General features: G+C 38.2%; 1 protein-coding gene, 1 long non-coding RNA gene and 2 pseudogenes across 3 annotated transcripts; 2 read left to right on the top strand and 2 right to left on the bottom strand.

Moving 5' to 3' along the window:
- Positions 1 to 5,174: 5,174 nt before the first annotated feature.
- LOC131255034 (DNA-directed RNA polymerase V subunit 1-like) lies at positions 5,175 to 6,962 on the top strand (annotated as a pseudogene).
- Positions 6,963 to 8,611: 1,649 nt separating this feature from the next.
- Positions 8,612 to 9,807, bottom strand: LOC131256372 (uncharacterized). The gene is made up of 4 exons (XR_009176778.1): positions 9,734 to 9,807; positions 9,549 to 9,620; positions 9,395 to 9,466; positions 8,612 to 8,689 (listed from the first exon to the last, which is right to left on the bottom strand). It is a non-coding gene; the product is annotated as an uncharacterized LOC131256372 (long non-coding RNA).
- Positions 9,808 to 28,948: 19,141 nt separating this feature from the next.
- LOC131256371 (uncharacterized protein ycf45-like) lies at positions 28,949 to 31,826 on the bottom strand. 2 transcript variants are annotated; one of them, XM_058257304.1, is made up of 4 exons: positions 30,926 to 31,498; positions 30,113 to 30,195; positions 29,803 to 29,946; positions 28,949 to 29,407 (listed from the first exon to the last, which is right to left on the bottom strand). In XM_058257304.1, the coding sequence occupies exons 2-4, from the start codon at positions 30,182 to 30,184 to the stop codon at positions 29,318 to 29,320; spliced, it is 306 nt and encodes a 101-aa protein (XP_058113287.1). In that variant the 5' UTR covers positions 30,185 to 30,195; positions 30,926 to 31,498; the 3' UTR covers positions 28,949 to 29,317. The 2 variants fall into 2 exon arrangements, 1 of the variants encoding a protein (XP_058113287.1); XR_009176777.1 differs by lacking the exon at positions 28,949 to 29,407 and adding an exon at positions 31,749 to 31,826 and having other exon boundaries at positions 29,425 to 29,946; positions 30,926 to 31,309.
- A 14,072-nt stretch (positions 31,827 to 45,898) lies between these two features.
- LOC131256370 (C2 and GRAM domain-containing protein At1g03370-like) lies at positions 45,899 to 49,068 on the top strand (annotated as a pseudogene).
- Positions 49,069 to 58,008: the final 8,940 nt, after the last annotated feature.

Genomic DNA, 58,008 nt, shown 5'->3' with positions numbered 1-58,008 from the left:
TCTCAAATCCCTAAACTTAAACCTAAACTTATAACCCAAACCTATTCTCAAATCCCTAAACCTAAACCTAAACCTAAACCTTAAAAGCTTCTCAAATGCCTAAACCTAAACCTATAACCTAAACCTATTCTCAAGTCCCTATCCCTAAACCTAAACCTATAACTTAAACCTATTATCAAATACCAAAACCTAAACCTTTTCCTTTAATGTATTCTCAAATGCCTAAACCTAAACCTACACCTAATCCTAATCTCAACTCCCTAGCCTAAACCTAAACCTAAACTTGAAAACCCAAACCTAAACCCGGTTCCGAACCCGAACCCAATTTCCTAAACCTAAACCTTGACCATTCCTCATTTCCCTAAAGCTGTAACCTATAACTTAACCTAAACCCATAACTATAACCCAAACCTATTCTCAAATCCCTAAACCTAAACCTAAACTTACACCTAATCCTAATATCAAGTCCCTAGCCTAAACTTAAACCTAAACTTGAAAACCCAAACCTAAACCCGAGATTCCGAACCCGAACCCGATTTCCTAAATCTAAACCTTGACCTATTCTCAATTCCCTAAAGCTATAACCTATAACCTAACCTAAACCTATCCTCAAATCCCAAAACATATAACTATAGCCTAAACCTTAACCAAAAACCTATAACCTAACCTAACCTAAACCTATAACCTTCACCTAAACATAAACCTATAAGCTTAACCTAAACCTAAACCTATAACCTAAACCTATTCTCAAGTCCCTATCCCTAAACCTAAACTTATAACCTAAACCTATTATCAAATACCAAAACCTAAACCTTTTCCTTTAATGTATTCTCAAATGCCTAAACCTAAACCTACACGTAATCCTAATCACAACTCCCTATTCTAAACCTAAACCTAAACTTGAAAACCCAAACCTAAACCCGGTCCCGAACCGGAACCTGATTTCCTAAACCTAAACCTTGACCTATTCTCAATTCCTTAAAGCTATAACCTATAACCTAACCTAAACCTATACTTATAACCTAAACCTATCCTCAAATCCCAAAACCTATACCTATAACCTAAACCTTAACCAAAACCTATAACCTAACCTAACCTAAACCTATAAACTTCACCTAAACCTAAACCTATAACCTTAACCTAAACCTAAACCTAAACCTATAACCTAAACCTATACCCAAATCCCTATCCCTAAACCTAAACCTATAACCTAAACCTATTCTCAAATCCCAAAACCTAAACCTAAACCTTAATGTATTCTCAAATACCTAAACCTAAACCTACACCTAATCCTAATCTCAACTCCCTAACCTAAACTTAAACCTAAACTTGAAAACCCAAACCTAAACCCGGTCCCGAACCCGAACCCAATTTCCTAAACCTAAACCTTGACATATTCTCAATTCCCTGAAGCTATAACCTATAACCTAACCTATTCCCAAATCCCACAACCTATAACTATAACCTAAACCTTAACCAAAAACCTATAACCTAACCTAACCTAAACCTATAAACTTCACCTAAACCTATACCTATAACCTTAACCTAAACCTAAACCCATTCTCAAGTCCCTATCCCTAAACCTAAACCTAAACCTATTCTCAAATCCGAAAACCTAAACCTAAACATTAATGTATTCTCAAATGCCTAAACCTAAACCTACACCTAATCCTAATCTCAACTCCCTAGCCTAAACCCGAACCCGAACCCGATTTTCTAAACCTAAACCTTGACCTATTCTCAATTCCCCAAAGCTATAACCTATAAGCTAACCTAAACCTATCCTCAAATCCTAAAACCTATAACTATAACCTAAACCTTAACCAAAAATCTATAACCTAACCTAACCTAAACCTATAACCTTCACCTAAACATAAACGTATAAGCTTAACCTAAACCTAAACCTATAACCTAAACCTATTCTCAAGTCCCTATCCCTAAACCTAAACCTATAACCTGAACCTATTATCAAATACCAAAACCTAAACCTTTTCCTTTAATGTATTCTCAAATGTCTAAACCTAAACCTACACCTAATCCTAATCACAACTCCCTATCCTAAACCTAAACCTAAACTTGAAAACCCAAACCTAAACCCGATCCCGAACCCGAAACCGATTTCCTAAACCTAAACCTTGACCTATTCTCAATTCCTTAAAGCTATAACCTATAACCTAACCTAAACCTAGACTTATAACCTAAACCTATCCTCAAATCCCAAAACCTATACCTATAACCTAACCTAACCTAAACCTATAACCTAACCTAGCCTAAACCAATAACCTTCACCTAAACCTAAACCTATAACCTAAAACTATTCTCAAATCCCTAAACTTAAACCTAAACTTATAACCCAAACCTATTCTCAAATCCCAAAACCTAAACCTGAACCTTAAAAGCTTCTCAAATGCCTAAACCTAAACCTACACCTAATCATAATCTCAACTCCCTAGCATAAACCTAAACCTAAACTTGAAAACCCAAACCTAAACCCGGTCCCGAACCCGAACCCAATAAGGCGGCTAATTAGCCTGGTTATTCTAGAGGACAGGACCCACCTGTCTTAAAGTCGTTGCCGTGTGACATAAGGTAATCGGCCAATGTAGCTTATAGCATTACTCTTTGTTGACCATGATTCATGGACATGGTTAAAAACGGGGAAATGAGAGTCGATAGCTGAAATAAAAAAGTGCATGGGACCTTTTTAAATTGGGAAAAATTGTCCATACTAGCTTTGATGTATAGTCAAATTCCCTAAAGAAATACTACCTTCCAAATGTTACAAGGGTGGCCTTCTGACAACTTTTATAAAATGTTTCAGATGAAAATGCCCTTGTCTTTGGATCAGTAGTTGTACGGTTTTAGAGTGTGGAAGAAGTTATGTGTTATTTCAATCTCGAGAATGTGACATGGACGGGAACCTTTTTTAGCGTGGGCAAGGCCACTACAAGAAATTTCACTTTTAGCGACGAAAATTTTCGTTGCTATAAGTCAAATTTTCGTAGCTAAAACGTTTTAGCGACGAAAGATTTCGTCGCTAAATTCGTCGCTATAAGACCGATGTCGAAGCGTTTTCTCAGCGAAAATTTTGAATCGTCGCTAAATGCAAGCTTTTTAGCGACGAAACTTTTCGTCGCTAAAAAAACTGTACAAGACTTTTAGCAACGAAAATTTTCGTTGCCAAAAATAAATTACAAAACTTTTAGCTACAAAAATTTTCGCTGCCAAAAAAAATTACAAAACTTTTAGCGACGAAAATTGTAGTCGCTAAAAATAAATTAGAAAACTTTTAGCGACGAAAAGTTTCGTCGCTAAAAAAACTGTACAAGACTTTTAGCAGCGAAACTTTTCGCTACTAAAAAAATCGTTCTATTTTTAGCGACGAAAATTTTCGTCGCGAAAAAACTGTGCAAGACTCCTAAAAAATCGTTCCACTTTTATCAACGACAATTTTCGTCGCTAAAAAAACTGTACAAGACTTTTAGCAGCGAAAATTTTCGGTACTAAAAAATTATTCTACTTTTAGCGACGAAAATTTTCGTCGCTAAAAAATTGTACAAGACTTTTAGCAGCGAAAATTTTCGCAGCTAAAAGTAAATTACAAAACTTTTAGCTACAAAAATTTTCGTTGCTAAAAGTCTCTTTTTAAAAAATTATTCTAGCTCAAAATTCCGCACAAAATTCCTGATATACACCTGTTAACAATATATTTCATCATATTCATCCTGATATACACCTGTTATATAATATATTTCATCATATTCACATTCACATCCATCTAAACCCAAACAAGAAAATCCATCCAAACATAAAAGTACATTCATCCAAACACAAACAATCTTATCCGCATCACACTTATTCACGCATAAATACATATAAGTTTAACATAATAAACAAATATACAAAAAATCGTCGTCTTCTTCCTATTTCGACAACTTCCTTACCACCTACTTTCTAGTCAAGTTCCATAGCCATGCACACTTGTTTCCTTGTCCTTGCATCTTAACATTATCGCCATCTTTCTCTTTTATCTACACCACCCAACATTTGGAAGGATCATACATGTATTCACTAAAGAAGATATGCTCAAAGATTGCAGGGTCATCCAGAGATGGAAGATCATGCTTCTTTCTAGCTTCACACTTCCCTACACTGTAATACACCTGCCAATTGAACTGAAAATCATGTGACATCATTTCTACTAGTCACTGAAAACAGGCATATGATTTGTGACTCCATAACATGTATGTGGGTTCTCTATGAACTCTAATCACAGAGTGATACCCAAAAACTGACACACTTGGTGGTCAAACTACAACTCAATGCCAACATGGACTGGCACATCAGCCACTTTTGTTGTAACAGAATTGTTTGATAACCATGATGAAGAAGAATACTTTCCAACAAAGAGCTACCAGTTAACAGCCAAGAAACTCACCTCCATCGTGACATGGCAAGCCAAAAGTTGATAAGGCATGTACTTATAGCCACTGCAAAAAGAAAAAATGAAAAACTGAGTTGTGGCTTTTGGGTTTTCTCAATGACATCATATCTTTTATTCAAGTCACAATACAGAATAAAATTTAAATCTTTCAAGGCCTGATTGAGTTTCATCGACTTAATGCAAAGATAATCTACAAGCTCAAAACAGAGCTAATCACAGGTTCACCAGGCTAGAAATAATCCATTGATCTAAATGCATCTTTTACGCTGCATTTTGAAACACACCTGAGTTGGATTGCAATTGCTCAGTTCAATTAGGTGGCAACGATTGAACTGTATTGACGGTTAGTGTTATTCATAATGGAGTACAAATTGCAATTACATTCCTTTCTAGTTGAACTTGGAGTAATGATCACACAATACAAATACTATGATAGTTTCAAATTGGTCATTTCAGCTTCACTGAAATGATTATTGCATTTCTAGATGATAGCTTCACTGAAAAATGGTCTTTGTGAAAGCTCAGGAGCATTGGACTATTAGATCTCCTTCAGCTTTCTTTGTCCAATGCACCTCACAACTTTCTAAAGACTCATTATGGTGTAGAGAACACACAAAATAGTCACTTAAATACATCCAGACAAATCACGGTAGCACTTCTCCAACATTCAAATTTTTCAAAACCAAATTGGAAAAAAAGAGAATCAAAGTAAACTAAATCAGATTTGAAAGTTGGTCAAATCATAAATAGGCGGATTATGGACGGAGACATTGTTTTCATTAATAGGCCACCTAGTACTCATAAACATTCATTACAAGCATTTTCTGTCTATGTGCATGACGACCATACTGTTAAGATCAATCCCCTTATTTGTGCTCCCCCTAGGTGCAGATTTTGATGGGGATTGTGTTCATATATTTTATCTAGTCTCTAGCAGCAAAGGTAGAAGTTTTGGAGCTGTTTAGTGTTGAAAAGCAAATCTGTAGTTCTCATAGTGGTAGTCTGAATTTACAACTGGTGCATGATTCTTTATTGTCACTTAAACTCATGTTTAGGACTTTTTTCTTGAACAAAGCGACTGCGCAACAGTTGGCTGTGTGTTTCACCAGTTTACTGGAACCTGCTTTGCTTAAGGCTCACCATACAGGTCCTCTGTGGACTGTTTTGCAAATGGTACAGAGTGCTTTACCTGCATTTTTTTACTACTTTGGGGAGAGGCATTTGATCAGTAAAAGTGAAATGGTGAGGATTGATTTCAATAGAGATTTACCGCAGTCATCATTCACAGAGATTGTTACTTCTGTTCTTGACAAGAAGGGAATAGAAGAGGTTGTTAAGTTCTTTAATATGTTGCAGCCATTGCTGAAGGAGATTCTCTTTTAGAAGGATATAATGTTGGCCTGAATGATTTTGACATTCCCAAGACTGTTACTGAAGATATAAAGAAGAAAATTCAGGACATATCACCTTTGCTGCTTCACTTGAGATCAAATTACAATGAACTTGTAGAGTTGTTAGTGGAAAGCTACCTGAAAACTATAAAACTGCCAATCGTGACTCGTATTCTAAAGTTATCTGCTTTGGGTAATTTGATAGATTCTAAAAATGATTCAGCTATCAGTAAGGTTGTTTAACAACTTGGCTTTTTGGGGCTTCAACTTTATGACCAAGGGAAGTTTTATTCAAGGCGTTTGGTTGAGGATATGAGTTTCCACTTCCAAAATAAGTATTCTGTTAATGGTGATATGAGTTTCCACTTCCAAAATAAGTATTCTATTAATGGTGTTGACTATCCTTCTAAGGCATTTGGGTTAGTTAAGAGCTCCTTTTTTCAAGGTCTAACCCCCTATGAAGAGTTGGTCCATTCCATATCATCCAGGGAAGTGTTGATCCGTTCTTCCAGAACTTTGTTTAAAAATCTAATGGCCACACTTAGAGATGTCGTTATCTGTTATGATGGGACAGTGAGAAACCTCTGCAACAATTCTATAATTCAATTTGAGTATGGACAGTGGACAAAAATAGTCCTGGCAGGTCTCTTGCTGGTGAACCAGTTGGTGTATTAGCTGCTACTGCAGTATCAAATCCTGCATATAAAGCAGTTCTTGATTCTTCTCAGAGCAACAACTCTTCATGGGAGTCGATGAAGGAAATACTTTTGTGCAAAGTTAACTTCAAGAATGATATTATAGATCGGAGAGTTATTCTATATTTGAATGAGTGCTTCTATGGGAAAATGCATTGCAAGGAGAATGCAGCATATTTAGTTCAGAATCGTTTGAAAAAAGTCGCTTTAAAGGCATCGACAAATACCTGAAAGTTCAGAAGCGGATACAGGCCTTGTTGGCCACATTCACCTTGATAAGATGCGCTTGAAGTACTCGAGCGGAGCATGGATGAGATCATGCACTCTTGTCAAGAGGTTATAAATTGCTTTGGGAGAAAGAAGCACGCTCTTTCACCTTTTTTTAAGAAGATTTATTTGTCTTCCTGCGAATGTTGCACACTTCAGCAATAATGTGATGAGAAGTGGTCTCACTGCCATGCTTGCACTTCTTCTACAAACAGCAGGAACATTCATATCAAACAGCACTGAGTAGATTGTCTCTTTCAGTTGTCTTCTAAATGCCTTAGCAGATTCAGTATCTGAAGAAAATGAAAAATAATAATAATAAAAAGGTATCAGTTTAACTGAAAATGCACCCAAATAAATTGAACGTACCCTATATGGTTGACTTCATTTCTCCTTTCAATCATCTATCCATTACTATTGCCCTTATCAAGGAGAGATGATACCATTACCAGTTAAACTTCTGATTCCCACTAGGACACTATGCTAACTACACTTTGGGCATAACTTCCTCAATTGGGTCGGGACCACATTCTCTTTTCTTTTTTTTTCTTTTTTTTTGCACATAAATAACTAACTTTGCATATGCATTCCATGTTAGCACTAATGCCATTAAGATAATTATCAATCAAATGCAGATTTGAGAACTTGATTATGCTCTCGTATCAATAGAAGACTTTATTTATGTCGGATCTCTCCAAATTAGTAGCACTCCACGCTTGCTTTGAAACAACATTTATAATTATAGAGACGATATCCTGTCAGCTGAACGAAGTAAATGGAGCACAACAACAGTAGCAAAAAAACAAAAAAACAAAAGTCCATGTACCCTGAGAGTATCCAATTCAGGCCCTCCTAAGGCATCATAGTAGTGATCTATTGGTAAAACATCAATTTCAACAGTCTGTGTACTGTTAACCTCTGGTTCTCATTTTTTGGAATTGTATAATCATAAAGCAATGGAAATAATGTGAAATTAGATGATATTTTTTTGGAATTGTACCTTCTGATCACGCATAGGCTGCAGATGAAACACATTCCAGAACTTCTTACCTGCATCAGTTCAAACAACTTAGAAGCACTTTACAGAAGAAATGGTAAAGAAAAAAAATCAAAGAAGACCAATGATTTCAATGTCCATCTTATGCATTTGAACCAAAATCCCATTCTTTCAAGCATAGAGAGGAAGAGAAGAAATCTAAAATTGACATCTTATTATATTAGAGCAAACACAAAACGTAAGTTCATAATATAATGGATATAGACTAGAAACAAAAGAAGTAACGAACAATGATATATTTATGCCATCAGGGGTATATCCATTCAACTCACAATTTCTGCATTTTGGTCATATCCCCCAATGCAGGGAAAGGCATGCTCGATCCATTCAAATCAGATATCCTCCTGAAAATCAAAATATATTGGATTCAATAAAGTAATTCATTTCATACCACTTCCAAGGCTGGGTATGAATCCAAGAAAATTCTAAGTAATAAAGCAGCAAGAAAAGAACATGGAATGTGCCCTCACAGTTCAGTTAGATTCACCAAGAAAGAGATGTTGGAAGGAATAGGTCCCGTCATAGATGTGCCTTGCATATGCCTGCAGTGGTTTAGAATCATGGTTCATATAGATGTTCTCATATAGAAGCAAGAAGCAATTTACATTGAAAACATATCAAATAAAGTTCTTACGGCCTCTTGAGTCGTGTCCAGTTCCCGATGAAATCAGGGATCTTACAGAAATAATATGAATGGAGTTTAATAAGTTATAATTTCTAAATGGAAAAGACAACCCCAGTGACTAGTGAAGAATTGATATACAAGTCCGTCAAGTTTCTCAAGTTGCCGAAGGTAATAGGTATTTCTCCTGTCAAGTTATTCGAACAAGCAAGGCTGCACCAGTAATATATTGGATTATGTTAGGAAAAAAGTTTTTTTTTTTTTTTAAAAAAAACACCTATTGTTTATTATCACCATAGGCTGTATGCCAATCACTACCAACTGATCATTATCAGATGGTGGTGATAAGTGAGGCCCACACCTGCTACGCGGTGTGGACCCAGCAGGGCATTCCACTCCTTAAAATCGTCGTGGAGTCCTCTCAACACCACATATTGACCGGCAACTGATAGTGTTGAATAGCATAAACACTTCGCAATTGGTTGACCCTCAGCCATTCTGTTCACCAATGTAACCTAACAATGGCCAGCGTATATTTACACATTAATCACATTTTCTGTTTAATTAGGACATAGGAGGCAACCAGAACTAATAAATAAATAAATAACATTTAAATTTTAGAGATTCTCAATTCAGGTCACAAATCTTAGCAGCTGCTCAAATGTAATAAAGATAAGGGTGACACTATTTGCACCTGCCCTGATTGATAATGGCAACCTTCTTTCAACATTGGTGATACAACAGTACAAATTTGTACTCCTGAATTACCAAAAGTAGAAAGAAAAGATGCTAATGGAAAATATCAATCAAGATGAGTAAAGATATGAATTCCCTGAAAGATAACTATGAAATGAGAATTAGGTCACTATTTGAAAAATAAAAAAATAAAAATTGCAGTGGCAAAACAGAGAATCTTACAATCTCTCCAAGCTGCGCAAATTACCAAGCTCTGGAGGAAGAGGTCCTTCGACCTCGTTAACTTCAATGACTCTGCAAACTCACGAATTGCATGAATAATAGTAGCTAAACGCAATTCATCTGCCTAATCAAATGAAAGTTGTGAATCACATACAGTGACTTGAGTGTCATGATGTTTCCTAGCTCCTTTGGAATTGTTCTAGAAATGTGATTTCCCAAAAGCGACCTACAATGTTCAAACAATTTTTCGGGTATGTCCCTCAGAGAGTGAGAGAGGAAGAGAGGGTTTTGTAGATTAGTTATAGAAGATTCCAGATGCAATTATGGAAGAGGACTTACAAATCGGTGAGAGGAAGGGAAGCCCATGCTGCAGGGATCGATCCATTGAGATAGTTGCGAGAAAGATCGCTATTGGACAAGAGCAGAAATTACGATCTAAGACCCCGATATTTGCTACGAGGCAAAATAAAAGCGAGAGAGAGAGAGAGAGAGAGAGTGAAATACCTCTCTTTGGGCGCGGCTCTGTTTTGAGCGCGCGCCCAAATTTGGGAGACGGATTGGCTACTGGTGGAGGGTGCTCTGTGGGCCCCACCATGATGTATGTGTGTCATCCATTCTGTTCATCTATTTTTAGAGATCATTTTAGGGCTTCATAGAAAAATTGATAGGTATATAAGTCACAGGTGGACCACACCACAGGAAATCAATAATGATTGGATATCCACTATTAAAATCCTCCTAAGGCCCACTGTATTGTTTATTTGAAATCTAATATGTTGATTAGGTCATAAAGACCCGGATGAAGGGAAACTATAAATATCAGCTTGATCTAAAACTTTTACGGCCCCCATAACGTTTTTAATGGTCAACGTTCATCCAACACTTTTTCTTGTAATGTGGTCCACTTGAGATTTAGATATACCTCATTTTTTCTCTTATATCATAAAATGATCTATAAAAATAGATGGACGGCATGGATTAAATACATACATCATGGTGTGGCCCACAGAGTACTAACCACAAGCCAGTGGATGGTGTCAGGGGGAGTGGCCAATTTGTTCTCTTTTATGTGGTGTTGTTCATTTAATTAATATTTGGATATGAATCATTTTTTAAATAGTTCTCTAAAACGATCTTAAAAAATGGAGGAACAGTGTGGGTTAACTCCAAATTTTCGATAAATATAAAACTCAAGTGGACCATGCGACACAAAATAGTGTGGAATAATGATTTCCACCGTTGATACCTTCCTTGGGCGCATAATAATGTTTATTTGACATCCCTCATGTTTATAATATCAAAAAGATATGAATGAAGAGAAAACACAATATGATATGAATTGTTGTGCGCTAACTACGATAACAGTGTAAAATCTACTTCGTCCATCATTTTCTCCGAACTATGATAGAATGAGATTTAAAAAATGAGATAGATCCATTGTCTAAGTGGGCCATACTATGGGGAAACAGTGAGAACAAATACATTAACCATTGCAATCTTCCCGGGGATCACCATGATGTTTTATTATAAAATATTTTAAAATTTTTTTATATATAGATGAGCATGTTAAGAGATAAAAAGCTTTTCACCAATAGATTTTATGCCAAATCTCTACTATGCAAAACCAGAGAGAAGACCTGATCTTGTCAGGTCCAAGTCCTTTTAGGTCCGGATCTTATTTTTGAAGACCTGGACCTAAATCCAATTGGCTTTGTGCACTTATCGAATCATTGGATCTAAGCTTTTAAGTCGGGTTTGAGATAGATAAGATTATTTACATGGTCGAGCTCACCCCAATTAGTTGGGATATGGCTTAAATGATGATTTGTATTTCATTTGTATCGACGAGTTTGTGCAATAGATGTTTGTAGGAGCATAAGAGAGCATGATAAAGTTGTGTTTGTGTTTCTATAAGGTTACACTAATCCTTGTTTAAATCATAAGGAAATTTTCTTGACAAATGTATTTGGACATTTCTTATTTTTTAGTAGTATTTTATATGGTTTCAAATAAGGTCGGGATCACTGCATACATATATATATATATATATATATATATATATATATATATATATTATTTGAAAAGGTTCCATACGGTCAAGCTGTGTGGGCCCCACCGTGATGGGTGTCGAACATGTACCCCATCAGTCAGATGCACCATTCCATGGTGGGCCTGCGGCTTAAAAATCAAGTCAATCCATGGCATGGGGCCCAAAACAGTTGCAAGGTTAGTTACGGTGGTACCAGCGCCATGGGTGCGCGCCTCATATACACGCACATGGCTTGAGAGTCACATTTATATAAATATCCTGCAGACTACTGGATTATTTCCGTCGCCAAAACGCCCTAATCCCTCCAAAATGCCCAAAATGCCCAAACGCGAGCTCCATCTCCCTCTCTTTCGATCTCCCTCTCCCGATCTCCCTCTCCCTCTCTCAATCTCCCTCTCCTTCAATCTCAACCCTCTCCCTCGATCTCCCTCTCCCGATCTCAACCCTCTCTCTCGATCTCCCTCTCACTCTCCCTCCCTCTCTCGATCTCCCTCTCTTTCGATCTCCCTCTCCCGATCTCCCTCTCCCTCTCTCAATCTCCCTCTCCTTCAATCTCAACCCTCTCCCTCGATCTCCCTCTCCCGATCTCAACCCTCTCTCTCGATCTCCCTCTCACTCTCCCTCCCTCTCTCGATCTCCCTCTCCCTGCAACATCAACCATCCCATGACAGTCCCCACACATGGGGTTTCTAATATTGTAGAAGCAACAACAGCAGCTCCATATGGGGTATGTGATTTGTCGTCCACGGTTGAATAGGGAAGACTGAAGGGAGGGAGTGAGTGCAGTAGCAGCAGTAGAAGCATGCAGACAAGTACATCAACGTTTTCACCATTATTTGCATCTGCTTTGTATAACAAGATAGGCTTTTGTAACTTACCCTGCTCGGACTTGGGTTGAGCTTTGTGTATATGTCCTGGGCTGTACTCGGTCTAGAATATTTTGGCTTATCACGAGCATGGCTTAGGTTCAAAATTACAGGCCGGGCTTAAGCTTGGACAGAGCTCGACCCAGCCCTAACTCGGCCCATTGACAGCCCTAAACCTGCCTCCTCCGGTAGAGGATCAAATGTTTTACGTGATAGTATTGTCCTCGGCCCGAGGATTAGGTTTATCGCCCTCCATCCAATAAGAAGCGGGTTGCGTACTGAGTAACTCAGTACGTCAAGCTTACTGAGTAAACTCTGTGCGCCCCACTGTCATTTATGCATTGTATCCACTCCATCCATCTATTTTAACACATTATTTTAGGGCTTTCTACCAAAAATAGAGTATATAAAAATCTCAATTGGATCACACCATCGAAAACAGTGTGAATTGAACATCTACAGTTGAAAATTCTTGGGGGCAACCGAAGTTTTAGATTAAGCTAATGTTTGTTTTTTCCCTTCATCCATGTCTGTCTGATATCATGAATAGGTTGGATGTCAAATAAACATCACTGGGGGCCTTAGAAAGTTTTCAATGGTGGAAATCAATACTTTCACTTTTTCCTGTGGTATGATCCACTTGAGCTTTGTATATGTATCAATTTTGGGTTGAACCCCTAAAATGATCTGAAAAAACGAATAGACGGCATGGATAAACCACATGCATTCTCGGTGAGCCCAACCGAGTTTACTCTGTACGATAAGAGCGTACTGAGTAACTTAGTACGCAATCCAATTTCCATCCAATATTAGCGCTGCCTGAGTCAATGCGACTCCTGGCCTTCTTCCAAACCAAACCCTAGGCTATACGGTCTCTCTCTCTCTCTCTTTCACAGAGATTTCCAGATGGTGGAAGCTGTGAAAATGCCGCAGCCACTACCAGCTCCGCAGCCGCTTCCGGCTCCTTCAAAACCTCGTAAGCTTCTCTTCGAAAATCTCTATCTCTCTCTCTCTCTCTCTCTCTCTCTCTCTCTCTCTCCCCTTGATTTCTTGAATTTTAATCCATGTAGTTCGTTTTTCTCTTGCGGTAGTTGAATCATGTCAAAATATAGAAATTTCATTTCGTAAATGCCGATGCGATCTTGTCACGTGTGCCATCTTGGCACACTTGTTGCCTGATATGGGCCACTCATCTAGTGGGGTTGGGGTGCCACCGGGGGGTTTGCGGCTCCGTGACCACAAAATCGAGATTTCCACTCATTTGGCGGGTCGTTGTCATTTTTCTCATACGTATGTGGCCCACCTGATCTTTTGGGCAAGGGTATGTTTACAGTTGACTCCACCTGATGAATTGATGGGGTCTTTGAGACGTGTTCTATGGTGGCATGTGTGGTGGAATGGCTTGCATTTCTCCATGCATTTTGTGCTCAATGTGTTAATTTTCATTGAGGCAGCTTGTTTTATTTGATTTCAAGACCTGAATTCCTGATCAAGCTCATTTTCAAATCTCTACGCTTTTTCTTGGTGGATTACATAGTCATTTTGGGCAGGACTGCAACTGGTACATCAGTGTGACTTGAACCCTGGTCTTTGCCAGTCTGGGGTGTTCACTGCCGGCTCAATCAACATGTTAGGATCTACTCTTTAAGTGTTGTAGGGTGTGGATTTTCACTAATTGTATGATCCCTGTACAAGGATATGCACAATATGGGTTTTTGGTTTGTAATGGTGAACCCATTACCACAGTTTAGCCATCTAGGCTGTTGGGTTGTTGCGCATGCTCGTGTATGGACTATACCCCAAAATTTGCCTTGATGGAGCAATCCTACCCTTTGAATATGTTGACTAAGAATTAATTGTCAGTAAATGAAATACGTCAATGGTTTGCGTTCAACTAAAAAAAGGGATCAAGCTTGGCGACCTAGATATTCCAATTGATGCTTGCACAATTACCCATAGGCAAGATTGCGTGAGTAGCTTAGTAGATTGAAAGAAGCTGCACCAACCCAACAAGCTTCTTCTCTAATGACACCGCCAACTACCAAGCCACCAAGATTCCCCCTTGAACTTCCATATTCAATTTTCACAAGCCTAGGCACCAAAAGGTCAATCTTCTCCCAATGCTTGACATAATTAAAAACTGACCAAGTTCCAACCACCACCCCATATTGAGGCATTGGTGCCTTAAAAGCTTCAGTACCAGTCTTAACTTATGATGAAGTGTTCAATTCTTTCCTTCACTACAAATATCAATGACAAGATATTACAAGAAAGCTCACCTACTTTCTTCTTTCCATATTCCCCACATACAAGCTAAAGGGAGCAACCTCCATACAACTCACCGACTCAATTGGAAGGACCCTACAATCCACCATTTAAAAGATCCACAATCTACTTTGTAATGACCATGAACGTTGAGTAACTTAAAGAAGAAACCCCCAGACTTTCCTCACCATTTATAAGTCAAAGGCTTAAGAGAGGTCAACTTTCTATAGTCAGAAGAAAGGTCTACTTACTTTTCTATAACCAGAAAAAAAGGTCTGGTTATAGAAAAGTAAAAATATCAATGCAAGAAGTTTTTAATGGTGAGATTTCAATCAACACTGTGTGACCAACTTGAGAATTTGATCTACCTCAGTTTTGGGTTCATAGTATAAAATTATCTGAAAAAATGTATGGAAAGCATGGATGGGACATATACTTCATGTTGGGGTCCACAGAGCACCAACCTCTAGCCATTCCTTAAAATAGAGGTTTTATATGAACCTTTAGCAGATGGTTAGTTGTCATGCAACCTATTCATAAGATCATACGGGCATGGGCAAAGGGGAAACATTAAAATAAGCTTGATCCAAAACTTCTATGGCCCTTAAGAAATTCTATATAGTAGATGTTCATGGGTGACATTGGTTCCATTTCTTTATAGGCCTGAGCATTTTATGAAGAAGTCAACATCTTTTAATATTCATATATTTCTTTTGTTAATGATTTAAATAATCCCTTCCCTTCTCTAATACAATATATATATATATATATATATATATATATATATATATATATATATATATATATATGGACACACACACCTGCACATGCACACAGACATATATGTTGAGGTGCATATGAAATAGACACACACAACATCCATGTTGTAATTACAATTATCTATAATGGCATTTATATTTCTAAGGTCGATTATAATCTTTATATGCCATTCTACCCATTCATAAGTGACTCCAACATCCATGTTGTAATTACAGATATCTATAATAATAATAATAATTTGTTCATTATAGTGCATAGACAATAGTTATCATTGTGGTTACAGTGATTCATTATGTGACAGGTTTTTAGGTGAGATGAACGAGTTTCAAAACAAAACCAGTCTGCGGTTTTGAGAAGCAATTCCCAAGATGTATGTGTGTTTCAATGGCCATCTGCACCTTGAAAGCATCCAATGGAAGGTAAAGAAAGCCTAAACTATTGGAGTGGCCTGGCCATTTGGACAGGCCGTGTTTATGTATTTGCTCAAAATTAATGGAGCAGACCCGGATGTGCGTCGGAGCTATCCGGAAGAGCGGGTGACCATGGAAGGTGGGAATCGCTGTTATGACCATGATGGTTGTCCATTTCCTATGGACAACATTGGAGGGGCCTGGCCATTTGGACAGACCGTGTTTATATATTTGATCGAAATTAATGGAGTAGACCCGGATGTGCGTCGGAGCTATTCGGAAGAGCGGGTTCCCTGGAAAGAGGGAACCGCTATTATGATCATGATGAAGCTGTCCATTTTTTATGGACAGCATTGGAAGGGGCCTGGCATTTATGTCGGATGGCCTTGTTTATATCTATATTTGCTTTGCAGGGACCATACCCTTAACCTAAACCAAAACCTATGACCTAAAACCTTAACCTATAACCTAAACCTCAATCTTAACCTAAACCTAAACCTTAACTTAAAACCTAAAACCTAAACCTAAATCCAAAACCTAAATCTAAACCTTAACTTATTCTCAATTCCCTAAACCTATATCTTATAACTTAAACCTAAACCTTAACCTATACCTATAACCTTAACCTAAACCAAAACCTATGACCCAAAACCTTAACCTATAACCTATAACCCAAACCTATTCTCAAATCCGATTTCCTAAACCTAAACCTTGACCTATTCTCAATTCCCTAAAGCTATAACCTATAACCTAACCTAAACCTATCCTCAAATCCCAAAACCTATAACTATAACCTAAACCTTAACCAAAAACCTATAACTTAACCTAGCCTAAACCAATAACCTTCACCTAAACCTAAACCTAAACATATAACCTAAAACTATTCTCAAATCCCTAAACTTAAACCTAAACTTATAACCCAAACCTATTCTCAAATCCCTAAACCTAAACCTAAACCTAAACCTTAAAAGCTTCTCAAATGCCTAAACCTAAACCTATAACCTAAACCTATTCTCAAGTCCCTATCCCTAAACCTAAACCTATAACTTAAACCTATTATCAAATACCAAAACCTAAACCTTTTCCTTTAATGTATTCTCAAATGCCTAAACCTAAACCTACACCTAATCCTAATCTCAACTCCCTAGCCTAAACCTAAACCTAAACTTGAAAACCCAAACCTAAACCCGGTTCCGAACCCGAACCCAATTTCCTAAACCTAAACCTTGACCATTCCTCATTTCCCTAAAGCTGTAACCTATAACTTAACCTAAACCCATAACTATAACCCAAACCTATTCTCAAATCCCTAAACCTAAACCTAAACTTACACCTAATCCTAATATCAAGTCCCTAGCCTAAACTTAAACCTAAACTTGAAAACCCAAACCTAAACCCGTTCCCGAACCCAAGTGCCGAAAGAGAAATACATATGTAAAAAATCAAAGCTCCATAAGTCCGTTGCACGCTCTAAGCTCAATGCTGTTGCAACCTGACGCCACCTGCACGCATCTATCGTACATAAGCTTATATAAAGCTTAGTGAGTGGTGAAAGTGTAATGAAAGTGTAACGACCTTGGAATTTCTGTGCTAATCTTTCCTTAAGTAGTTGTTTTGGGGTAATTAGCGCTTTACTCGATTGCTTGTGAAATCCGCATCAATCACTTTAAATTGTATCTGCATGGCTCTAAACGTGTAGATTAGTGAGCGCTACGTTACTCTGAAATCTGGGATTCATCGCTAAATCCAGTTGTTCTGGAGAATTTTTGGAAGATCTGGATCGGACCTGGACAGCGCGTCGAAAGTCCGATGGCGATGATCTTAGGCTGTTGTGGTCACCGAGTTGGGCTTGATATTCACCTCGAAAATCAAGTCGATCTGATGTTCTAGGTCGATTTGCTTGAGTTCGGAGTGAAGAGTGTGAGAACGGTTGGAATTTATTAAGCTTTTATTGCAATCTGAGTCGTGTCGCTTGTGCGACGATTTTAAGCATTCTGACCGTTGGATTCTGACCCAATTTCACCCTCTGATCAGGATGGTTGGCCCAGGCATATCCTAGTGCTTGTGGACCTGATCGAGTTTCCGTGACCGTTGAATTGAGTGTGGTCCGCCACGGCTGATCTGAAGAGCCGGTCGGTATGAAATCTCTGCTTGACCTAGATCCATGGTCAAGGAGCTTAAGTCCGACCTTTCGTGGTTATAGGCCCACCAGAAGTGCTTCGTTGGATCGAGAAAGGCTTACTTTGGTTATAACCTAAGTATACCTTGACCCTGGAGTTATTTCCATCATTTTAAGGCCTATATATAGTCCTTAAACCCTAGCTCTCATTTCCATACGAATTTTCTCTAACCCTAGCTTGGAAAGAGAGTGGAAGAGAGAGAGAAAGTGAGAGAGATAAGTTGGTGAATCATCTTGATTCTTCCTTGTTCTTCTTCATCTTCGAACCTTCACTTTGAATCGTTCTTCTGACGATTCTGAGTTCCTTTGGGGTAAGTTAAGCTAACCCTAACCTGTGTTAGAGCTTAGATTAGTTTTGGTGTTGTTGTATCTCATTTCTATCCTTATTTTAGGGTATTCTAGCGCCGTTGACGAAGACAACTCGTCTAAATCAGTTCGGCGGTTCTTTCTTCGCTTAAGGTGCGGACTTTAAGTGTATAGGTTATGGTTTTCAAGGCTTTCAATCCCAGTTAGTGATTTATTCTTGCTATGGATGAGATTTCACATGTCATATGTTGTGTTTACATTGCTTTCCTGATATGCATGTGCTATATTGAGATTTGTGTATTCTAAGTGTATTTATAAAGTACCGTATACGTATAAAATACGCACTTGTGTTTGCCATGATTATTTGTCATGTATGTATGCTAGATGCATGTATGACGACTCCTTGGTAAAAGGAATTGTCTAAGTGCATGTATTTCAACATGCGTCATGTATGTTGTTCCATGTATGCTAAGTGTTTGTAGAAATGCATGAATGATCTAAGTGTAACTTATTACACTTGTTGCGGGCGTTGAGAAGTGATTCTCAATACTCCTATGGATGCGCATGTTTTCCTTTATGCAGTTACATTCCAAGTTATTTAAATTCAAGCATCTCCTATGCTTACATTTATGTTAAGTTGATATTCTTCAGATGTGTATGTACCATGAGTTGAGTTGTTGATCCATTACTGCTTTACATTCCATATGAATATCTGTAGTTGTGTAAGGTGTTTGGGACTATGCCTTAGTCCAGGAAATCGGTAATTGACCCTATATACGTGGTTGAGATTGCTTTCGCCACGTAAGACGTATTAGACGAACCCGAGTCGTATTAGAGTTGTCGGCAGTGGTTTGGCCACGCGGAGTGTTTGCGCACTCTATGTCGCTCAATTCAACGTGCGCTCGTGCTAGTCGAGTTCGTCAAGTAACCCGATTGTCCGATGTATGTTAACCTTGTATGGACGCTATTGCTTGAATCTAGGGTACCGAACTTACTAGTGAAATCCTATTAACTATGGTACTTGATCCGCTAAGACTCATGAGCTGGACATGGTGGTATGGGACACCGTGGTCGAGCTGTCGGCCTACGCTGGGGTGACGAGCCTCCCCGTAGTGACCAGTGAGCAACTAAACTCGTGAGCCGATTATGGTGGTATGGGACACTATATTCGTTTTTGTCGGCCTACATTGATTGGTGACGAGCCCTTTGTAGTGACCTCGAGCATACCTGGATACCGCAAGGAGGTGACGAGCCGATCTGTGGTAGTAAGGGCATGAAAGGTGTGCATTGATTGGTGACGAGCCCTTTGCTACGACCTCAACTATATGATCGTATGAGATATCTAGGATTGACGACCCTAGTATGGATCACTGTTTGGACGGTGATATGAGGAAGGTATCTTAGCTTCCCAATCCTGTTGTGTGAAATGGACTAATAACAACTTGGTAATCATATCCATGCACCGCATTTGCATGTGCTTTGTAGATGTGGCGCACTTTGAGGCGATGTCATACGTAACGTAAGATGAAGACGCTGAGGGTGTACGCGTGAGGGCACGCATCATATTGCATTCATACTTGTATTAACAAGAGTACTTAGGATTTAATTACTTATCCTGCTTTATCATTACTGTTTGATTGAACTGATAACATGTTAACCAGTGCCTTATTGTTCCACTGAGTTGATCACTCACTCCCACGTTTCTGGGGCAGTGTTACACACCCACCAGACTCTGTCTTAGGCCCTGATGTTGCAGATGTGGATGCGACGTCTGAGGCAGAGCGGGAGCTGGATGACGACGAGGCTGCCTTCTCCTATATGCAGTTTTCAGACGGGTTCTAGCGAGCCTCGGTCTGTTGCGCGGGATCTCTGGGATTATTTTTGGGGACTGAAATGATGTAACTTGATACTTAAATTTTGATAAATAACACTTTCACATGATCTGGATTGTATATGTAATTCAGGGATTTACACTTGTACATATTTTACTATAAGTCTTCCGCTTGCTTTATTCACTTATCCCTGAATCATATCTGTGTTTTGGCTTAATCTATTCTATGTTTTATGCACTAATATAGTCAACATACATTCATCATTAATTATGTTGCATAAGTGATGTTGTGAAACTCGAGAGCTGAGTTATGCTCGACCCCCGAATTTCAGGGCGTTACAGAAAGTGTGTGCACAAGGTAAGTGCCAAGAAAGCAATATCAGAGTAAGCAGAAGTACTGACAAGTCCATAAGTCATACAATATCAGGGTACACAACGCAAATCAATTATGCAAATGATGAGTTAAAGCGAGCCAAATATTAGATGCCGAGGATACAATGTCATAAATCATACAATATTGAAATAAGCGAAAATATACTGATAAGCCTACGAGTGTCATCAGTCGTACCAGGGCTATGCGATGCAAGGCATGAGTACTAATGGCCATATCAATGCAGAAACATGGCAACCCAAAATGCTAAGTATTGTACATGCAATGTAATATGCGGTGCGAATGAAATGACCAAGCTGGAGTGAAGTCGGGATGATAGTACGTAGTATCGCAGGCTATGGGTCCATCACAAGGGACTTCTATCCAAACCAGTCCCATACCTAAATTTGGATTGTTAGACTTAATGTGGTGAACTCCTGATCTCAGGTTAGTCGTGCCCCCAACCGAAATCCTGGCCATGCGAAGGTACACAACAATTAGTTGCACACCACCAGCTCGAGTGAATAGTGAATGAAAAGAATGCATAAGTATGCATCTCCTACTCAATAAGTCCATATATCAGTACAGTTCCTTTTTGGGATCATCGCCAGGGTCTAGTACACCTCATTGCACCTACCGCCCCATCAAGCGCACAACTGGGTAAGTCAAAGAGACCTCACTATCCATCTGGCCAGTAGTCTGCCAATACCTACCCGGCTCGTTGATAGTAGACCCATTCCTCCAGCTGGTCAAACTCAGCCTAGCTATACCTACTCCCTAGGGCGGGTAAGGCTACACCCCCTCCCAACCGACCACGACACAATGGGAGACGCGGCCTCCTTGTATTCGACACTCGGGCGCTTATGTACATCCACTCGGTCTCGACGTAGGGGCATCCTCTAGTACTAAGAGGGTTTTAAGGATTTTCACCCAAGGCCATCTATGGCAGCCCGATGCCTGAACCAAACATTTTCGGTGTTCCATCTGGCCATTCACGATATGCCTATGGAGGCAACGGCCCTGATGTCGCTAGGGCGTACAGTAATCACAATACACAATATAAGATGCATGAGTCATACAATCCAGTCATGCACCAATCCTGCGTATATCGTGCGCTCATGTGAGATAACCTTCTCCTATCAGAGAGTCTCATAACAACCTACCCAATGACATATGTAATGGTCAACCACATCTCATAACAAACATGCAAATGATGCGTATGGGCATGTATCATGATGCTATGCGGTCACATACTCATAATTGGTATCAATAACCAGTATCGACAATCAACCTCGATAATGTGGACATTTAACCAACATTGCCCCAAGGCATGGCCCATATAAAGCCTAACATACAGTGGACTTGGCCTCACACCAGGGCCAAATATACAACACCATGGGCCTCACTCAAGAGCTTAATACACATCACGATGGGCCTCACTCATGGGCCACATATACATTAAGTGGGTTGCATCTCACATGTCTAATATACATTGTAATGGGCCGCTCCCACGGGCCTAATATACATTAAGTTAGGCCTCACCATATGGGGCCACATCCCATGGGCCTCGAATACATCACAATGGGCCTCGACAATCGGAATCAGCCTCAACAATTGGAATTGATACTCGAAATTGGCCTCAATACTCAACCTCAACAATCAAAATCGGCAAATTAGTCAAGACAATCGAAATCAATCGATAATCAGAATTGGAAAATCGGTCACGTCAACAAAAAATCAGCAATCAACCTCAATTGCTAATCGGCAATCGGCCACGACATTAGAATCGGTCAATAATCGGAATCGGTAAATCGGTCACGTCAATCGGCACCGATAATCAGCATCGATAATATGCACCGGTAATCAGGGTCGATAATCGGCACCGATAATCAAGGTCGATAATCAGTATCGGCCTCGATAATCGGCACCGATAATCAGCAGATAAACAAAGCGGGGTCCATAGATTATATCAAATCCGATAGCATAGAGTCATCCGTCTACAGTGAATGGGGCCCACTTATTTCGGTTAACCCACAAAGAGAATGGGCCTAACAAGGCCTAAGGGAAGGTCACAATGAGGACGTCTAACCATCATTGCCCCTCAATGTGGACATCTAACCAACATTGCTCCCAAGGAGTGGCCTACATAGGGAATTCATACATAATGTAACAGCCACACATACATCACATTAGGCCTCGCTCATGGGCCTCACATACATCGCATCGAGTCGATTGAGTGGGCCGATTCAAATGGGCCGATTCGAATGGGCTGATTCGAATGGGCCAAATTAAATGAGCCGATTTAAGTGAGCTGATTAAATGGGCTAAATTAAATGGGTCGATTCGAATGGCCCGATTCAAATGGGCTGATTCAAGTGGGCCGATCAAATGGGCCAAATTAAATGGGTCGAATCAATGGGCCGAATGTATATCAAATTTGGCTCACCCTTATGTATTTGAGATCCAACATATTCATAAGTTATCAAGGAGATAGATGAAATGAAAATAATTACCAACTTAATTGGAAACTACCATGGCCCTTAAGAGTTTGAACGGTGGATGTCACTGTCCACTATTTAAATGGTGGGGTCCACTTGGACTTTAGATCTAACCCACTCTTTTGTTCATGCCATAAAATGATATCTCCAATGATTGGACAGTTTGTATACAACACATGCATCATGATGGGTCCCACAGACAGACGGCATTGATAGAATAGGTGGGTCCCACGGAACTTGCTGCTGTGTACAGCAGCTGGGCCCGTAGACCGGCTGACGTCTAAAAGGGCAGCCATATAGCTGTCGTACATGCAGCTTCGCTGCCTTTAAGAAAAGATGCCTTTGAGAAAAGTAGAGGTGGGTCCCCCGTAGGGCCCACCCTCATGGATGTATATATCTATCGCATATATATATAAATATTATATTTTATTAAAATATATAACATATCATATTATAATATATAACATATCATATTATATATTAAAATGATATAATATAATATATTAACATTATATTAATAACTTGCAACGTCCAGGCCCTAGACGGCCTAGACATACACATACATCAAGGTAGCTCACATGTGGGGTGCGTCCCACCGACCAGGAATGGTGGATGATTTGGATAACACGTACATAGTGGGGTGGCCCACCTAAATGGATGGACAACGTGGGTGGGTCCCATGGACCCCACCGTCAGTCCACACCTCTATGTTAGCCACCGTACAAGGCAATCAATGCCAGGACCTCAGCGTTGAAACGAGGTACCTTTCACTCAGCCTGCCATTTGAGCTTTGGATCTAGGTGTGGATACATGCATCAAGGAGGGCCCCATAGGTGGGGTGGATCCCACCATCTAGGGATGGTGGAGACCAACACGCATCACGATATGGCCTATCTAATGGATGGACAGCGTGGATGGGTCCCATGGACCCCATCGTCAGCACCCACTCCACGGTTAGCACACCCACTGTCAGTACACCTCCACCATCAGTTAACACTTCACTGTTAGCACACCCAATGTCACTCCACACTTCACTGTTACTACACCCCCACGTCAGTTAACGCTTCACTGTTATCCATACCCCACTAACGGACGGTGTGGGCATACGCCTCATCAAGGTGGGTCCCACATTGCCCACATGTTTAGATCAGCCTGATATTTGTGTTTTACCCATGTCTAGCAGCAACTGCTACTGGACAGTGCATGTTCCACTTACGTAAACACTGGGGTCCACATCAATGGGCGGCGTGGATAAGGTCATGCATCAAAGTGGGCCATAAGCCATCATACACAAAAAAAGGGAGAGAGAGAGAGAGAGAAGTGTAGGAGAGGGACCCCGCCATTATTGGGCCCTCCCTTAATCAATACATCCATCAAGTGGGTCCCACAACAAGTGGGCCCTTAAATCTCAAAAAGGAAAATACAAAAAGAGAAGAATGTGGGTCTTAGATCACCCACCATCTTCTTCTTCTTACTCCTTAGGCTTCCTTTGGTCCTTAGCTTCGATCCTAACGGAAGAGATGAAGTTTGGATGGTTGAGATGGGAGATGAGGGAGTTAGGAAGTGGGCCACACATAAAGCTCTCTTGGAGGTTTGGGAGAGCTTGGGACGTGTGGTATTTTGGTTGCTTGGGAAAGTGGTTTGAGAATGAGAGAGAGAGGGGGTTGTAAAGAGAGAGAGAGAGAGAGAGAGAGAGAGAGAGAGAGAGATGGGTGATGGATGTGGTGAGTGATCGGTGTAAGAGCTTTTTGACTTTTGGGGTTTTTAGTGTAAGAAAGGTATGGGTTTGTTAGAAACTTTTGACTTTAGGGGTTGCTTGGGGAAGGGTGAGAGGTGATGTGTACTTGACATGTACTTGACCCTTGATGGGATTGATTGATGGATTGAGGTGACATAATTTAGAGATTCTCTTGGGTTTTATAACGCGCGACGTTTTCCTCGAACCGAACGCAGGCCCACATCTCCTGGCCTGGGTATCGGATCGGTATGTAAGACGAGGCGTTGGAACCACTATGATGGTGCAGTCGCAATGGTATAAGTCTCGGATTAAGCCGATTCAAATCTACGGGATACGACTTAGGGTCATACGTAAACGTTGATTATAGGTCGTAGGTTGCCGGAATTCGACAGGAAGGATCGCGAGAATTGACTGAACAGTACGGACTAGGATACGGGCCTTACACATCATATAATCAATCATCAAAGAGATGGGAATAGCACTGTTGAATCTCGTCCTCACGCTCCGAAGATGCCTCATCAACAGCATGGTGACCCCACTGAACTTTCACCAAGGGAATGACCTTGGTTCGAAGGACCTGCTCCTTCCGATCAAGGATATGAACTGGCTGCTTAATGTAAGAAGAGTCTCATCGAACCTCCAACGGCTACCAATCAATAACAGGAACTATGTCTGACACACACTTCCTCAGCATAGAGACGTGAAAAATGTTGTGGACGCCAGATAACTGAGATGGTAAGGCAAGCAGATAGGCCACAACGCTAATGCGCTTAGTGATCTCGAAAGGTCCTATGAATCTCGCGGCAAGCTTGCCCTTCACTCTAAATCGATCTACGCCCTTCATGGGTGAGACCTTGAGATACACATGGTCCCCTGCATCAAACTCTAAGGGATGGCGCCGGCGATCAGCAAAACTCTTCTGTCAGCTCTGAGCTGTACGCATCCTCTACCTGATGATATCGATAACCTTTGACATCTACTGCACAAGCTAGGGACCTAGGAGACGCCACTCTCCAACCTTGGTCCAACAACTCAGAGATATGCATGATTTGCCATATAATGCCTCAAAAAGAGCCATGCCAATGGTCGCCTGATAGTTGTTGTTGTATGCAAACTCAGCTAATCGTAGATGCTCATCCCAACTACTCCTAAAGTCAATCACGCAGGCCCGAAGCATGTCCTTAAGGATCTGATTGACCCTCTTTGTCTGGCCATCGGTCTGCGGGTGATACGTCGTGCTGAGCTGCAAATCAGTGCCCATCACTCTCTGAAAGCTCCTCTAAAACTGAGACGTGAACCTCAGGTCTAGGTCAGAAATGATCGAGGCTGGAACGCCGTGCAGTCTCACAATCTCCTCAATGAATAACCTCGTAAGCCGCTCCAAAGGCCAAGTCGCACGAATCGCAAGGAAATGTGCCGACTTCATCAGACGATCCATGATAACCTAGATGGTGTCATAACCGCGCTGAGTCCTCGGCAAACCCATGATAAAATCGGTAGATACGTACTCCCACTTCCACGTCGGGACACTCAATGGCTGCAATAGATCAGGGGGTCTCTAATGATCGGCCTTGACATGCTGGCACGTGTCACACTCGGCCTCAAAATTGGCAATCTGGTGCTTCATCCCCGCCTAAAAATATTGTCTCCTCATATCATGATACATCTTCGTCAAGCTAGGGTGGATAGAAAATAACGATCGACGTACCTCGGTCATAAGGTCTCTGCGCAACTCAGGAATATCTGGGACACATAATCGGCCTCTAAAGCGAAGTCCACCATCAGCACCAATCTGCCAATCTGTCTAACTCTCAGATACTGCCTCTGCTCGATAATCCTGTAATGACTCATCTGTCTGTCTAGCCTCGATCACCCTTGCGATAAGAGAGGGTTGAATCGACAAGCTTGATAGCTGAACGATAGAAGACTGCAGACCAAAATCAAATTCATACTCTGTTATATCCTCGAGCATCCTCCACTCCTGAATCATCATGTGTGCCACCAGGCCTCGTGGCTGACGGCTGAGGGCATCTGTCATCACATTTACCTTACCTGGGTGGTACTGGAGGTCAAAATCATAGTCCTTTAGAAGCTCCATCCAGCGTCTCTGTCTCATGTTCAGCTCGGACTAAGAGAATAGATACTTCAAACTCTTGTGGTCAGAGAAGAGCTCAAACCTGACCCCATAGAGATAGTGTCTCCACACCTTCAGTGCGAAGACGACTATTGCTAGCTCCAAATCGTGCGTAGGGTAGTTCAGCTCATGGACCTTGAGCTGACGAGACGCGAAGGCTACAAGCCTGCCATGCTGCATCAGGATAGCACCTAAACCAATACGTGAGGCATCGGTAAATACAATAAATCCATTACTCCCAGAGGGAAGAGTGAGGACAGGAGCGAACGTCAGACGGTCTTTCAGCTCCATGAATGCCTACTCACAGCGTCAGTCCAAACAAAATCTGTGCCCTTCTGAGTCAACCTGGTCAATGGGGCTGCAATACGAGAGAAGCCTTTAATGAAATGTCGATAGTATCCCACTAAACCAAGGAAACTACGTGTCTTGGACGCAGTCGTGGGCTGGTCCCACTGACGCACTGCCTCGATCTTCGAGGGGTCTACTACAACACCCTCCCTCGTCACCACGTGACCGAGGAATCTCACCTCTTCCTGCTAGAGCTCGCACTTCTCCAGCTTCACATACAGCTGGTGGGCATGGAGGGTCTGCAAAGTGATCTCCAGATATTGCATATGGTCCTCACGGGTCCTCGAATATATCAGAATGTCATCGATCAAGACCACAACAAATTGATCGAGATATGGACAAAAGACCTTGTTCATCAACTGCATGAAGACCACGGGTGCATTGGTCAGTCTGAAGGACATGACCTAAAACTCAAAATGACCATAACGTGTCCTGAAAGCCATCTTCAGGATGTCCTCTTCTCGGACATGAATCTGATGATAACTAAAACGCAGTTCAATCTTCGAAAAGAACTGCGCACCCTGCAGCTGATCAAACAAATCATCTATCCTCGGGAGTGGGTACTTGTTCTTAATCGTGACCCAGTTGAGCTCGCGGTAGTCCACGCAGAGCCTCAACGAGCCATCCTTCTTCCTGATGAAAAGTACCAGTGCTCCTCAAGGTGAAGTGTTCGGACGAATAAATCCTAACTCATGTAACTCGTCCAACTGTCGCTGCAGCTCACGCAACTCTATCGATGCCATACGGTACGGGGCCTTCGAGATAAGCGCGGTAACAAGCACAAGATCAATCTGGAACTCAATATAACGGCGCGACGGCAATCCTAGAATCTCCTGAAACACATCGGGAAAATCACAGACCACTGGCAACTGATCGCTACACAAGGCAACGGGCTCCTCGACTGCACAGGACATCAAACAAGATAACGGCTCTCCTCTAGTCTCGGCGACAAACTGAAACTGCGGCAAGCCTGGTATCACTATAAGAAAAGCCACTTTTATCGACAAAAATTTTCATCGCTAAAAGCCTTTTTTTCGTAGGCAAAAAGTTTTACCGACGAAAATTTTTGTCGGTAAATTCGTCGCTAAAAGACCGAGGGGAAAAACTTTTACTAACGAAAAAACCTACAAATTTTTCATAGGCAAAAATTATTACAAAACTTTTACCTACGAATATTTCCGTAGCTAAAAATATTTACAAAACTTTTCCCTACTAAGATTTTCGTAGCTAAAAAGTATTACAAGACTTTTACCCACGAATATATTAAAATATTTACAAGACTTGTACCTACGAATATTTTCGTAGCTAAAAATATTTACAACACTTTTACCTACAAATTTTTTGTAGGGAAAATTTATTACAAAACTTTTACCTACGAATATTTTCGTAGCTAAAAATATTTACAAAACTTTTCCCTACCAAGATTTTCGTAGCTAAAAAGTATTACAACACTTTTACCCCCGAATATATTCGTAGTTAAAAATACTTAGAAAACTTTTACCTACGAACATTTTCATAGCTAAAAATTTTACAAAACTTTTACGTACGAATATTTCCGTGGATAAAAATATTTACAAAACATATACCTACGAATTGTTTTGTAGCAAAAAATATTTATAGAACTTTTAACTATGAATAAAATTAGAGGTAAAAATACTTACAAAACTTATACCTACGAATAGTTTCGTAGATGAAAATACTTACAGAACTTTTACCTACGACAATTTTCGTAGGTAAAAGTCTCTTTTTTTTTTCTTTTTTTTTATTCCAGCACAAAATTCTTGATATAGACCTGATATACACCTGTTACAATATATTTGATCATATCCTTCCTAATATACACCTGTTATGTAATATATTTCATCATATTCCGACTTACGCATCAATTTGATGAAGGCCATAGAAAATAAGGCAAAAATGTGATGTTGGCCTGAGAAATTTGTTCAGGGACAACCTTACGTGTTTAAGGCATGTTTATGATTTATCAATCTCCTTATTAATGGGAACCAATATAACAATTAGTAATTGTACCTTCACTTATACCCATGATCAAGTTTTGACTCATCCGTCAACCAAGGTGAATCTACATTCCTAGTTTTCAAACAATTTGTCAAAAGCCTATTCTAGCCATATGTTTAAAGTAAATGCTTAAAGTAGTGCTGGGTACAAAGGTTTTGATATCATTACCTCAACCAAGTGCTTTTTACCATGGAGCAACATATCAACACTCCTTTCAGTCTGCATAGAATAAAAGAATAATATAAGATGCATAGATTAAAAGAATCATATAAGATGCAAGGATTATCACCCATGATCATGTCTTGAAATATTTTGAACAAATGTGTGCAATGAGCCAATGACAAACATATAACATGAGTTCTTTTACTTTTAGATAGGAAAAGACCTATATCTGGAGCTAATATTTCATAAATAGAGTGCAAATGAATGAAATGTAAATAGAGTACATAGATGCTGAGAATATCAAAGTTTGAAGGCATGTTTTCTTTATGGTCTACACAACTGTATTTTCCACCATTTGCTTCAAATGGTGGAGAAGACTGATCTAGCCTACATGCGGCATGAATGGATGTCACTCCAGGCCATCCAAATTGTGGTCCCAATTGTTGGCGTACCCGATGCATGACCCAATATTTCCTTTCCCTCATTTCAATCAGAAAATGGAAGGTTAGAAGAGCTTTTCTCTCAAGAATGCTTTTCTGACAACCTCTAGCATGGGCTTCATCATCTCCAAGAGTAACAGTCTCAACTCCCCCAACCTGGATATAAATTAACTCAAGTCAAACCGAATAAATTGTAGAAATCGTTGTCTCAAGCTTGCAGCCCAAAAGCTATATTCATTGAACAAATCCAACATCCAACTTAATACAAGTGTGTGCATAATCAGAATGGCTCATCAGTCGATCCCCAAACGAGGTTTCTCACCTGTCGGATGTTCAAATTCCATTGCTGACTCAGGTCTAGTCCCAGATTTGCTCTTTGTTTTTGTGCCGCCATAGACAAAACTCCTAACTATTAAATGTACAAGACCAATAACCATCTGGTTTTGTTAAAAAATATAAGCACTTTTCTAATCAATGTTAAAGATCCACATTTTTCAGTAACAAAGTTACTATTCATATAAAAAATGCTCCAGATAACCATACAGCATCAAAATGTGATTAACCATTGCCTTGATAACCAAGTTGCATTAAAATGTGATGTGTCGATTTGTGCATGTGTTATATAACTACAGCATGTGTTTTTCCTAACTTCATTGTGTTCGACACTCATGATCCTTGTTAGCATCACCCACTTGTAATCAAAAATAAAAACTCGCATTGCTTTGTTTTCTCTGCTTCTCTTTCTTTCAAGCTCTCTAAAAATCCCAAAAACCATTTTTTTTATTAGACTTTTGCAAACAGTATTTTTCTTAAAAAGTATATATATATATATATATATATATATATATATATATATATATATATATATATATATAAAATAAAAAATAGATTTTTGTCTCTTATTCCTCTTTTCTTCTAAAAGAAAACTCCAAAACGTTATAAGAACCAGAAACCAACATTCCAATAACGGCTGGAAAAACTTAGCAAAGAAATCCAAAAAAAAAAAAATCCCAAACAAATGGAAAATACAAATTAAACAACTTTTTTCTGAAAAGAAACAGAGATCCCACATGAGAAAAAAGAAAAAGAAAGCAAATCCAACCCCAAAAAGAATTAAAGAAAAAGAAAAAGCAACCTGCACATATATGGTGTTTGGATGAGCAGTAGTTTTAAGAATCAGTACCCCAACGAATAGCTTCCTACAACGAATATCATCATACAGAAAAGTTATGCAGCAAAATTAAAGAACAAAAATATAGAAAAAGATAAGGATGAGATGTCATAAAAGAGAGAGAGAGAGAGAGAGAGAGAGAGAGAGAGAGAGAGAGAGAGAGAGAATACTTCAAGAGCACATGATTATCTTCTCAATTATAAACTCTGAAAAACTAAACAAAATCTGCATTATCTAAAAACCAAATAAACATCCAAAAATTCATGGGCTGAAGTGAATGCTTCCCCATACTTTTGTTCAAATATTAATCTTTCCCGCTCGTTCTTTAGATCCATAGGTGCCTCAAACCTGTTGGACAGTCATGGCCTGAACAAAATCAGCAATACATAGCCTCCAAAACAGATAGTATTCAATTATCAACTTTCTTTCAGAAAGTTTTAAATCTCAAGTTTGTAACACTAGAGTAAAATGCGAAATATGGCATGGACATTTCAAACGTGAGAATTATCTTCAAATTACCCCACATTATGATCCCAACCATTGAATAGTGGGCCTTTCTAAAACTTGTTGTCCAACTATTTTTGAGCACTCAAAAACATCCAACCAGTAAGATATTACAATGTGTGACCCATAGATTGGTAGATTTGGAAAAGCTAAACAAATGCACCAAATGGACAGAAAAGATAGCTTGTGTTCAATGTCTTGTGCATCTATTTTTATTTCATGTTGGGAAAACACTACTTTTGCAATTGGTGCAACATTTGAATGGAAAGTTCTGTTCTCGCACCTTATGTTATATTGGTACATGTGGCTGTATGGTATTGCAGAAGGCTCTACCCATGTGTGGGCTTAGCAAACTTCACCTAGAAAATATGCCCAGGTCCAAGAATCAGGTTGGTGTCAAACTAGGTGAGCTAAATGTATGCTAAAGAAATGGATAGTCAACATTTAATGTATATATATATATGGCTTATCAAATGATAAGAGTTAGACTGAATTGATTTTTGGGTAGGGAAGGCAGGATTGTGACCTACACCTGCACCTGTTGGGCAGCTTTGATCATGGACCTATGTAAACTCCTCGGTGAAGCATTGTGGACCTCCTCTTGAGCCTACACTCTAAATAACTGTTTCACTTTGAATGAGCATATTGCATTCAAACATAGATAAAGTATTAATACATATCAAGCATTACAGAAACAACTTATCGTATTGAAGTACTGAACATTAGTAGCCAAACCAAACCACAAAAACACACACACACACACACACACACACATACACACACACACACAAATGCCTATCCTTAAAGCATTATTCCACTTTTCAGGGTAAAAATTCAAATAAGGGTGCCTAAATGCCCATCCTTGTAGTGTTTTGCCTACTTTTCAAGATAAAAATCATGGTAAAGCCACAGGCTATTCTTGAGGCATTTTGCTCTCTATTCAAGTTAAAAATTCTGGCAAGGGCATGTAAATGCCTATCCTTGATGCATTTAACCCACTGTTCAGGATAAAAAATTTATGTAAGGGAACCTAAGTGCCCATCCTTGATGAAAATGTGACATCTTTTCAAGATAAAAATCATGTAAGTGAAGCTAAATGCATTTCCTTGATGCATTTTCGTCACTTTTCAAGCTAAAAATCAATATGCCGGCATGTAAATTTGTATCCTTGTGGCATATTCCCACTTGTCGAGGTAAAAATTGGAGTAAACGCACCTAAATGCCTATCCAAGAGGCATTTTCTTGCTCTTAAAGCTAAAAATAAATGTCATGGCACCTAAATGCCCATCCTTGAGGCATTTTGCCCTCAGTTTCAAATTTAAAAAATCCATGTAAGGTCAACCAAAATACTGCGCAATATCGCCAGGCACATGGATCTTAAAAATTACAGACTCAGCCACTGAAATTGAGCTAGAGTTAAGAGAGGGGGAATATTACCTTGGAAGCAACAACAATAAAATAGGTCATGAAGATCGTCAGCATTATGCATTTGGCCAATGCGGATGGACACAAATCAAGTCACAGAATGAGATATGGCTTTAAAAATGACACACATAATCGCATGGATGAATTGGAATATACCCGGGGGGGACCATACTTGTAAATTCGCCATGGGCGCCAATTCACAGCCCAGAGTATGGAAACAGATAGACAACTCAGAACGGAGAAAAGCGTCGCCGAAACAACACAAGCTATCAGAACATGATGCTCGTCTCCTTCCATTGCTCTTCTTCCCCTTCTCTTTCAACTCACACCATGCATGAGAAGAAGAAGAAGAAGAAATCCAGAAAACCAAAGCGCCCTTTCTGCAAAGATCAAAACCCTAACCACTAGAAAAGCACATTTCAAACCCTGAAATAGTGTTGATTTGAGCTGGAAAAAAGAGCATCTGAAAAGAATAGACATTATATAATTCTATGTAAGAGAATTAATTGTTAATCTTCAAGTAGTTAGTCTTCGAGAATAGACATTATATAATTCTATGTAAGAGATGATGAGTCCACAATCATTTCGACTGAGGCAGCTACAGTTGCTAGGTTTCGCTGCTAGAAAATTTCTGAAAAAACCAATTCTAGAACTCATTGGGACTTTTAGGGCCCTTTTGGTTACCATTTTGTCTATATGAACCTAGTAATAAAATCCCATCTAAAAAAAAAAAAAAAAAAACTTATATAGTACTAATCTAGATCTAGCAAGCTAAGTGTAGGGGAGCTTTTCATCTTGAAGTGGCTTGGTCAATTAAATTTGGGCAGGAGGGCAATGTTTGGAAATCTTTCATGACGGCTAAGTATCACCACGACTTGTCCCCAGGTGCTTTAGCTCGATCAAGGCGGTTATCGTCTCCCCTGTGGAAGAGAATCAGGGAACTCATTCCTATGGTGGAATCCCGAGTTCAATGGAAAATAGGTGCCGACAACTGCAATTTTTGGAAGACGAATTGGACTGGTCTGGGCCCTCTGTAGCGCAGCTGGCTAAAGCAGAGGTGCCAGTTGGCTTGCTGGATGCACAGGTGCGTCAGGTGCTCAGTCCCTGTGGTCCTCACCGCCCGCCCCCCCCCTTCAGCTGCTTTCCTTTGCCTCCCTCCGAAAGTTATAGATCACGTGTTTCAGGCAGGGTATTGCATCTCAGAGGGTGCTAACATGCCAATTTGGCCATTCACAACTTTAGGGGATTTCTCAGTTAAATCAGTGTGGTCATTAAGCAGGGTTCCAAGTCCGGGTCGGAGCTGGTCAAAATGGGTTTGGCATGCTAAACTGCCACCCAAAATCTGGCTTCTCCTCTGGAAGGTGCTTCATAACGTGGTCCCGGTGGATAGTGTAGTTCAATCCCAGGGTGTCCATATTGCATCTAGATGTGTATGTTGTGCCTTTCATGGATCCCAGCCCCATGTCATTGAGACTCTACTTCATCTGTTCATCAACAGCAGCGTAGCTCAGATAGTATGGCGAGTTGTTGGCAGATGGTTTGGAATCAGTGTAATGACAGCTATATCAGTTGAAGCACAACTTTTTCACTGGTGGGCGGCTATCTCTTCTAAGCAGGACAAATCGATGAACCAAATGCTTATTCCGTGCATTGTAATATGGGAGATATGGAAAGCTCACAATGCTACAGTTTTTGACTGTGTGCCGGTATCTTGTGATCGAGTTCTTACCAAAATCAGGTGGTGGGACGCACTTCTTAACAGTTCTAGCAACCAGGGATGTGCGCTTGGGTCAAGGTGGAAGGATTCTAAAAGGGAAGGTGTTGTCTCGCCAATTGACACTAGAACTCGTGGTCGAACAGTTCTGATTAGATGGGAGAGGCCATCGTCTGGATGGGTCAAAATTAATGTTGATGGGTCGGCCAGAGGTAATCCAAGCAAATCGGTAGGGGGTGGAATATGCAGAGGGGAGATGGGCAATTTTCATTTTACATTTTCAGTAGGTTATGGGGTTGGTTCTAATACCATTGCAGAATTGCGTACAGTGCATGATGGCCTTGCACTTAGAATTCGAAGGGGTTACAGTTAAATCATTTTAGAATTGGATTTCAGACTAGTTGTTGATTTGCTCAATGAAGTGGCTAAGCCAGGTTGGAAATGGAAGATGTGGTTATATAGGATTCATCAGTTGCAGCGTAGTTGTCAAATCAAATTTGTGCATGTTCTAAGGGAAGGGAACTCGCCGGTGGATTTAATGGCCTGGTTAGGGAGCGCTTCTCAATCTTGTGCTTGGTTCGATCGTCTCTCAGAGCTTCCTCATCAGGTTCAAGGATCTTTCTTGATAAGGTTGGTTTGGGATCAATTCAGATGAGGTAACCCCCTCATTCTGTAATCTTTTTGTAATTATTTGATGCGTGTCATGGTGGACCCCTATTTTATGTAAAGGGGTGCCCAACTATAAAGGTGGGAATTTTTTTGAAATGAACAAAGACATATTCCTTTTTTCTTTTTTAAAAGGCTAAGTGTAGGGGAACCTTTCCATCTGTGTAGTTGGATTTCAGCTCATTGAAATCCACATCAAAGATTTGGACCATCCATCGATTTGTTAGGCTTTGTACTCTATTCTTACCATGCTTTGAAAAGAAAAAATCATACTAATCAGATAATCCAAACAAGCCTATTAGTGACATGAAAAAATAGGTGGACATGATCATTCATAGATGATTTAAGTTTAGATGTTTATGACCATTCAACTGCTATGATTTTTCCGTTGGAATCGAAGACAAGTAATATAGACTAAATGATCACTTTAGATGCAGCTATGTGCATGGGAAGGTTCCCTTGCACATAGGCCACTAAGATCATTTCTCTAACTCATAAAAGCAAAGTTTGTAAGTTTTAGGAAATTATAAACTTTTTATGACTAATAATCATTTTAAGAATATTAATACAGCAAACCATACCCAAAATCTCCTAGAAGACTGAAAACAAATTCATTACCTTATTTTCATGTTGTTTAAACCCTAAAATAATTAAAAATAATAAAATCCATAACTTCCAAAAACTATTAAATGCTTACTTAAATCCAACTTTGACCCGTAAAATGATTGAATTTTATGAAGTTGTTTGAGAGTCAATTGCCTTTGGGCATTGGCTAGGATTTAAAGCTGACTGAAAGCTTTCCAACAAAATATTATATAAATAAAACGGATAACTGGTTACAAAATTATAGTCATTGGAATCTATATTGCACGTTAGACTCTAAATTAAACTTTCTCGCCAATTCTTTTAATCCTAGCCATCCAAAAAATTGTCTTTGAGTTCGTTTGTCATGCCCCAAAATTCGAGTACTTGGATAGGATTATCCAAGACTTGAATCCCAAGCTCATGAGATGTAAATAATCAAATTAAATTGCAATTCATATAATTCATCCATTTCAAAAGACGTTCAAAGCCAACTAAGGGAAAAACTACTGAAGTTTTTGCTCATTGATATAACACCCACTATAAGTCCTTGGTTCTTTGGAAATTATCTATTACATTAATATTCAAATTCGAGCTAAACTTAGTTAACAATATAACATGTAAATCCTAACTAAACCTAATTAAAAATAAAAATAAAAATAGAAAGTAGTAGTAATATATAGCTTGCACGAAATACTTCAACTCTGCACTTACAAAGCTGTCTAACTAGGAGTGAGCATAACAACTCATGGTATCATATTGACCCAACATCTAAAGAACAATGAATTTATACAATTAATAAAATAAAGTTGAAATAAAATAAAAGACTATCTTAAATTACAGTACAAGATATGCAATACATGTAATGGTTTCTATGAATCAACTTTAACTAATCATCCCTTTGAATATTCACTTATCAATCACATGTTCACACATACTATTAAGGAAACATCTAAGGTAGTGCACTGACTAAGACAGGTATAGGATAATCTTAGGGCATCCAAGGTAGTACACTGACCAATTCAGCTATAGAAACCTCACTGCACCAGAACAATGAAAGAATGACATAGAAATGCTTGCTTTTATGATAGAACTTTTCCGTCACTAAAAAAATAAAAATAAAATATGTTTAACAATGGATCCTATCCGTTGCAAAATTTTACGACAAACAGTCCTTCATAAAAGTGAGAAAAAGTCTGTTGCTAATTCATGGAGTCCTGCCCTCAAGAATCTGGGCGGGATTTTTACAACGGATAGAATCTATCACAGATTAATTTTTTTCGACATACCATATCCACAAAACATTCCACCAACTTTTCGTATTTCAACATTTAATGACAGACTTTTCATCATTGCGCGATGGATCATGGTCTATCACAATCTTGCCAAATTTATACCCTTTGCCTAAACCTCATTATTATTATTGTTGTTGTTGTAGAATTAGATGGAAATTTGAACTTTATTTTAGTTAAAGAAGTTATTTTTAATAGAATTAGTAACTTTTGCCCTAAACTTCAATATGATTTTTTTTTTTTTTTAATGAATGGATTAAATCCATCAAAAAAAATTTTTCTTTTTCTTTTTGTATCAATTGAGGGGATTTTTTGTTTATTTTTGCATGAAAAACGATTTTTAAATGCTTGGCAATATCACATGGAAAATCCCTTACGTGGTAAATTTTTATTTTTTATTTTTAAATAGAGATTTTAAAAAAGGAAGTAAATTATAAAAAACATAAGATTAAAAATAAATCTAAATTTTGATGAAAAATTATCTTGAAAAAGAAAATTCAGAAGTTTTAAAAAATTATGATTTTGACACGAAATGTTGAGAAGTTTAGGAAAAGATGATAATGTTTGAGAAAAATTGAGATTTTGAAAAGAATTTTGATTAAATAAAAATCAGGATTTTGAAAAAACAAAAAGACATTAAAAAAAATAAAAAATCGAGAAGTTTGAATAAAGTTGATAGTTTTGAAATAAATTAAATTTTGGTAAAAGTTGATATTTTTAGAAGAAGTTTAAAAACTATAATTTTAAAAAACAAAGTTCAAAAGTTTAAAAAAAATTAACAATGTCTGAGAAAAAATAAAAATTTGAAAATAATTGATATTTAAAAATAACTGAAATGTTATAAAATTTTGACATTTGGAAAAACAATTTTTGCACTTTGAAAAAACCTTTGTAAGTTGAAAATATTGGCATTTAAAAAAAATGAGAAGTTTGAATAGATTGGATGGAAAATAATCATCATGGTGGGCCCTAGGATGGTTTCAACGGTGGACCTCATTGTCCCCACAACTTCCTATGGTGTGGTCCAATTGAGTTGTACAGGAGGGCCCACCTAAAGATAGAAAATGTCTAATTTTCAAGTGACAACACATAAACAGGCGCCCATCTTATAAACAGCTCATATGCGGCTGAAATCTTACAGCTCATTTATTTTGTTTTTAATATTTCGTTCATTGTCTTTTGTTTTGTTTTTGATTTTTTTTTTTAACAAATTTTTTTTCTTTTTTTTTGGATTGTAAAATAGGTACTCATGCTGTACATTCTGGATTTTGTAGGACAGGCCTAGTTGATGGATTTGCTAACATATGAGAAGGTGAAAGCACCTATAAAGGAAAAAGTCGAAATGAAGGCGAAGACCTATGGTCAGAAGACTGATTCCAATATGTGGAGAAAAGTTCAGGTACTTCTGTATACAAAATTAAGCTAAGCTTACTTGTTGATCTCTATGGAGAATATGTATCATGTCATTGATAAGTTCAGATCGAATGCTTTATAAAAGAAAAGACTCACTTAAATGTGCCTAGTCCTTATCACATAAGGTAGTGTGACAAATAATAATATTAATTTTCACTAGAAACATAAGGATTTTAAGTTTCATATGTGATATAATGATGATTTGTGATTTGTGATTTGGTTATATATGGCATTGAAAGATATGGGATCAATGAAGTTGTTGAGGGTTGGGAGTTCTTTTATTTATTTATTGAATTTAGATGAGATGACTATGAGGTGCAACTCCTTGCCCTCCAAAACAGGCTAGAAAAGGTAAAGCTCTTAAATAAAGGGACCATCATTAACTTTTGTCATTTCCTAAATATTCATAATTGAATTTATTTGTGCACCCAAACCCAACCTAATGGGTTTGTTGCTTAAAACATTCTTTTGTTACAGATATATCCGATAAACATAAAGGGAATCGCGAGAAGCATTGAGACTATGGTCTGCTAGTGGTTGGTTTTATATACTTTTAGCTTTTTCACATGTTAGAGCTCATCAGGTGAGAGATGTCACAAGTTAGTTGTCTGTTATTAGATGATTTCATATACTTTCAACTCTCGTACAAGATTTTGTTAGTATCTGCTGTTGGTTGTTTACTATATATATATATATATATATATATATATATATATATATATATATGGCATGGATAGTTTAGATTGTTCCGACGGGTTGCCCAAGTGAACAACACATGATTCATATATGCTTTATTGCTTTTATAATATGATTTCGATGTATATAGATATTATGAGGTTTTACGATATATGCATTTGAATGGTCATATATGCCTTCATATTATGATTTTGATGTGCATAGATATGCTATTAGGTGCAAAAATTTCAAAAAAAGAACAAATGTAAACAATTTTTTATTTTATTTTATTTTATTATTATTATTTTTTAAACAGAAATTTTACCAATGGACTGCCAAGTGAACATATACACATGATTCAGATAAGCTTTCTTGCCTATATATTATGACTTTGAAGTGTATAGATATTCTATGAGTTTTTACAATCCAAGCATTTGAAAGGTCATATATACCTTCATATAACGATTTTGATGTGTATAAATATGTTATTAGGTGTAACAAATTTTAAAAAATAACAAATGTAAAAGCTAGTTTTTTAATTTTTGCAGAAATTTTAATGACGAACCAAATTTGTCATTACTTTCAGAAGTTTAAAAGCAATTGATTTTTTTGATGGGTGTACTTTTAAGTTTTGCGGCGAATATGATCTGTCATTATTTTCGACGGACCATATCAGTCCTTTAGGATTTACGACATGGAAAAATTCAATAGATCATGTGACAAACGAAGTCCTTCATTAACAAAGACTAATGACATTTTTGTTCGTGTTTTGGCACATTCATATTCAAGAGATAACAAGGTAAAGCACCAACCAAAATAGTTATAGTGACTTTACACAACATATATATACATCAATGGAAATGTAACATCCCGAATTTTCACAGCCAGAGTTCGTACTCGTGCCCAAGGAAACTGAGTGTTAATGATGTATAAATTAGATGCTTTGGGAAAATCATACTTTTTTTTTTCATTTGGATCACATCCAGATACATTCATGAAGGTAATATTCACAATAATAAAATCAACTGTACTAATTATTTCACCAGAGTAAAAAAAATAAAATCAAATGCCCTCATGATGGGAGGTTTATTACAACATCAGAGTTCACAGCGCAAGTATAAAACTAATTCATAAAATTATCTTTGAATTCTTTCAGTATACTCTTTTATAGGGAGAGTGTTCTCTAGGTCTTCAATCTGTACGTCACCTGCATAATCTATACGGTTGGGAGAGGGTCAATGCCCTACTCATAGTGAAGGTTTTCCTTTAAGATTAACAATAATTCAAGGGATTTATAAAAGTAACATAAGGGTACTGATATGTCACATCCTTCACTAATACATGAGATATCAATATGAGAAAACAACCTACATGAGATGCATGTGGCATAGTATGTGTGGCTCATCATACGTAGTGATCGTCATAATGTGGAATATAATTCATAGAAAATCCGACTCAACCTACACCCCATAATTACGGATATTCGCCGGTATGGCCAATGCTAATGTGGATTTATGCAAACATCTCAAGGCAATACAACACGCAGTTGGGAATTTACGTAACACGATATATTCATGGAGCGATTATTTACGACATCCAATCTCGAAAAGTTAATGTAACATATATGCCGATTTACATACATCGATTGTGCACCACACCAATCAACCCACGGAATTACGTGCTGACCAAGAGGGCCTTTACCCGTAATGCATTACATCCATGATAAGATAATCAATTCACTAGTTGTGATACCTCTTAACATATCACTTGCACTTATAGAGAATATAAACTGAATTGTTGAATATAATTGAATCATGAAGAATATAATCTGAATCATGAAGAATATAAACTGAATCATGGAGGTTCTGGAATAACAAGACACATGCCCATGCCTTTAAAGATAGACAGCACGAGGCCAACATAATAAGAAAAAGAGTGACAATGTCAACTCAATAAAGAAGAGTAGCTATGGCTAAGTAAGGGCCAACGTAAATATAGAGACGAGTGGCAAGCGCTAACTCAATTATTGATAAGGCAGGGCAAGGCTTGTATCTATGGCCTCATATAACTTCAGAGAAATCACCGGTACTTGACATCATGTCAAAAACCCAAAGCCTATAGTTGTAAGGATATTAACCACATCAATTGATAGGATAATCCTCAGAAAACATGTAATCATAAAAGACAGTATAATCCATAACATCAAAAGCATGAAAAAGGCCAGATAAATAATAAGAATTCAGGTAGAAGGCATGATAAATCTTAAAGCATTAATTTAAAGTAAAATAGAGAGAAAGCCCCTTAAAAATAAATAAATTTCATCAACTCAAATCATTGTAAGCTTAAAGGATAAAACCCTCACCTCTGGTGTTGTTCGATCTTCCTATTAGTGACGTTGTTGATCTAGAAGTCTTCTTAGTCCAAATCTTTTTCCTTTCTTTTATTTCCTTTCCCTTTCTTTTCTTTTCTTTTCGATTCTCTTCTTTCTTTCTTTCTTTCTTTCTTTCTCTTTGTTGCTAGACGGCTGTCCAGGATCACTCCAACCGAACAGATCTAGATGCTACCCTCGTGCTAGATCCTCTCTCTCTCTCTCTCTCTATCTCTCCCCCATTTTTCCCTCTTTCTTCCTCTCCCTCTCATGTTTTTTTCTTGGGGTATGTTATTCTCAACCAGAAGTTTTATATGCCTCTTAGGAAGTTCTAGAAACTCCCTGTGCAAACCTGCATAACTCTGTTTGCGTAAATAAATTGGAACCGGATGACTTGGAGCGTGTTATACTCTTGGTTCGGTTTTATTGATTTCCATCTGTAACGCCTCGTCTAAAAAGTAACAGTGTCATGAGGCGCTCACGTGCGAACCAACGTAAAATTGAATAATTCGACCACATGTGTGGGTCTATTACTGATAAATTAATCCAAATTTAGCCATTGATGCAATTAAATCAAATCGTGGCTGCGTCGAGCACAGGCCGTGTATTGCCCAAGGAAGGACTAGAAATTTCGACACTCTGGTAGGCCAAGGGCCTCATTGGGCTTGTGATCTCACGCGGACGTCAGGCACAGATAATGCCCAGAAATGGGTGAACTATGTCGTACAACCAACACTTGAAACTCGCGAGTCACTAGGCCTAAAGAAGAAAATTCTAAAATTTAAATCAATTGGCCTTATTTCTTGAGTCAGCAAATCCGGGCATTTCAGCCGTCAATTTTTTTCTAAATTCACACTAAAGGTTAGAAATAATTCTCTGCCCTTGCCCACAAAATCTAACCATTGATCGTGGAATGGTGACCATTGATCGCGTATCGGACTGCTACGGCAAAACTCTGCATCCGTTTATGATTAAACTTTGCCCAACCCTTCATCGGGCTATGGGGCATGTGTTCCATGAATCAGATGGGCCAGGGGGCCATCGGGACAACCCCAATGATAAAAAATTGGACCACAATGCCATTAGAGGAAATTACCAAACAGCATGGTCGACCGATATAATTCTGGATATATAAAAGTCCAGCCCTCTCCCTCATTTGCTGAAATTTCAGCTACAGAAATTCAAAGAGAGAGAGAGAGAGAGAGAGTGAGTGAGTGAGAGTGAGGAGATTGGGTGGTGATTTTGGTTTGTGGTGCTTGGGATTTGGGAATCTTCGCACCTATACCTTCCAATTGCCAGAAAGCGCCGACCCAATTGCCGTTGGAACGAAACCCCTTTCAATCCAAGGTAAGATTGAGCTCCAGACCATTTCTCCCTAAATTCTGGCTACACGCATGTAACTTACCACCACTCCGTACAATGCAGGGCCCCGACGTGTCGAGCTTGCGGACCCAGTGCTATTAGGATGATCTTAGCAACTGCCAATCAACAATAGGTGCGGACCATTACCATTAGGCAGCCGATTATCGTGCCTAGCATAGGTTTAGTGAATGTGTGTGGTGCATTGTTAGTGCATGTTGCTGAATTTTCAGTTGGGCTACATAATTAGGATAATGGACTAGAAATTGTTGAAATTATGGAAGGGGACTAGACCCCAATACTCCAAATCTGTGACTTGTGCATTTACATGCTCATGTAGGGTGCAAATATCTAACTTTCCCCAAATTTATGCTAGTTGATTGTTGATTTCCTGATTTGGTGCTAACTATGCTTAAACAATGACATGAATTACTATAAATTGTTGATTATTGGTTGAATTGTTGCTACATGTCAATTATGCTAGGAGTAAAGGCGTGGAATGTTGTCACATTACTGATTTGTTGAACTACTTGCTTGAATTCCTTGATTTATATCTGAATTATGTAATTTATGTTAACTCATGGAAGACTAGTTGTTGTATATTGGTGTATGGCTACCCTAATGGCTGTATATGTTGGAACATGATACACATGACCCGTATGGGTTAGCGAAACTTGATTTATTGTTGTCCATGTATTTAAATTGTTAATTTATGCCTCTCTAGCTGAACTATCTCTGAATTTGACAATACATGTTGTGTATTATTGCATAAACCCTTATGGATTGGATGGGTCGATTACCTGGAATTACTTGGGTGACCCCTTTCATTGGACCTGCCCGCGAGTAATCTGGCTTGAATAGTTGAACTAAAAGTTGTTGGCCGTAGTTGGACTACACGAGACAGTGTTCTCAGGTTGATTAACTACAGTTTAGCCCGTCAGGGCATATTGACTCTTAAGTCGACCATCCTTGTATGTTAACCATGTCTGATCATGCCTGTATGAACCTGAAATACCCTAAGACCATTATGCCCACTATTAGCTATAATTTACAGCCCACAAAGACTCGTGAGCTGGGAACGGTGGTATGAGACACTGTGCCCATGCTGTCGGCTTGTGCTGGGGTGACGACCTCCCCATAGTGACTGTGAGTAGGACATTTAAGTCCTAATTGTGTTTCATCTGAGATGGTTTTTGGGATTGATGACCCCATATAGGGCTAAGGATCGCGAGAGTCATATGAACACAACCCTTAACACGCACGATCGGGTTAGGGCAACAACTTCACTAAGGGTATTCTGATTTCCCCAATTTACTGGATGAATAAATATAATTAATCAATTGGGCTAACATATTTCATGACATTTGCATTATTATTGTGGCGATTAGGTAGTCAAGGTCACAATTTGAGGGATTGTTGGTCATTGTGAACGTCAAATGTTGTCGTTTGAGGGAGAGTTGGTAGTCAAGGGCATACATCATATCATTGAGCCATGCATTTGCATTGACAACAATATTTAGGATTCTATGCTGTTTATTTTTCATTAAATATATTTTTTGTATGATATTTTGTGTGGCCTATTGCTTGGTACCACTGAGTTAGCTACTCACTCCCACTCTGGGACGGTGTTCTAAAACACCAACCATAATCCGATATAGATGCAAGTACCCTGGAGCAGGACGCACTGGACGATGTCGGTGCCAACAATGACAAGGAACAAACATATTTCTAAGCATTTAGTGGACCTTATTAGTATGATGGATGGCTGCGGGATTGGGCTAGAGCCTAGATCATTTTGGGGATTGACACGTAGAAGGGACAGGGTCCCTAGGCGATGACATTCTAGATTATCGGATTTATTTGTCTATGGATAGTTATGAATTTATGTTGAGATATTTATTTAACTTAGTGGCACTTGAATCCTTTCTGAATGATCTAATATTAATTATGCTTAGTTTAGTTCTTCATTGTTTCTAATACCTGATAATTGTATGCATTTGTGACTCATTTATGCACACACTACCAAAAAATCGAGCAAAGGCCACGAACTTTGAAAGCCTTTAGCTGCGGATCTAATCCGTAGTAATTTTGCTACGGATTTAGTCCGCAGTTGAAACCTAATTGATCCGTACCTAAAGCTTACCTCTCATCATAGCCGTATTAGATATTGATGATGCTTAAGGGGCTCCATGGGACCCATTGAAATATATATGTTTGATCTAATCCATCCATAAATTCTAATATATAATTTTAGTGGATTAGGCCAAACGTCATGTAGATTAAAGGTCTAAGTGGACCACACAATAAGAAATCATAAAATTAAATATCTATTGTTAGTATGTTGTGTGGTCTTATTACTGCTTCAATCTGACTCATTTTTGCATCAACCCTTAAAATAATATTTTAAATTTAATGGACGGATTGGATAAATAACATACATCGTGGTGGGCCCCACAGTCCTAAAGCCCACGGTCCTCATGAGCCGTCCGTCATGTGCCCCTCCCCAAATTTCATTCCGCCATTTTCTCCCACCCACGTACCTCTCAAAATGAGTGCTTTTGCGTCTGCCCGTTTCTCCCTCTCTCCATCTCCCAGCTCCCTCACCCTCTCAGCCTCTCTCGCACTCAGCCTCTCCCTCGCCATCTCTCGATCTCTCACTATCCCTCACCCTCTCCCCGTCTCTCGGCCACATTCCCTGCTCTCTGTTTCCCAACCTCTCTCTCTCTCTCGCTAGCGTTTTCAAAATGCCCTTTCGCCGTAAGAAGGCAAATAACGGTTAGTCTCTCTCTCTCTCTCTCTCTCTCTCTCTCTCTCTCTCTCTCTCTATTTTTGAAATCAATTGCGGTTGGATGCGCCATTGAAATCTCTGTTTCTATATCCTGTAATATCACTTGCCCAACATATATATCTTGCATGATAAATCTGTATCTTGTAATTTTCTATAGAGCACCATAATGAAAGGCATGATCGAAAGTGGGGCCTGACAGGATCTCAATGATAGCTCCGAGCAGTTTGCAAAATTGTTAGCTCAGAATGTAAAACTCGTTGATTCGAAAGACCTTGGGACTGATAAGGAGCAGATATTGGCTTCTCTGCAGACAGTGCGGCAGTCCGATTGGAAGCTAGCTATTAGGTATTTCGGGAATTTTACTGTAGTCTCAGCTGTTTTTATGGGATAGTATGTTTTCACACATATCATGCTAGCTATGCCCAGCACTATCCAAGGGCTCGAGTTCAGGGATTAGACTTGCCAAACTCAATTGGGGAAGTGGTTGTGTGTGGGGTTTTGGTTCTTCAAGGTGATCGTGTCCTAGAGAATATATCTCGCTTTATGCAGGCTAGAATGCAAAGAGGTAAACTCCTTTACTTATAGATCAGCTTGATTTCACTTAGTTAAAAGGGAGTATTGTGTAGCAGGAGGAATTGTAGGGCCATGATGCGTCAGGATATATACACGTTCCTGTTCCTTATCCATACACGTGCAGCCCATGGTCGTCACCGTGGCAATTTATCTGATGGGCCCTATCATGGATGGGTGATACCCCAATAACTCTTCGAGATTAGAGAAGATCCTTATCTTTAAGAGTTGAAAAAAAATTAATTTGGTGGAATTTCCAAGCTTTGGAAGGCTGAGATCTTACAATCTGGGGGATTTTAGGCTGTCCTTTGTCTATGCTGGAGCCAGTCAGATGAACCTGCTGGGATCCAGATCTCCACACTATGGGTCTGACTTCTATGAACTGAGCACACGAGAATGGTAAGCATGACCTGATGCATTATGGAGCTATAATTCCTCTTACCATGAGCGTTCTTGACTCTAATATCAGTGCATGATAGTATTAATTGTGAGCGTTTATGTAAAGTAAGATTGGGAATGAATTCATTTTTCTTAACCATACCAACCACAATATTAATACTCACACATGAAGGCATATATTCTGATACCTGACTTCCTAAATATATATTTCCCTGGCTGAAATGCCAGCTCTAAGAGTTTATTTTGAGGGGAATTGTTACAAATGGACAAGTTTCAGATATGTTAATCCTGCATTTTTCTTTAAAAATTGGATGAGTTTCAGAATACACACACACACACACACACACACACACAAAAACTTAAGCATGCTTTTGCTTTTAATAATTGTACCCACTTTCTTTGTCTTTTTCAGGGCCATCAAGATTTTGGTTTTCTTAGCCGCAGCAGCATCTCTAATTGACAAAAATATACATGTTTTTCTCTTACAAATTTTAAGTTTACGTGGTTGCATACTTTCTGGTAAATAACTTGAATCATTGCCATCTTGAATTTTAGGCAGCGATCATGGAGTCAAAGCACAGATGGATGGGTGGTTGCTAACTGTTGCCTTGATTGAAGGAACCAACGTAGCAGCTGTGGATTCAACTGGATTTTTAGACCCATATGTGATATTGACCTGCAATGGTAAAACAAGAACCAGCTCAATCAAGTTCCAAATGCTAGATCCTCAATGGAATGGTAAGCTATTGTAATTTCTCTATTTTGTATTTGTACTGTTAATGTATTGAGCATATTTGTGATGCCACTTAGGATATGGCAAGGGGACAATTGAATGTGTGGTTCAGCCCGAGGTCAGGAAAGACTGTTATCAAAACTTGAAATTCAGGTTCAGGCTTACTGTTTTATCACCAATCACATCCAGACCTGGAATAGGCTTCAATTGAAAAAGTTGTTAAACATTGTCATGGGCATGGTTGTTTATTCCTTGGGCCCAAGTATCATGCCTTGGTCCAATTTGCAGTTATAAAGTTCTGCCAGGAATCCTAAAGAGCCAGGCTAGCTCATTGCAGTCCTAGCTACTAGAAGATAGTAGCAGCAGCACTTTTGCTGGAAAGTTCCTAGTAGAACAGACAACCAACTCATGATCCCAATTTCTCATGTATGGATTTTTATTATCGAATTTTGTTGTGCTTGCAGAAATATTTGAATTTGATGCAATGGATGAGCCTCCGTCTATGATGGATGTGGAAGTGTTTGATTTTGATGGCCCTTCGATGAAGCAACATCCCTCGAACACACTGAAATCAATTTCGTAAAATCTAATTTGCCTGAACTGGCAGATATATGGATTCCTCTTCAGGGAAAGTTAGCTTAGGCATGCTAGTCTAAGTTACACTTACGAACCTTTTTGAACAATACAAGAGGAACTGATATTGTTAAAGAGTACATAACAAAGATGGAGGAGGTCCGGAAGAAGGTGAATGACTGTTCTTGCTTTTGGATTCTTATTACCCATGCTACATATTCATTTTTCTACTCTTGTTTTTCTCATTTATTTTATCAACATTTGAAAATATTTGCAGATAATTTTGCGGTCACCGCAGACAAACTCAGCATTCCAGAAGCTATTTGGGCTTCCACCAGAGGAATTCCTCATCAATGACTTGTCACTTGAAGTGAAAAATTCCTATACAGGTGCTATTATCTTTTTGTGTTATGGATCATGTTACTGATTAAACTCTGCCTGGTAACAATCTCACTAACAGACCCCAGCCCCGGTAAAGGAGGGTTGATGAATGTGGGCAACTATGGTAAAGGACGGATGATAATGATGACGATAACAATGAAAACAATCCAAGGTTATGCCTAATACCCATGGGTCTTCAGCTTGTAGAAGTGAGGCCCATGTTTCAGTGATTAAAACCATTGATCCAATGGACTTGTCCTTCAATGGGCCATGTCCCAAAATCTCTTTCAATTGGATATGGACTATGTCCATATTTTTCTTCTTAGCAGTCTATTTACAAGTCAGCAATAGACGGGCTAGGATTGTTCCATCTGGGGATTTTTAGCAATAGTCCATCTACTCTGGCAGCCCATGAGAGCAATGGTTTGGATCACGAAATATTAGGTGCGGCTTGCACAAACTACCAACCGTATGATACCATACATGCGTAATGTTGAGGATCATATATCTCTAGGATCTTTTTAATGACTCATACATACATTCTTCCTATTGATACCATGTATGCTTAATCATGCTCATCTGGTTCCTTCTCTGCAGGGCTGTCTCTTTCTATCAGCAAGAATAATTGGGTTTCATGCAAACTTGTTTGGACATAAAACCAAATTCTTTTTCTTTAGGAAGACATAGAAGATATCCAAGTGGTCCCTCCACCTCTAGCATCTGTTGGCAGTCCATCTCTTATCATTATTCTTCGCTGAGGCAGGGGTTTGGATTCCAAGCATGGTGCCAAGGCATGGGATGAAGAAGGCAGGTTGAAGTTCCATTTCCAGTCATTTGTATCATTCCATATAGCTAACAGGTACTAGTTTCACATCCTTTCTACTTTTAATAGAAGTTGTTTATGTGCTTCTGTGAACAAGGAAATTATCAAGTTTTGATCTTGATGCATCAATGCATGTGGTATATATATCAGTTAGGAACAATGGATCCTATGCTTGGAGATTTGCCAATCAGTTAGGAACAATGAAGAAGGTAGCTTTCAGTGTTGTTCCTATCCCACTTGCTATGTGGAGTAGAAAAATTGGGAAATAGGATCCTGCCTGATGCAGTTCTTGCTTCTCACTCTCACCCCAATTGCAAGGTGGATTGGTTCTTCATTCTGAGTATCTTGGACTCAGGGAACCAAATTGCAATATATTACTTTCAAGTTGGACTTGTGTGAAACTTAACTGCAACTTGATGGATACTCATGCATCATGAGTCATGACTATTAGGAAACATCTTAAAACCTTTTATATTCTCTTGATTAAACTGAACTTGTCAATATACTCTTTTGTAATGATCTCCTATTAACCAGTCTGTAAATAACTTCTGTGAGAACTCATCCCGTGTATTGTGTGCATGACATCTAGCCCATTCATCAGATGTGTTACCTCATGAAACCTCTAGGCCCAAAAATCAGCCTGATTCAAAATTTAGGTGAGCCACAGCAAAGGGAACCAAAGCGAGATGGCACCCTGCCTTTGATTTTCACTGGGGCCCAAATAAGTTGCAAAACAGCCTGATTTTTTACATGACCCTTCATCCAAGCCAGATGAAAGGTACACATGGGATTAGTTCTTGAAGGGTTCTCACATGTTCTCATGAAAACTGGTTTGTAGGAGAAAATTTTCCTCCAAACATAGTGTAAAATATGAACTATCATCTTTCTACATCTTCCCCCACCCTAACTTCTACTGTAGAACTAAGTGCTATTTGTTGATGGAAATTTGATTTTCATACTTGGAATCATGAAACTTAGAATACTTTAAACTAATTCAGGTCTCTTCCTTACACCTGCATGGCCACATTCTTCTGGGTTCCTATAGGTAGCAGCCAATCATGGTTTACTTCCAATCCTGAACAGATTCTATCATGAGTATTTTTAGCATTTTCATTTTCTAATTTTCCTATGGTTGAATAATGCAACTAAGCAATTTCTACGTTATAGAAGCTGAAGTTTTGATCAAGTTGTCAAACTTGCTAGAATACTTGGTTTCTCAGAGGAATGCCAAGAAGATAGGAAGATGTATTCATTTTAGAAGATTGTAATGTGTTTCATTGAGATGCTTGAAACACATTGTAAAAACCCATTTTATGGAATAGTGAAAAGGAAAAAAGAAAATTGGCTAGTAATTATGACTGATTTGCTTAATGCAATTAGCTGGCTTAACAATGGATCCTATGCTTGGAGATTAGCCAATCTGTTTGACGAGAGGTTTGATATTCGTGCTAAAGTTTGGGTTAGAATGTTGTCAGATATACAATTAAAGGCTATCATTGAGTTAGAATGTTGTATATTTGAACGTATTTATAGTCTTAGGCTCCATTTAGTCATCACATTAGTATTTATGAAATTTTTTTTTTTTGAAAACCAAATGAAGCCTAAGCCCTTTTTTAACTCCGCCAATGCAACTCCTTGCATTGCCGGTCCCAAGCCCGGGTAAAGGAGGAGGGAGAAGGGCTTTAGAATGAATCGTCAACTATGGAGGAGATCCTAAAAATGCAGTGAGTATCTCTGATTTTATGGTTTTACTTGTACATTCCTGTATTGATTACTCAAGCATGACGGTTATGCACATTCTTTCAGGTGGATGTTGCATGTGGGAGGGTTGGAGCTGCATATTTTAGATTCAAGCATCTGGTACGTCTCTTGTCAAGAATGCACATGTGTAGTTCATCAAACAATACATTATATGATATTGTGTGCATGATATTTATGTTGTAATTTTCCTCATATATTTTGCTTAAAATCCATGTTTATGCATGATTCTCATGCATTGACATGGATTTGGGCCAAAAAAGATCGAAATGGAAAATTTGAGAAAACAGGGGAGATTTTCTTTTATAAAGTAAGTATTTAAGACCAAGTGGTTATGTATTTGCTTCATTAAATTTGATCGAAATTAATGGAGCAGATCCGGATGTGCGTCGGAGCTATCCGGATGAGAGGGGGTCCTTGGAAGGTAGGAACTGCTGTTATGACCATGATGAAGCTATCAATTTCCTATGGACAGCATTAGAGGGGCCTGACCATTTGGACAGGCCGTGTTTATGTATTTAATCGAAATTAATGGAGTAAACCCGGATGTGCGTCAGAGCTATTCGGAAGAGCGGGGTTCCCTGGAAAGAGGGAACCGCTATTATGACCATGATGAAGTTGTCCATTTTTAATGGATAGCATTGGAAGGGCCTGGCCATTTGCGCCGGATGGCCGTGTTTATATCTGTATTTGCAGGGACTATACCCTTAACCTAAGTCAAAACCTATGACTTAAAACCTTAACCTATAACCTAAACCTCAACCTTAACCTAAACCTAAACCTTAACCTAAAACCTAAAACCTAAACCTAAACCTAAAACCTAAATGTATTCTTAAATCTCTAAACCTAAACCTACACCTAATCCTAATCTTAACTCTCTAACTTAAACCTATACCTAAACTTGAAAACCCAAACATAAACCCGATCCCGAATCCGAACCCGATTTCCTAAACCTAAACCATAACCCATTCTCAAATCCAAAAACCTATAACCTAAACCAAAACAAAAACCAAAACTTATAACCTAAACCCGAACCCATTCTCAAATTCCAAAACCTATAACCTAAACCTAAACTAAAACCTATAACCTAAACCCGAACCCATTCTCAAATCCCAAAACCTATAACCTAAACCCGAACCCATTCTCAAATCCAAAAACCTATAACCTAAACCTAAACCTTAACATAAACCTATAACCTATAACCAAAACCTATAACCTAAACCTGAACTCATTCCCAAATCCCAAAACCTATAACCTAAACCTAAACCTAAACCTAAACCTAAACCTCAACCTAAACCTATAACCTATAACATAAATCAAAACCTAAACCCAAACTTAAAACCTAAACCTACAACCTATTACCTTTCCCTAAACCTTAACCTAGACCTATAACCTATAACCTAAAGCATAACCAAAACCAAAACCTAAAACCTAAACCTGAAACCTATAACCTAAATCAAAACATATAATCAAAACCAAAACCAAAACCTATATCCTAAACTCGAACACATTCTCAAATCTTATAACCTATAACCTAAACCTATAACCTATAACCTAAACCAAAACTAAAACCTATAGCCTAAACCCGAACCCATTCTCAAATCCAAAAAACCTATAACCTAAACCTAAACCTTAACCTAAACCGTTAACCTATAAACTAAATCAAAACCTATAACCTAAACCAAAATCAAAACCTATAACTTATAACCTAAACCCGAACCCATTATCAAATCCCAAAACCTATAACCTAAACTGAAACAAAACCTATAACCTAAACATGAACCCATTTTCAAATCCCAAAACCTATAACCTAAACCGAAACCAAAACCTATAACCTAAACCCGAACCCATTCTCAAATCCCAAAACCCTAACCTAAACCTAAACCTAAACTTAAAACCTAAACCTAAACCTATAACCTAAACTCAAATCCCTAAACCTAAACCTAATCCTAATCCTATAACCTAAACTCAAATCCCTAAACCGTAACTTATAACCTAACCTAAACCTATACTTATAACCTAAAACTATCCTCAAATCCCAAAGCCTATAACCTAAACCTAACCTTTCCCTAAACCTATAACCTAAACTCAATTCCCTAAACCTAAACCTAGACCTAAACCTAAACCTATAGCCTAAACTCAAATCCCTAAACCTTAACCTATAACCTAACCTAAACCTATACATATAACATAAAACTATTCCCCAATCCCAAAACCTATTACCTAAACCTAACTTTTCCCTAAACCTATAACCTAAACTCAATTCCCTAAAGCTAAACCTACACCTAATCCTAATCTCAACTACCTAACCTAAACCTAAACCTAAACTTGAAAACCCAAACTTAAACCCAATCCCGAACCTGAACCCAATTTCCTAAAACGAAACCATAACCCATTCTCAAATCCAAAAATGTATAACCTAAACCAAAACCAAAAGCAAAACCTATAACCTAAACCCGAACCCATTCTCAAATCCCAAAACCTATAACCTAAACCTAAACCTTAACCTAAACCTATAACCTATAACCAAAACCTATAACCTAAACCCGAACCCATTCTTAAATTCCAAAACCTATAACCTAAACCTAAACCTAAAACAAAACCTTAACCTAAACCTAAAACCTATAACATAAATCAAAACCTAAACCCAAACCTAAAACCTAAACCTATAACCTAAAACATAAATCAAAACCTATTACCTTTCCCTAAACCATAAACTAAACCTATAACCTATAACCTAAATCAAAACCAAAACCAAAACCTAAAACCTAAACCTATAACCTATAACCAAAATCAAAACATATAATTAAAACCAAAACCAAAACCTATATCCCAAACCCGAACACATTCTCAAATCCTATAACCTATAACCTAAACCTAAAACCTATAACCTAAGCCAAAACCAAAACTTATAGCCGAAACCCAAACCCATTCTCAAATTCAGAAAACCTATAATCTAAACCTAAACCTTAACCTAAACCATTAACCTATAACCTAAATCAAAACCTATAACCCAAACCAAAACCAAAACCTATAACCTTAACCTAAACCCGAACCCATTATCAAATCCCAAAACCTATAACCTAAACCGTAACCAAAACCTATAACCTAAACCCGAACCCATTATCAAATCCCAAAACCTATAACCTAAACCGAAACCAAAACCTATAACCTAAACTTGAACCCATTCTCAAATCGCAAAACCCAAACGTAAACCTAAACCTAAACTTAAAACCTAAACCTAAACCTATAACCTAAACTCAAATCCCTAAACCTAAACCTAAACCTAATCCTATAACCTAAACTCAAATCCATAAACCTTAACTTATAACCTAACCTAAACCTATACTTATAACCTAAAACTATTCTCAAATCCCAAAACCTATAACCTAAACCTAACCTTTCCCTAAACCTACAACTTAAACTCAATTCCCAATACCTAAGCCTAGACCTAAACCTAAACCAATATCCTAAACTCAAATCCCTAAACCTTAACCTATAACCTAACCTAAACCTATACTTATAACCTAAAACTATTCCTAAATCCCAAAACCTATTACCTAATCCTAACCTTTCCCTAAACCTATAACCTAAACTCAATTCTCTAAAGCTAAACCTACACCTAATCCTAATCTCAACTCCCTAACCTAAACCTAAACCTAAACTTGAAAACCCAAACTTAAACCCAATCCCGAACCTGAACCCGATTTCCTAAACCTAAACCATAACCCATTCTTAAATCCAAAAACCTATAACCAAAACCAAAACCTATAACCTAAACCCGAACCCATTCTCAAATCCCAAAACCTAGAACCTAAACCTAAACCTAAACCTAAACCTTAACCTAAACCTATAACCTATAACATAAATCAAAACCTAAACCCAAACATAAAACCTAAACCTATAACCTATAACCTAAATCAAAACCTATTACCTTTCCCCAAACCTTAACCTAAACCTATAACCTATAACATAAATCAAAACTAAAACCAAAACCTAAAACTTAAAACTATAACCTATAACCTAAATCAAAACATATAATCAAAACCAAAACCAAAACCTATATCCTAAACCCGAACACATTCTCAAATCCTATAACATATAACCTAAACCAAAAACCTATAACCTAAACCTAAAACCTATAACCTAAACCAAAACCAAAACCTATAGCCTAAACCCGAACCCATTCTCAAATCCAAAAAACCTATAACCTAAACCTAAACCTTAACCTAAACCATTAACCTATTACCTAAATAAAAACCTATAACCTAAACCAAAACCAAAACCTATAACCTATAACCTAAACCCGAACCCATTATCAAATCCCAAAACCTATAACCTAAACCGAAACCAAAACCTATAACCTAAACCCGAACCCATTCTCAAATCTCAAAACCCAAACCTAAACCTAAACCTAAACCTAAAACCTAAACCTAAACCTATAACCTAAACTCAAATCCCTAAACCTAAACCTAAACCTAATCCTGTAACCTAAACTCAAATCCCTAAACCTTAACTTATAACCTAACCTAAACCTATACTTATAACCTAAAACTATTCTCAAATCCCAAAACCTATAACCTAAACCTAACCTTTCTCTAAACCTATAACCTAAACTCAATTCCCTAAACCTAAACCTAGACCTAAACCTAAACCTATAGCCTTAACTCAAATCCCTAAACCTTAACCTATAACCGAACCTAAACCTATACTTATAACCTAAAACTATTCCCAAATCCCAAAACCTATTACCTAAACCTAACATTTCCCTAAACCTATAACCTAAACTCAATTCCCTAAAGCTAAACCTACACCTAATCATAATCTCAACTCCCTAACCTAAACCTAAACCTAAACTTGAAAACCCAAACTTAAACCTAATCCCGAACTTGAACCCGATTTCCTAACCCTAAACCATAACCCATTCTCAAATCTAAAAACCTATAACCTAAACCAAAACCAAAACCAAAACTTATGATCTAAACCCGAACCCATTCTCAAATCCTAAAACCTATAACTTAAACCAAAACCAAAACCTATAACATAAACCCGAACCCATTTTCAAATCCCAAAACCTATAACCTAAACCAAAACCAAAACCTATAACCTAAACCCGAACCCATTCTCAAATCCCAAAACCTATAACCTAAACCTAAACCTTAACCTAAACCTATAACCTATAACCAAAACCTATAACCTAAACCCGAACCCATTCTCAAATCCCAAAACCTATAACTTAAACCTAAACCTTAACCTAAACCGATAACCTATAACATAAATCAAAACCTAAACTCAAACCTAAAACTTAAACCTATAAGTTATAACCTAAATCAAAACCTATTACCTTTCCCTAAACCTTAACCTATAACCTAAATCAAAACCAAAACCAAAACATGAAACCTAAAACTATAACCTATAACCTAAATCAAAACATATAATCAAAACCAAAACCAAAACCTATATCCTAAACCCGAACAAATTCTCAAATCCTATAACCTATAACCTAAACCTAAAACGTATAACCTAAACCAAGACCTATAACCTAAACCAAAACCAAAACCTATAGCCTAAACCCGAACCCTGTCTCAAATCCAAAAAACCTATAACCTAAACCTAAACCTTAACCTAAACCGTTAACCTATAACCTAAATCAAAACCTATAACCTAAACCAAAACCAAAACCTATAACCTATAACCTAAACCTGAACCCATTATCAAATCCCAAAACCTATAACCTAAACCGAAACCAAAACCTATAACCTAAACCCGAACCCATTCTCAAATCCCAAAACCCAAACCTAAACCTAAACCTAAACCTAAACCTATAACCTAAACTCAAATCCCTAAACCTAAACTTAAACCTAATCCTATAACTTAAACTCAAATCCCTAAACCTTAGCTTATAACCTAACCTAAACTTATACTTATGACCTAAAACTATTCTCAAATTCCAAAACCTATAACTAAAACCTAACCTTTCCCTAAACCTATAACCTAAACTCTATTCCCTAAACCTAAACCTAGACCTAAACCTTAACCTAAACCTATAACCTATAACATATATCAAAACCTAAACCCAAACCTAAAACCTAAACCTATAACCTATAACCTAAATCAAAACCTATTACCTTTCCCTAAACCTTAACCTAAACCTATAACCTATAACGTAAATCAAAAACAAAACCAAAACCTAAAACATAAACCTATAACCAATAACCTAAATCAAAACATATAATCAAAACCAAAACCAAAACCTATATCCTAAACCTGAACACATTCTTAAATCCTATAACCTATAACCTAAACCTATAACCTATAACCTAAACCAAAACTAAAACCTATACCCTAAACCCGAATACATTCTCAAATCCAAAAAACTTATAACCTAAACCTAAACCTTAACCTAAACTGTTAACCTATAACCTAAATAAAAAATATATAACCTAAACCAAAACCAAAACCTAAAACCTATAACCTAAACCCAAACCCATTATCAAGTCCCAAAACCTATAACCTAAACCGAAACCAAAACCTATAACCTAAACCTAAACCTAAACCTAAAACCTAAACCTATACCTATAACCTAAACTCAAATCCCTAAACCTAAACTTAAACCTAATCCTATAACCTAAACTCAAATCCCTAAACCTTAACTTATAACCTAACCTAAACCTATACTTATAACCTAAAACTATTCTCAAGTCCCAAAATCTATAACATAAACCTAGACCTAAACCTAAACCTATAGCCTTAACTCAAATCCCTAAACTTTAACCTATAACCTAACCTAAACCTATACTTATAACCTAAAACTATAACCAAATCCCAAAACCTATTACCTAAACCTAACCTTTCCCTAAACCTATAACCTAAACTCAATTCCCTAAAGCTAAACTTACACCTAATCCTAATTTCAACTCCCTAACCTAAACCTAACCTTAAACTTGAAAACCCAAACTTAAACACAATCTCGAACCTAAACCCGATTTCCTAAACCTAAACCATAATCCATTCTCAAATCTAA

Source organism: Magnolia sinica, chromosome 9 (assembly GCF_029962835.1).
Source record: "Magnolia sinica isolate HGM2019 chromosome 9, MsV1, whole genome shotgun sequence".
Taxonomy (NCBI): Eukaryota; Viridiplantae; Streptophyta; class Magnoliopsida; order Magnoliales; family Magnoliaceae; genus Magnolia; species Magnolia sinica.
The sequence above is the reverse complement of the archived record's forward strand: the minus strand, read 5'-3'. Positions and strand labels throughout refer to the sequence as shown.

Coding starts and splice junctions, on each gene's coding strand:
- LOC131256371 (XM_058257304.1), bottom strand. CDS start 30,184: ATGGCGGCACAAAAACAAAGAGCAAATCTGGGACTAGACCTGAGTCAG. Junction 29,947..30,112: donor GGAATTTGAACATCCGACAG/GTGAGAAACCTC, acceptor ATTTATATCCAG/GTTGGGGGAGTTGAGACTGT. Junction 29,408..29,802: donor AATATTGGGTCATGCATCGG/GTACGCCAACAA, acceptor TATTCTATGCAG/ACTGAAAGGAGTGTTGATAT.